General features: G+C 44.4%; 1 protein-coding gene across 5 annotated transcripts; it reads left to right on the top strand.

Annotated features, from left to right (window-relative positions):
- The first annotated feature begins 10,856 nt into the window (after positions 1-10,856).
- On the top strand, positions 10,857-44,975 carry MED30 (mediator complex subunit 30). Of its 5 annotated transcripts, none has more exons than XM_053250067.1 (6): positions 10,857-10,987; positions 13,740-13,945; positions 18,910-19,068; positions 19,739-19,849; positions 20,991-21,132; positions 44,627-44,975. In XM_053250067.1, the coding sequence occupies exons 2-5, from the start codon at positions 13,772-13,774 to the stop codon at positions 21,111-21,113; spliced, it is 567 nt and encodes a 188-aa protein (XP_053106042.1). In that variant the 5' UTR covers positions 10,857-10,987; positions 13,740-13,771; the 3' UTR covers positions 21,114-21,132; positions 44,627-44,975. The 5 variants fall into 5 exon arrangements, with proteins under 5 accessions (XP_053106042.1, XP_053106041.1, XP_053106045.1 ...); XM_053250066.1 differs by having other exon boundaries at positions 10,859-10,987; positions 13,735-13,945; XM_053250069.1 differs by lacking the exon at positions 10,857-10,987 and adding an exon at positions 11,002-11,131 and having other exon boundaries at positions 13,735-13,945.
- Positions 44,976-72,089: the final 27,114 nt, after the last annotated feature.

Raw genomic sequence — 72,089 nt, forward strand, 5'->3', positions numbered from 1 at the left:
CCCTGAGCCATTTTTGGAAGGGCGGTATAGAAATTGAATTAATAATAATAATAATATGTATTTTTTGCAGATGTTCCAGTGTACCATCCCTGCTACCTTGTCATGCTGAGACTGACTACAAACAAAGGCATGAGGGATGATACACTGGAACATCTGCAAAAAAATACAAGCTACCTGTAGCCAAAAATTGGTGGGACCATACAATTGAAAAAGTTGTAGAAAATGAAGATGCAAAAATATTATGGGACTTCCAACTACAAACAGACAAACATCTGCCACACAGTACACCAGATATAACTGTAGTCGAGAAGAAAGAAAAACAAGTGAAAATAATCGACACAGCAATACCAGGGGACAGCAGAATAGAAGAAAAAGAAATACAAAAAAATCACAAAATACAAAGATCTACAAATTGAAATTGAAAGGCTGTGGCAGAAAAAGACTAAAATAATCCCAGTGGTAATTGGTGCCCTAGGTGCAATTCCAAAACAACTTGAAGAGCACCTCAACACCATAAGGACCACAGAAATCACCATCAGCCAACTACAAAAAGCAACTTTATTGGGAACAGCCTATATTCTGCGACGATATCTATAATAACAGCAACACCATTAATAATAAAATTCAGCCATCCCAGGTCCTTGGGAAGGACTCGATGTCTGTATAAAACATACCAGTCAATAACACCTGTCTGACTGTGTAAACAACAACAACAACAACAACAACAATAATAATAATAATAATAATAATAATAATAATTGGGCTACACTTTAACGCGCAGTGAAAAACCCGAATTGTGTGTGTACTGTTCTCCGATATCTCGCGTTTGGGGTGACCAGCAAAGTGGCCAAGTTTGCAGGTGACACTAAACAAATTTGCAGGGTAGTGAAATCCACAACAGATTGTGAGGAACTCCAAAAAGATCTCTCCAAACTAGGGGACTGGGCGACAAAATGGCAAATGTGGTTCAATCTAAGCAAGTGTAAAGTGATGTACATTGGGGCAAAAAACCACCAACTTAGCTTATAAGCTGATGGGATCTAGCAGTCAGTGACTGACCAGGAGATCTTGGGGTCGTGGCGGACAGCTCATTGAAAGTGTTGTCTCAGTGCGCGGCAGCTGTGAAAAAAGCTAATTCAATGCTAGGAATCATTAGGAAAGGGACTGAAAATAAAATGCTAATATTATAATGCCCTTATACAAATCTATGGTGCGGCCACATCTGGAGTACTGCGTACAGCTTTGGTCACCGTATCTTAAGAAGGATATTTTAGAACTGGAAAAGGTGCAGAAGAGGGCAACCAAGTTGATCAGGGGCCTGGAGCACCTTCTTTATGAGGCTAGGCTACAGCGTCTGGAGCTCTTTACCTTGAAAAAGAGGCGACTAAGGGGAGACATGATCAAAGTGTATAAAATTATGCATGGAGTGGAGAGGGTAGACAGAGAGAAATTTTTCTCCCTCTCTCACAACACTAGAACCAGGTGAGAGCACGAAACCTCGGACTATCAGTCTAAAAAGGGGGAAGTAGAGTAGAGAAAATGTGGCCAGAGAGGGAATCCCCTTGCTCCCTACCTCTACCCCTACTGCCCCTAGTGGTCAATAGGTTGCTGGTGCTGAGAGTCGATGCCATCAGGAGGTGCATCTCCAACAGTTGCAAGGTACTTACAGCAAAAGATCCCGGGCCCAAAGCCCACTTTTGGAAATTAAACTTGTCGGGGTCTGACTTTAGCCCGTTGCAATGCTTTGCACACAGCAGTGCTAGAAGGAAGGTTTCATGGTATCGCCCAGGAAGATCGGGTGTGCCCATGTGTTTCGGGAAAGAAGGAAAGTACGGCCCATGTTATTTTACACTGATGCTAGATGATGCTAGATTTGAGCTTATTTGCCTTGAACTTGCCTTAGTCCCAGATTTGGATGATAATTTATGTTTATCTCATCTTTTAGCTGAACAGAACATAGCCAGATTGTGGAAGGTTGCCAAATTTTGTTACATTGTGGGTAGGATACTTTTGGAGGTTATGAATACTCCTTAGTTGGATATTTTACCATTGTTAATTATAATCTTATTCCTTTATTTTATTTATATTTGTTATATTGACATTGTTATTTGTATTGTTTATGTTCTCTTTTCTGGTCAATGACTGTAATAAAATTGAACTGAACTGATAATTAAACTCAATCATGCCCCCAAAGAATGATTTCAAATGTTTCTATGTTATTTCTACCTATGACGGTGGAGGCAGCAGAGAGTGAGGTGAGGCTAGGAGCTCTCTCCCCTGCTCTGTGCAGCTGCCCCCACTGCTGCACTTCCTTTCTGGAAGACGCCATGGAGGAGGGAGGTTGCTGATGAGATTTGGGGCTCTGAGCAATTCACTGGGGCCCCATGGGCTAGCCCCAAATTTTATTTATTTATTTGTTCGATTTAATTGTTCGGCGATAATGACGCCCCGGAGAGAATATGCAACAGCCACAATCCACTGGAACATTATCATTTGAAAGGGATGAGAGTGGGTCACCTAATGTATTTCTAGGCTTGAGCCCGAAATGTTTTGGAGGCCATTATAAAGGCCTCCAAAACGTTTCGGCTCCAGAGGCCGTTTCGGTGCTGGTGGGGGTGGTTCTTTAAGGGTGGGGGACCCCTCGGCGGTCTGTTAATTTCAATCCCCTCGGGGTGGTAGCTTTCCTCCCTGCCGCCCCGTTGCCATCATCGGCCAGAAGTGGCCAGAAATACTGATCGCGCGTGCACCCGTCGCGTGCGCATGGCAGACGGGCACACACACACACACGTGATGGGTGCAGATGCGATCGGTACTTCCAGCCACTTCCGGCCGATGACAGTAACGGGGCGGAAGGGAGGAACACTGAGGGGATTGAAATTAACGGAGCGCCGGTGGGGGAAATGCGGCGGGAGGGGTGAGTGCACCCTCCCCCGCCCTTAAAGAACCACCCCCGCCGGCGCTGAAGTACTTTCGGGCACATCCCTATTTATTTCACGGATGTGGGTGCAATGGCACAAATTCAACATTCTTTTAAGAAAGAGAAACCTGAAATCTGTCATCCTGTCAAGAGATCCAGTCCGAGCACAGCTTAAATCAGTCCCCATTGAGTAAAAACCAGAATTCCACTGAAATGCATGCATTAGTATGCTTCTCGCTTAGAACACTGCTATATGGCATTGGAAAGTCCTCTTGCTTTGCTAATAAGCTCCCCCCACGCCCCCCGCTTAGCGTAGGAATGGTTTCAGATCTCAGATCACTAATTATCATCTCCATTCTGTGAAAAAAGCTCTGCTACTGACAAACGTGCGGAATTGCAGTAACGCCAGATTTCCCAGCTACAGCCACCAGCTGGAGGTGACAGATTTTAAGCTCTTGTTCATGTTACATTTGAAATATATATAAAACTTTTATCTGGTCTCCTGTCAGCTATTCTGCAAATGGCTATGGCTTATAGGATTGACGGCCTGTCGTCTGACAGTTTGCCTCTTCCAGTGTCTTTCCCTCCTTTGTGCCTGCAGAGTGTGGCTCTAGTCTCTTTTGAAAGCAAATGGACAGCCTTAGGGTTCTAAGGATCATACTTAGGGCAACCAGGTTTAGTAGAGAGCAGAAGAATAGTCAATCTCCTCCCGGTAAATATGGGGAGAAGAGCTGGTCTTGCAGTAGCGAGCATGAATTATTCCCTTTGCTAAGCAGGGTCTGCCCTGGTGTGCATTTGGATGGGTGACTACATGTGAGCACAATCCGCTGTAAGATATTGCCCTTAAGGATGGGGCCATAGTTCAGTGGTAGCACACCTGCTCTACCAGGTCCCAGATTCACTCCCTGGCTTCTCCAGGTAGGGCCTGCCTGAAACCTTGGAGAGCTGCTGCCAGTCAGTGTAGACAATTCCGAGCTAGATGGGCCCGTGGTCTGACTCAGTATAACACCAATCCGTATGTCCCTATCCTTATGGCCCTACCATGAGACAAGGTGAGGTGGTCGCCTCAGGCATAAGCAGGGGATGACAAGCATTGGCTTCCCACCACCACAGGTGCTGCACCATAGGCCTCCCTGCTGCTTCCAGAAGACTTCCTCACCCCCACCAGTCCAGGACAAGTTGTTCATTTCGCCCTCCTTGCTCCACTGGGGTGTTCTGGGGATATCCCTGCCACCACTGCCTGGCTTGGCTGCATAGTCCGAGGCTGTTCTCATGTAGCCACTGCCTCAGCAGCATGGCCGGAAAATGGCGATCACCCACGGACAGATGGGGGCCTGCTGTACTCGCCTTCAATGCAGGCAGCAAAATGCCTTGGGCCGCCTTGGCTTACGGCCCTGCCATTTGGGGGGCCTCTGCTCTGATTTCTGATCTTGAGTCTTCAAATCTAGTTAAATACTGATTGGTGTGCCCCACGCACACCATGCTGACCATTGCCAGGGAGAGATGACCACAGAGGTGGAAGGTTATGGTTATCATGCTGGGAGTTTTTCACACAGGGCTTTTATTTTATTTTATCTATTTATTACATCTTAATACTGCCCCATCCAAAGGCTCTTGCACAACAAGTAAAATTCAAAAACAAACACAATTTAAAACCAATGAAAACAATATAAAAACCAAGTTTAAAACAGTTCAGAGCCATTTAAACCCAATTTAAAAATGCTTAAAAACAATGTAAAAACCTTGGAAGGCCAGCCCAAAAAGTAAGTCTTTTAGGACTCTCTTGAAGGCCGACGACGAGTCCAAACTACAGATTTGGACTTGCCGGGAGTGCATTCCACAAGCTGGGGGTAGCTACAGAGAAGGCCCTTTAGCTCGCATCTCCTCCAGAATGGAGGGGGTGCATTCACATATCGGCCAGATTTACTCCGAAGTCCCTGCGAGCTATCGGGGAGCACTACACACACGATTTGGGTTTTTCACTGCGTGTTAGAGTGCAGCCTGATTTATATCCGAGGTTTAAAAAATCACTTTTTGCATCGGTTTATTGGGACATATGAGCCTTTTTGCATCCCACACTGCTGCTCGATATAGGTGTTATACCAGTGGGGATTCGAACCAGCAACCGTTTGCTCCCTAGGCAAGTTACTTCCCTGCTGCACCATTAGGTGGCTAGGGGAAGCTTAGGCTCCAGATAAATACAGATCTTACACCCTTAGGGATCCCTGTGTGCAAGATCACTCAATCCCACCAAATAGATAACTGGTTCTCCTGCACCTGTGGATTCACTGTATTGAAGTTGGATTGACATCCTTTTATATTGGTCTACATCTGTAGCTTTATATTAAGGTTAATTTCCACAATCTGTACTTCTGCTTATTAGAAGTTCTGATTATGCAGACAATAGTTTGCAGACTATATTTTGTAAGACTTTGAAGTCTGGTTTTCTTTATGATTTAAATGGATTCTTAATCTAGTGGGATAAAGACAAATTACATTGCCTTATATGCATTTTGTCTAAAACTATCTTAGTGTCTTTGTCATATGCATAAATCTGATTATTGATTCGTGAATGGATTTATAAGGGGACTTTAATATGTTTTGTATATCATTTTAATTATATCTGTATATTTTGTTTTTGAAAAATAAATGATTAAAAAACACTCCCTTTACATAAACACATTTGGATAAATAAGGAAGTCTCCCCTGCCCCCCTTGAGTATTTCTTTGGCAATTCAAGCAACAAATAAAGAGAAGATAAAGACTAAATTGAGTTAATTCTAATAATGACTGTCTTTTTGTTAAGAGCAGGTCAACTGGTTATTGTCTTAGTTTCAGTTGCAGGCAGAAGGATTTAAGTGTTCATTTACTCATTAATCACTGATTGGAAATGGATTTTAAATCAGGTTTTAATCAGAGCTGTTCCCAGAAAACGATTTCAATGCTAACAGCATCATTATAACTCTAATATACTTAGGACAGTTGACCAAACAGTATGTGCTACCTACCGTTACTAGCACTAAATGTTTGTTGAATGGCTAATATATAATGACCAGGTATTATGGGGAAGACAGCTGCCTTACACAGATGTTCACTGTACATGATTGTGGTATCTGGTCTCGACATGCGCAGAATACATGAAGTGGTCTATGGTGTACCACTTGTGCCATTCCTGTAAATAGACCACAATGCACACATTCTGACCAATGGATGCACACAAAAGCACCCTATGTGCTCTAGGATGGTGTTTCTCAACCGCTGGTCCGCAGACTGCCACTGCCAGGAACTCTCCGGAGCTCATTTCTAGGCAGGCAGCCCTTGCTGCTGGGGTAATGTTCCCAGCGTGGTGTAGTGGTTAGAGTGCGGGACTAGGAGCAGGGAGACCCGAGTTCAAATCCCCATTCAGCCATGAAACTAGCTGGGTGACTCTGGGCCGGTCACTTCTCTCTCAGCCTAACCTACTTCACAGGGTTGTTGTGAAAGAGAAACTCAAGTTTGTAGTACACCGCTCTGGGCTCCTTGGAGGAAGAGCAGGATATAAATGTAATAATAATAATAATAATAATAATAATTATTATTATTATTATTATTCCGCTTCCTCTCCCCGATAGGTTACACTGATATTCACTCCCCAACTTGCTCTAAAGCAAGTGTGCAGGTGTGGTCTTTCTTTGACAGTTGGACTCCTCCTGCAGAGATGATGGAGCATAGGAAGCTGCCATATACTGAGTCAGACCATAGGTCCATCTAGCTCATTATTGTCTTCACAGACTGGCAGCAGCTTCTCCAAGGTTGCAGGCAGGAATCTCTCTCATCCAAAGCGGTTTACATCCGGACTTACCTGATACCCCCAGTGCATAACCTGGCGGTAGTCTATCCTCCCCCGCTCGATCTCCTTCGGAGAGTTGAAAGCCATATCTTCTGTCTAGTATGGCACACAGCGTCCTTCCCTTTGGCCCGTGCGGTAGCATTTAAGGAGGTTGAGCGGGGAGGCCTAGCCCTACCTGCCCTGCAACCCTATTTTGTAACTGAATTCATGTCCTACAATTTTGGAAACTGGATTTTCGTGAATGTCCATGATATGTCCAACCTCCTGCAAAAAACCTGGGTCTTGCTTTTCGCTCTGCGTTGGCACAAGTCAGCATGGGGCATAGCATGGTGGGGGAAAGGATCTTTCAATGCCAATATCACACAAGTATTAAAAAGAGAACACCCAGACTACTTGAGAGATTTGTTATTCACACTTTAAAAATGGAAGGTTGAACCGGATCTATTTAAAGGATGCTCCTCAATTTAGCAGCTAAGGAAAACAATTTATGGAGAGATTCTAGAAGTGGGTTTCTTAAAACCTGATTTAGAACGTAAACGCTACAAACACCGCACTTCACAGTACTTGTTGCAACCCGATCACCCTATCGCTCTCTTTAAAGAGAAAAAAGTCCCTTTCCATTTATGGGAAACAAGGTGGCGCTTATACCATCAAGTACTACCACTTAATGCGGCTAAGCCATGGCTCCCAGAGGACCAGCAAGAGTGCCCTAAAATCACCTGCAAACAGAAAGCTAGTGAACTAGGTAAAACATTCAGGGAAACCCACTCACATCTCTTAAAAGAGTGTGTGGTCGCCAAAAGAGTGTGGCAGGGAGTAAGCAAGCTGTTAGAGTGGCCTGATTTGGAAAAACAGACTTGGGAAGAACTAACCTTGGGTTTGAGCGATAGAACCTCTTATCGATGTCCCAGAAAGAAACGTTCAAGGAAACGGGACGGAACGGGTACCCTCATACTAGGGAATTGGAACGTTCCCCTTCTCGTAATCAGGTTAGTAAACCTTATGTCATTTATGCAATGCTCCTGCATAGGAATAGGGAGGGAAGACGCGACCAAGAGGTTCACGCAGATGAGACAGTAAATCTCTTCTGGAAAAGTTTGTATGGTTATGTGCAAAAAGACAAGAGTATCTCTTCTAAACAGCAATGGGATAAATTGTGGAAATGGACGTCGGACGTAACCCCCCCGATTACCTGATGTGCCTTGTAATCCCCCACCCCCGAGTTACAGTACTACCTGAATATACTTCATAACTTGTGTGTTTCCAAATCCTTGTGTGTAAATCTTTGTAGATATATCATGTACAAACAACCACTTTGTATATAATTGTGCTTTGGCAACGTACTGTATACTTTGGTAGTTTGCTGGTTCAATTAAAAAAAATCTTGTCCTATCTTGGAGAAACCAGGGAGGGAACTTAGAACCTTCTGCTCTTCCCACAGCGGATCCATCCCCGAGGGGAATATCTTACAGTGCTCACACATCTAGTCTCCTATTCATATGCAACCAGGGCAGACCCTGCTTAGCTAAGGGGACAAGTCATGCTTGCTACCACAAGACCAGCTCTCCTCTCCTGTCTCCTGTCCTCATAGGAATGAATGTGCAAAGGAGACATTTCTCCCACTCTGCATACTAGAATAGAACAGTGACAACACTACCATGGACACAAGTTCAGATAATAGAGGTTCTGCTATGAAGATGACTAATCCAGGGAACATGCTTCCTGTTTATTTCCTTGATACTGTGCGATAAGTTTGGAAGAAATGGGTTAAACTTTCTACTGTAAAAGCTAAATCCTATGGTAAATTTATACAGCTCTCATCCCTAAATGCTCCTTGACTGCTTTCATCTTTCTCCCTTTTAAGTAAGACTGTGTACCAGTCTCTAGACTTTTGATTTGAAACCACAGTTACAAGCATTATGCATTTCATACGTGCCGTCAGTTTTAATACAGTACTGCCACTCCAGCCTTGTTCTTTGATCTTGAGAGGCTGTTTAGTCAGAAGTCACTGGTGTATAAATGCCCTCATCTGGCCTCTCATGCGGTCAGTGTCAGAATCATTAGAACAACTGTCCTAAGTGAGATAATAATTGTGGAAACAGGAACTTTGATTCTTATCAACCTCAGCACAAGAAAGGAAACTACTGATTTCATTCCTCCACCCCCGATATATGAACAGAGCTGTTTTTGCTGTTTCTCAAGATGCTCCCATCAAGATATCAAGTACACTTGGTGTGAACTGAGGGAGGACTGGGATGCCTTTAACCGGATAGATAGAAATTGGGAATTTATTTTTATTTATTTTATTAATTTAATACATTGATATACTGCCCAAACCATCTCTGGGTGGTTTACAGGATAATAAAAACAGGCAATAAAAGATTAAAACATTTCAACAATTAAAATTTAAAAAGTTAAAACGATTAAAACAATATCTAATTAAAAGCCTGGGTGAACTAATGTGTCTTGACTCCCCTTTTAAAAGTTGTAAGAGATGGGGAGGCTCTTATTTCAGCAGGAACTGTGTTCCAAAGCCTAGGGGAAGCAATGGAGAAGGCCTGTCCCCGAGTAGCCACCAGACGAGCCGGTGGCAACTGCAGACAAACCTCTCCAGATGATCTCAATGGGTGGTGTGGTTCATAGCGAAGATGTTCTCCCAGGGCCCAAGCTGTTTAGGGCTTTATAGGTTATAACCAAGACCTTGTATTATGCCTGGAAATTTACCAGCAGCCAGCAGCAAAGTGGGGAGTCAGCCCCATGGAATGAAGGGCATCGCTGTGGCAAGAAGTGAGTTTGCCCACCACCCGTTGAACAGAGCAGGGCTCCTAAATTTTGGGGCTGGCTCCAAGAGCCAAATAAAATGTATCAAGGCCTGCCGGAAAATGTAATGAACAAATATTAATTTATATGATGCCATGCTAATATAACATTCTAAGCCTGAAATCTTTTACAAGGGGAGTGCTGTATTGAACTGGGACTTACTTCTAAATTAAGATGCCATTTCAGCAGGCAATGGTTATCATATCAAAGAATATGAGATACAGCCTAGGTTAAACGATATCCTTAACTGTACTCCAGGCAACTTATTGGATTTCACAGAAGTCTTTGTTTCACTTGAGGAAGAGTTCTTTGAAACTTAGAAAAATTACATATGCAAGCAAATCCAAGAAGAGTACCCAATTTTATCTACTCACAATCTCCTTTACAACAAGGGAACTTTTTTCATAAAGGTCTTCAAGTAAAGCTAGATATTAACCTTTGGATGCTATTACTTCACAGGATTTTCGGTACTGTGTTTCAAAAATTGTAGTATTTCGGTCTGATAGCAGCAAAGAGCCTCCCTTCTGCCACCTTTGCTTCAAAGCACCTGCACAGCAAGCACAGCGATTAAACAGGAACCTGGGGGGGGGGGGGAATCAGGAGCATATCCCCCTCAAAAAGGATACCATAATTTCTTAAAGCATTCTTGTTCATAAAACAAAAATTTGTTCTTCGTGGTTTTTATTTGTGTTCTGGACATTTGTCTGGAGGATCCAGTACTGGCACTGAGCTATGGCAATGCTATCCATTTGCTAATCCTAGCTATTTGGGTAAGGAAGACAGAAGAGAGTCATGGAATGGAAACAAGCTTCTTCCCTGATTGTGCGTGTGCAGAGGGGGGAGGTTAATGTGAAAGACCCAATAGTGTCTCCACTTTGATTTGTTTAGGCATCCTGCTTTTTTAAAAAAAGTCTCTAACAGCGATTTGCATTGCAAAATCAAACTTTCCTGAACCTTTCCCCACAACTTGAACAGAACAGTTATGCATGTAGGGCTGCCAAAAAATAAAGGGCTGCCAGTTATGCATGTAGCTGCCAAAAAATAAATAAGAGATCTCAGACTGACTTTAGCTCCCTTGGATAAACTGCCTCTTGCAGCAAAATTAAAACAGAAAAAGACCAAGAAAAGATACGTTGATCCTAGGTTTCTTCTTCCCCTTGGATAAACTGCTCTTTCTTTTTGGCAAACACCTCCCACATTCCAGCTTCGCCCTGTCTAGCAAGCAAGCAGCGCTGCTGCGCACGTGGCTGGTTACGTCTCGCGACACATGCGAGCTCTCTGAGCCGGTTCCTTTCTCTCCCCCTCCCTCCGCGCGTCGTCACTGCCGCGCGGGAAGGAGACGTCAGAGCTGCGTCGCTGCTGCATGGGAGGAGGAGGCGGGAGCAGCAGCAGCAAACAGCCCCCGCCTGGGAAGAGTCTGGGTGAGTCCTTATTGTGTTATCCTTCCGCGAGTCGGACTATGACACCGCGCTAAGGAGCCGGAGGACCGCGCAGCCCCGGGGTGGGACTGGGAGGAGCAAAGCCTCTAAACTTTCAGTGCTTGGTGGCCGAAAAGCACCAGAGGGGTACGCATTGTAGCAACTTGGAATATAGGCAGCTGCCATATCCTTATCCTGAGTCAGACCATAGGTCCGTCTAGCACAGCATTGTCTACACAGACTGGCAGCAGCTTCTCCAAGGTTGCAGGCAGGAATCTCTTTCAGCCCGTTCTCAGAGATGCTGCCAGGAGGGAATTTGGAACCTTCTGCTCTTCCCAGAGTGGCTCCATCCCCTGCAGGGAATATCTTGCAGGGCTCACACATCAAGTCCCTGCTAACTTGGCAAAGAGGCACCTTTTTAACATGGTGATTCTCTTTATTTAGCAGGGAGAGAGTAACTGTCCCTATCCACCCCCAGCACAGTACCTCCAGTGACTGTTGCTGGTGTCTATCCTATGTTTTTTTTAAGAATGTGAGCCCTTTGGGGACAGGGATCCATCTTATTTATTTATTATTTCTCTGTGTAAACCGCCCTGAGCCATTTTTTGGAAGGGTGGTATAGAAATCAAACAAACAAACAAACAAGTCTCCTATGCATATGCAACCAGGGCAGATCTTGCTTAGCTAAGGGGACAAGTCATGCTTGACCACAAGACCAGCTCTCCTCTCCAAACAAGAAGTCAAGGACAGTTGCCTAATCTTACAGAGCTTGGACCTCATGTGGTTCTTCATGCGAAAGAGCAGTCTGGATTGTCAGCCAAAAAGGGTGGAGGATACTCCTTATAACAGAAGACAGGAAGAATGGTAACAACATCAGTTGTGCAACAAACTGTTGGAATAGCAAGAGCAGCATATTATTTCCACTTAGAAAGCAGGGGGCTTTGCATTCCTGGAGGAAAAAAGTACTGGGGCTTTGCTCCTGTCTGTCCTCTTAGCGCTGCACTACTGCTCATGTGCAATCTGAACACACTCACACAATGATTCACACCCTCTGTTTATTTTATTTATTTATTTATTTGATTTCTTTACTGCCGTTCCAAAAGTGGCTCAGGGTGGTTTACACAGAGAAATAACAAATAAATAAGATGGATCTGTCTCCCCAAAGGACTCACAATCTAAAAAGAAACATGAGATAGACACCAGCAACAGTCACTGGAAGTACTGTGCTGGGGTGGATAGGGCCAATTACTCTCCCCCTGCTAAATAAAGAGAATCGCCACGTTGAAAGGTGCCTCTTTGCCAAGTTAGCAGGTTCAATGCAGGTATAGTAGTGTGCTTCCTAACTGTATCCTGTACTTGAGAGAGAACCTGTACCCAGGTTCACTTTCAGAGTGAAGGCATGTACATTCATTCAACAATAAACATACATATATACAGACATTTGTACATGGGTGCAGAGAAATGTCTGAATAAGGCAGAGAAATGTTTGAATTAGGCTTGCATGCAGAAGGCTCCAAGTTCCCTCCCCGGCATCTCCAAGATTGCTGCAACCTTGGTGAAGCCACTGCCAGTCTGTGTAGACAATACTGAGCAAGATGGACCAATGGTCTGACTCTGTATATGGCAGCTTCCTATGTTCCTATGGCAATGGCTGAACTTGTTTGTGTGGGGGAAGGAGTAATGAGCAGTATCCAGTATCCATGAATTTCAGAAGTCCCACTGAAATTCATGGGGCTTAAGTTAGTAATGACTAACTGTGCTTCATATGTTTCAGTGGTGCTTAGTTATTAACTTAGTCCTTTTCAAACATTATCTTGCACATGCATTCAGATGTCTGTACTGTACATGTTTTCATGTGAATGACTATACATGTGTTCATAAGTGATTCCAGGTAGAGACCCCCTCAAATGCAAGGCTCAGATAGGAAATGTATTGACGTACAGGTGGCCCTTGTTATTTGCAGGGGTTCTGTGCCCGTCAAATTTCACAGATAACAAAACTGCTAATAAAGAGATTGTAACCCTCTGGGAAGTGAGGAGTTAGGTTCGTTGAGCTTAAAAAATGCTTTAAAAGCAGGGGAGGGGCAGAAATAAGGGTAGTAGAGCCCAGTATCTTGTTATCCGAGTCTCCAGGAATGCCCCTCAAATCCTCTTTTTTTAAAAAAATTCTTTTTTTAACCAAAAAAAGAGCCACAAAATGGCTCTGTGCTTCAAAATGGTAGCTGGAAATGACATCAGAAATCATTTCTGACCCCTCGGGAACCACAGCTAGGCGAAAATTGCCTATATGTCATGCCACGAATAAAGAAACTGGGTCTCTTAAGACCCATCTGTAGATACATGAACCACAATCCATGAAACCACAGATAACAAGGGTTTCCTGTACACTTGTTGAACATAATGTATGAATAACGGTTCATGCATCTGCTGTACAGAAATGATCGTAACGTTTGAAGAAGCCTCTTGTTTCATAGATTTCAGTGGTGTTTCATCATGGCAAACTAGTCTGGATGCTGCCCAGCATAATCAACTATCTAAATCCTGTTAGTTTTGCCTAACACGTGTGTATGGTCTTGAGCAGTGTTCCCCCAACAGGGATTCTCAGATGTTGTTGACTACAGCTCCCAGAATCCTCAGCTGCAGTGGCTTTTGCTTAGGGATTCTGGGAATTGTAGTCAACAACATCTGGGAATCCCTGTTAGAGGGAACAATGGTCTTGAGGCTCATTTCCCCCCCACCCCCCTCTCTCAGCACAGCTTGATTCCACGAAGCAAATAAGAACTCAACAATGTCTACGCCGCCTCTCGCAGGAGCAGGAATGCCCCCTGGCCCGTTTTCAGGACCCCAGGCTCAAGCTGCACGGGAAGTAAACACAGCTTCTTTGTGTCGCATTGGTCAAGAGACTGTGCAGGATATTGTATTTCGCACCATGGAAATCTTCCAGCTACTGAGAAATATGCAGGTGAGCAATAGTACATTCCCTCTTCTTTTTCATTTCGCTATTGTTTTAGAATTGACTGTATAAAAGATGCAGTAGGAAGCAGGGAAGAGCTTTTCTGAGAGAATGCTTCTGTTAACCAACTATTTTAAATATCTAATATAAAAAATTTAAAAATATTTTATTTCTTTTCAATGTTTATAGAAAATTAAGCATAGTTTAGGTATATACAAATGTTATATGCCACTACTATTACTACTACAACATAAAATCATACTAACTGACCTACAAAAATGTTATTCCAGTACATTATGAATTTTCTCCTTTTGCTCTCCTTTTTGCAAGGAGAGGAGAGCTGGTCTTGTGGTAGCAAGCATGACCTGTCCCCTTAGCTAAGCAGGGTCCGCCCTGGTTGCATATGAATGGGAGACTAGAAGTGTGAGCACTGCAAGATATTCCCCTCAGGGAATGGAGCCGCTCTGGGAAGAGCAGAAGATTTCCCTCCCTGGTATCTCCAAGATAGGGCTGAGAGAGATTCCTGCCTGCAACCTTGGAGAAGCCAGTCGGTGAAGACAATACTGAGCTAGATGGACCAATGGTCTGACTCAGTATATGGCAGCTTCCTATGTTCCTGTGTTCCTCTCTAACTAAGATCACTAATGTTTCTCAATCTGTTTGCGCTGTAATGATAGCAGTTAGTTTGATCCAAGCAAGGAGAAAAATAGTCTGGGCCTCCTTCATTTGGAACAGCCTTAGGGAGTCTGTTTCCCTGCCGTCTTGCCAGAAGGAACGTTCTGCTCTAGGGATGTGCACGGAACCAGGCAGGGGTGGTTCGAAGGTGGTGGTGGGGTGAACTTTAAGGGCGGAGAAGGGTGCACTTACCCCTCCCTCTGCTTTCCCCCCGCCAGTGCTCCATTTTTTAAGGCTCCTTTGGGACGGTGGCATGCCTCCTTGCCGCCCCGTTCCCTCCTTGCCTGGAAGTACCATGCACATGCATGTTGGGCGGGTGCGAGTGTGATATGCACACATGCACCCGGTACTTCCGAGCAAGGAGGGGATGGGGTAGCAGGGAGGTATGCTGCCCCCCCCCATCCAAAGGAGCCTTAAAAAACGGAGTGCCAGCAGGGGGAGGTGTACACCCTTAAAGTGTGACTCCTTGCCTTTGAACTGGCCGAACAGCTGGTAGCTACAGGTTTGTGCACATCTGTATTCTGCGCCAGATGCCTAGGAATGGGAGATGGGACCATAGCTCAATGGTAAAGCATCTGCTTTGCATGCAGAAAATCTCAGGTCCAATCCTGGCATTTCCAGGAATGCTAGGAAAGGCCCCTAACTAAAACTCTAGAGCCCTTCAGTGTAAACAGTACTGAACTAGATGGACCAATAGTCTGACTCAGCATAAAGCGGCTACCTGTCTACTGCACATGTGAAGGGCAGCACGTTGTAGCCTCTGCCATTGACCAGAGGCGAGAGGTCACTGGGAGGTTGCACCCCTTGCCTTCCAGGAAGAACATGAAAGTAAGGGGGAGAGCAGCCTTGCCCCTCCTGTTGTCCAGAGAAGGAGCAGCCTCAGTGACCCCATTCCCCACTTCCTGCTGTAAAGAATTCTCCAACCCCCTATTGCTGGTCCAGTATTGTCTACACCAGGGATCCTCAACGTTGGGCCCCCAGATGTTAGTGGACTTCAACTCCCATAATCCCAAGCCCCAGTGGCCTTTGGTTGGGGATTATGGGAGTTGAAGTCCAGTAACATCTGGGGGCCCAACGTTGAGGATCCCTGCTCTAGAGGGACTGTGGGTGAATTTTTGCACACTTCTCCCTATTGCATTCCAAAAAGGCAAGGCCAGAATGGAAGACCCTGCTTGCATTGCCACAAAGAAGCCGTATCGGGCATGGGATCCACTTAGGCTGTAGTGTTGATACTTCTGCGGACTTTTACTACTTACTGCTACTACATATATTTTACTTTCCAACAAAAAATAAATAAATCTCAAAGCAGTTTATATAGAAAATAAGGTGGTTCCCTATCCCCCAGTGGGCTCACAGCCTAAAAAGAAACAAAGCAGACACCAGCAACAGCCTCCGAAAGAATGTTGTGCCTCAGCTGAATAAGATCAGTTGCTCTCCCCCTGCTAAATATAAGAGAATCACCACTTTGAAAGATGCCTCTTTGCCTAATTAGCACTTATGTCTGCAGTGATAGTGTATTTACAAGCTGCCTTGAGGATGACCTGTCATAGAAAAGTACAACAAAATAAAAACAGAAAGTAAAACATTAGTTAAAACAAAAATGAAAAGTTTAAAACATTACAACAATTTAAAATTCTTTAAAGGAATATTTTAAAACAGCATTAAAGCCATTAAAACAATATTAATTAAAAGCCTGAGTGAACAGATGTGTCTTTAAAGACTTTTTAAAAGCTGTCAGAGATAGGGAGGGTCTTCTTTCACTAGGGAGTGCATTCCAAAGCCTCGGGCCAGCAGCGGAGAAGGCCCATCCCTGAGTGACCACCAGACGAGCTGGTGTCAAATGCAGACGGACCTCTCCAGATGATCTCAGTGGGCGGTGGGGTTCACGACGAAGAAGATGTTCTCTTAAATACCTTTAGACCTTACTTTGGGGTTTTGATAGGATGTAGGTAGTGCATAGCCATAGGTCCTTATGTAAAGTTGTGCCATCGAGTCGGTGTTCACTCCTGGCAACCACAGAGCCATGTGGTTTTCTTTGATAGAATACAGGAAGGGTTTACCATTGCCAACTCCCACGCAGTATGAGATGATCCAGCCTCTTCCTGTATTGCTGCTGCCCAATATAGGTGTTTCTCATAGTCTGAGAAGCATAGCACTTTTAAATTGGTGGTATGTTACTAGACCATTGAAATCAGTAAGAGTCTTGCTATTTAATTTTTGCAAGTATGAAAACACCAAACTGAACATAGCCAGGTATAGCTATAAAAAGACAATTTTTATCTGGTTTTATTAAAAAGTGATTGTCTGTATCAGTCTTTAGCAAAACATTTTTGAACTGAGAGAAATAAACTACCTAGAAAGGACAATGTCATAAAGATTCTGCATGGTTCAGCAGGGATTTGATAGTTGGCTTAGTGATATTCTTGACTGCTCATAGTAAATCTCCATAAATCAAGATTAAAACTGGTTGAGTTTTCTCACAATTACCCTTCAGGGCTCTGTCCTGATCCCTCTCATGTTATCTTACAGCATAACCCTGAGCAGGTTTATTTAGAAGTAAGTTCCACAGAGTTCAATAGGAATAATTCTAAAATAATCACAGGTGGAGTTGCATCCTTAGAGGCTAACTCTGTTCACGTTTACTCAAAAGTGAGCCTGAGGGTCACAGGACCCTTGAGGATATATTTTTGGGGAGGTACAGTAGGTTGCAGAGGGAAGGGGAAACTGGTGAAAATATTCCTCCTCCTTTGCATACATGAACTTTTTGTTCCTATTGTGCAATAATAGTCTTGATGTCAGCCACTGAATACAGTGGGTCTTATGCCCTAGTAAGTATGCATAGGATTGCAACCTTAAGTGGGTTTACGTATCCGTGAGTAGCTTCTGGAGTGTCAAAAAGTGCCTTTCAGATATTGCTTCCACTTTTTTAAAAAGCTCATATTTAATCAGTAAAGCAGATTTTTCTTCGGGAGTGGTGGTGTTTTTTGGTGGTTGTTTTTTAAGATGGCATGCTTTTAATTAGAATTAAATTTTGATCTCAGCCAAGAGGTTGTGTTCTGATTATTCTGCCTTGCAATAAATGGACTATTTGGCCTGAGTTGTGGATTTTTCGGACCGGCCATGTGGCTTATAATGAGAGAAACTGTTTGGCTTCACACAAATGTAAACCTGATCATTGAACCGGATTTAACTACTCGGTTACTGTGAGATGAGTGTTCTGAAGTACTTGTTTGTCACTCCCATTGTTTCTTGTATGCTTGACATCTGGTAGTTTCTTGTATAGCTTCTTGATCCTGTACTTGCAATGCAGATTCTTAGACACACATAACCTGCCCCCCTCCTATTGTTAATATCTAAACAATAATTATTCTTGTACCGAAATTCCAACAATGTTTCTTTGAATGAGAGCATGAAAGAGAATGAATTACCTGGTTTACTCTGTCCTGTATTTTGGCACCTCGATCCTAAACATCTTTTATTTGGATGTAAGTTCAAGAGGTGCAATTTGTTTACATGCATTAGCCTAATCCTAAGAATGTTTATTTGGAAAGAAGTCCAGATGAATCAAAAAGAGACTTCCTTGAAAATAGGTATACTTCTTTCCAGTGAAGACTTGAGAGTGATGCAACTTCATAAATGTTGGAATGATGGGATTATTTGGTTAAGCACACAAATAGTCATGTGTGTTATAGTGGTAAATAGATTGGGTCTAAGATTTATCTTATCTTATTTTATTTATTGTTAGATTTCTATACCTCCTTTTATTAAAACAATCTCAAGGCATTTCACACAAAAGTTCCATTTCTCCAGCAGTGCCTGTCAGCCCACTTCAGTTCCCTACAGGGGCTTTCCAGAGTTTAATCCCCTGTCAAGTAACATCTCTCTGGGGTCTAGGAACAAGGCCTGGTCTTACAAAGCTTCATCCCAAAATAAACCCATCAGCAATCACTACCTTTACCCTTCTAGAAGCATCAATAACTATTTTCATTTCCACAGGCCTTCCAGATAACTTTAACTTTTAAAAAGTTCTGTTTTAAATTTTAATAGTTCTGTCATGCTTTTTATCTTGTATGCATTTTTAGTTCAAAGAAAGAGAGAATGTAATTCAATAAATAATAATATTGAACCTGCTAGCTCTGCAGCTAGCATTAATGAGTCTGTGTTTGCCAGAAACTCCCATGACTGTCAGAAAGGCAGTACAGTAGTTGTTTATCCTTTCAGTGTGGCCTTATTTCACAGAATGGATTAAATGTGTTCTTGAATGTTAATATTTGTTTCCTTTTCTAAAATTTGACTAGCTTCCAAATGGTGTCACTTATCATACGGGCACATACCAAGATAGATTAGGAAAGCTGCAAGAACACCTCCGTCAACTTTCGATCCTTTTTAGAAAACTGCGATTAGTATATGACAAATGCAATGAAAACTGTGCAGGACTTGACCCTATACCAATAGAGGTAAGTGGGGGTGGTCCAGATGTTTCAGTTATGCTTTATTATATTATATTTTATTTTAATAACATATTTCTATACCGCCCAAACTCACGTCTCTGGGTGGTTTACAACAGAAAGAATTATTTCAGTAATGCAAAGACATGATGTGAACTACTTATTTTGGTTGTTAGCTGTAACCAGTCATGATGCAAATGACCTTATGAGGCACATGGGGAAGAGACTTTAAGTTCCAAGCCAGACAGTTTCTAGGTTGTTGAAGCTGTGTCTAAGCCTGGTCAGTGGCTTTAGTCTTCAACTGGTGGCAGCCTACCTCGAAGGAGCGACATACTCCTAGATTGGGATCAGAGCAATCTCTCTATTGAGTGTAGATCCCAAGATAGTATAGAGTAACCCCATTTTGTCACACTAGTGTATTTATAAATTCCACATATTTTTAGTTTATAGAGGGTGTGAAGGAAAGTTTAAAGGTACATAAATATTTGCAAAAGAGTAACTATCTTAAAGTACCTAAAGTGTCTTTTTAAAAAAAGATAGTAGAAATGCAGTTCAGAAACTGGTGCTTCTGTAAATTCAGATTTATTTTGGCTGGTTTGTTTTAAGACGTGCTTTTCATTCTCAATTCCACAAGAAACTCTCAGTATATTTTGTATAACAGCTTTGTTCATGTTTGCAGCAACTCATTCCTTATGTTGAAGAAGATGGCTTCAAGCATGATGATCGAGGAGCAGCCAGCCAGTTTCAGCTTGCAAGTGAAGAAAGAAGGGAAATCATGGAAGTGAACAAGGTGTGTGATTGTATGAAACTCTATTCACTGTATGTACTGTTTAACACAAGCTTCTGACTCACAGTAAAGAAATAATCTAGTACAGTTACTAGATTACTGGTTATGCTCAAGAGATAATAACCGTGGTTTTGTGGTGTTATGAGAGCATGCTGAGTGGGGGACTCAAGGGGCTATGTTCCTGGAGGCGTGGAAAATGTGCAAAAGCAGTGGAATAAAGGCCTTGGAAACTGAGAAATAAGTGCCCTAGTGTGCTCTGCAGGTTTCCAGCAATGGCTCCCCAAAGTCCCAAATGCAGGGGAAATTGTGTGTGTTTTCTCTTTCCCCCCGCCCACAAATGAGCTTCAAAATGGCTCCTCCTTCTGAAATGGCGGACGGAAATAGCTGTCCCAAACCCGCAGAGACATGAAATTAACCCTCTGCTCACTCCTTTTTCTGTGAATGCCAAAGCTGGATGTCAGTTACCCAACCGCAGATACATAAAACCATGGATGTTGGATCTGCGGATAACGAGGTTTATAAAACTTCCATTTAGTGTGGGGGCTAGAAAATGGTTAGTGTGGAAAGGACTTGAGTGCTTCTCTAAAATGTTGAACAACAATGTATCTACAGTTGCATGTATATAGATTGGAGAACTGATTGTTATTCTTAGAAGGCTAAGGCACATTTTGCAATTCCATGTCTGTGTCGGTACCAGTGTTCCCTGTAACAGGGATGCCCAGATATGGTTGACTGCAATTCCCATCATCCCCAGTTGCAGTGGGCTGGGGACTATAGAAGTTGTAGTCCGATGGCAATACCTACTTATCTGAGGCTCAAGAGCATACAATCCCAGGTAGCTCACTTGGTTAAATCCCTGCTACAGGCTGTGAGAGTTCCCAGTTGAAGCATGTGTGGGTGCCATTTGCATGGTCAGCATGTGTAACGATCAGGCAGTTACAGCCTTTCCTTTCCTGTAAAGAGCAAACCAGAAGTGAACCCTGTCCTGACTGACAGACTAGGGATCAGCCATTCAGCACACCTAGAGGTCCATGAGGCAGGAAGAGAAGCATCTCTTTGTTCAGGAGCTAGGTGGGAGGTGAGGGAAGCATGGCAAAAAGGCTTAGTGAGGAGCAATGGAATTTTGTTCCCTCATGGTCAAAAGCTAGCCTGGAGATTTCTCTCAAGAAGAAGAAGCTGGCTGGAGGGCCGGAGATGTGGCCATGAGGTCCGACTGCAGGCAAATCTCTCTGCCAATCCGGGCAAGCCAGGAGGGAAGGAAACTTGAAACCTTTACCATGGTTTTGGTGAGTTAAAGGCAAAGGAAGCCAGGGTTTTTGGTTTTGGGGAGAGTTTAGACTATGGAACAGTTTGTTAGTTAAATGTGGCGTTAAAAACCTATCTTTCTTTTGTGTGCATTGTGCATCCCTGATATTGTTCCAAGTTTGTCTATCTAGATGTAATTAGGCTAAGAAACGCTGAGCTGTGCCAATCCAACAGACCCTGCAAGCTTTTCAAGGTGCTTCTTGTTTTTTCCTTACATCTACCGTATTTTATGGACTATAAGACTCACTTTTTTCCTCGAAAAATATCCGCCAAAATTCAGGAGCGTCTTATATGTTTTAACAGTTTAATATGTTAAAACTCTGAAAAACTGGATTGATTGAAGGTGTGTCTTATAGTCTGTAGCGTCTTATAGTCCGTAAAATACGGTATGTACTTTGCAACTGGGTAACCATGATTTTTAAAGTGTGCCACCCCAATATCATCTGAGGGTGCTTTCTGAAGTATTCTTGGAGCTACTGAGCGTTCCTTATACCTGTAACTAAAAGCTGGGAAAGCCTCAGATGGAAACAGTCTGTAGTATTTTGGGGGAACAATTTTTTCCTTTTCTTTCTTTTTTTGTTCTTTGCTATTTTAACCAGCTCTTTGAGTGGATTTTTATCTCATGAAAGGGGGACTGGAAAGGGGTTTACTCTGGTGCAAACACGCTTCTATCTGATTGTTCAGCAACTCAACCAAGTTTTGTACTTTTCCAATAGTAAAGAGAAGAAGAGTTTCCCTGGAAATTCACCCAAGCCAGGGGTGAAATAAGCCTTTGTTAAGTGGGTGTGGTGGCAGCATATTATCTACCAGGAATGTTTTGGGGAGCAGTCTTTGTGGGTGAAAGCGTGAGAGAGGATGATTGATTCAGCATTTTTCTTCCCCTCATGTGGGCTTGCTTTGAGACAAAGGCTGGGTTAAATCCATTACAGCATGGTACTTGGGATGCATGCTGCCCCAGCAGGAAGCTGCATGGGGTGGCAGAGGGCAGGTAAGGACCTGCTCTCTTTCTTAAAGCTCCCGCTCGCCACTCCCCTCTCCGCAGTGCTGAGCCTGTGCTCGAACTTCAGTTCCTGCACACCCTTAAGCTGTGGTGGACCATGGTATTTGAAATGTTCATGGGTGAATTGAAGCTCTGTGCAAAGTGGCAATTAAACACCTTTCTTGAGCATTAAATAGTACTTCCAAAACAAAGTTCAGCCTGCAGTAAAGGATAACTGTCTGAGCCTTTTCATTGTCATTTCATGAGGAATGTGTCCTTCATATGTACTAAAGATAGAAATAGAATCAAATTTTCAGCTTGAGTGTAAGCTTACAGTTGCAAATTAACATCCATGATAATATAGCTATCAAATTAGCATCTATTATGTGGTTACTTGAGAAATGCAATGTGTTTGGAGCTATCTATTTAACTTTACCCTTCAGCCTGCAAAGGTAATGCAAAAATAAGACTGGATAAAATACTTTCTACAATAAGAAAGTTGCTGAATAGACTGAGGAAATGTGGAACAAAACTGTGGGCACAATCCACTAGGAGTATGTGCTCAACAAGTCCCCCTGAAATGAAAAAGGAACAGCAATTCAAATGGGCTTGAATAGGATCCACATAGGAAACATTTATTTATGTATTTATTTATTCGATTTATATACCGCCCTTCCAAAAATGGCTCACAGCAGTTTACATCAAAGTAGAAACAATTAAAATCAATTAACAATTAAAATCAAAACTATAAAAACAGCATAAAACTAATTAAGTTAAAATATTCAAACATTTAAAAACCCTGGAGAACCAGGCCAAACAGTTACAGCAGTTAAAAACAATTTACAGCTGGTGAGCGGTGGGGCGCGGGGAGTAAAGACCGACAGGGAAGCAATTGCCAAGCAAAAGGCGAGTGGCAGAGGAAAGCAACTGCCGATTGCGCGGGGTGGAGGGGAGGCCAAGCTGAGGGGGAAAGGCCAAGTGAGGGGGCTTTCTGCCACCCCACCAAGTCTCTGGGGTGGGGAAGGCTGACTGAGGGGTTGAGAGAGCTGAGTGCACTAGCGCACAGATGCCCTGTGTGGGTTCAGCTTGTCCCAAAGAGATTGTGATTGATTGATTAAGTGCCATCAAGTCGGTGTCGACTGTTAGCGACCATATAGAGATTGTGCCTTACCATATTTACCTGAATCGAAGATGACTCTGAATTTAAGATGATCCCCTTAAAAAGCAGAGGTTAAAAAAACAGGTTATACAATCATTTGCTTGGAAGGATCAGGACTCTGAATTTAATACGACCTCCTGATTTCTAATATCAGAAAGCTTGGAAAAAAGCATACGTCTTGGAATTCAGGTAAATATAGTAAAAGTCATCTATTTAAGTGGGGAAGCTGTGTTAACCAGTTACAGCAAAAACAAAAAGGTCTTTAAAGCAGGGTTAGGCAACCATGGCTCTCCAGCTGTTGCCGAGCGACAATACCCATCAACCCCAGCTGCAATTTAATGTGGTGGGGGATGATGGGAGTTGTAGTTTCACGGCCTTTTGGCCCTACTGTTTTCACGTATCTGAGCAAATGGGCCCTAGTCTACAAAACCTCTTGCCACAATAAACCAGTTAGTTTTTAGGAAGCTACTAGACACTGTGTGTGTGCGTGCGCATGCATGCATGCGCGCGCACACACACACACGCAATATATATGTAATTAAAAGAAGCTTGGAAAAGTAAAAATTCACTTAAGAAACAGTTTTTGACATTTGAGCTTCTGTCATTGCCAATTAGTGAAGAAAGGGATGTTATTCCATGCAGGCAATACTGAAGCGGGGAGGGGGAAGAGAAGGCACAGCATGGAAATTTAGAAAAAAGCAGCTGTCATTCATATATATATGTGTGTGTATGTATTTGTTTATTTCGGCACAAGGCCAGCATAAACACAAGAAAAAGAAACATTCATGTTATATTAAATCTTCCTATCTATATGATGGTATAACATTGGAGAGAGAGAGAGAGATCCAATGTTATACCATCATATAGATAGGAAGATTTAATATAACATGAATGTATGCAGTTATATGCAGTTTTTTAAACTGTTAATATGCTTCACTGTCTTTCATGAGGTTTATTGAGAGCTTTATGGCAGGTGCCCTTGTATCTGAATGCTAATTTATCATCCGCCTTGATACGATCTTGTAAGAGGAATTTCATAGATTATTATGATGGAATCTCTCTTCTTCTTTAAGAGGACAGAATACTGGCATGATCGCACTGCACTGAGATTTGTGCCTTTGAAGCCTCACTACAAACTATTTATGTGTTTGCACTTTTAAAGATTGCATTACACTCACCAGAACTTTTAAAATAATGTTTAAAGGACAGGTTGAAAATATGGCTGTGGATAAATAAAGAACTTGAATGTCTTCTACAGAGGAAGCCCTTGAACAAATCTTGCAGGGTGGGATGTAGTCTGGCTGATGTCATGCAAAGACAGAAATGAAAATTAAGTCTTAGGACTTAGCCATGCTTTGTGCTTTAGATATGAAATAACTCTTCCATTGCTGTTGTCTTTGTATAGAAAAAGTAATGAGCTACCATGTTCTGTAAGGCACTTTATTCCATTATCTTTGCTTGGGAGCCACCAATCTCTTCCTGTATGCATGAAGGCATCACTTATATTGAACGCCTAGTGGCTGGGAAGGGTACAGCTGTGTTTGAGCACAGTGTATGGCTATGCTTAAGCAATTCCCAGATTTTGTTTGCAGACAGTCTCTGGTCATGGAGAACCCAAACTTCTTGGTTTTGTAAATCACAATCAAAACGTGGAGTGAGTCTGTCTGAATACTGCCTGATATGTGGATCCCTAGACAGTGTACATGATTTAAAAATACACACCACGTGTAAAAACAAGATAAAAACAAAACATGTTTACAGAGTGAGAACAATTAAACAGTTTAAAATTTAACTAAAAGCCTGAGGAAACAGATGTGTCTTGGTGGTCTTTTTAAAAGCAGCCAGAAATGGAGAAACTCTTATTTTGACAGGAAGCACATTCCAAAGCCCTGGGGCAGCCACAGAGAAAGCCTAGTCCCAGGTCGCCACCAAATGAGCTGGTGGCAACACTTACTGGATCTCCCCAGAAGATCTTATTAGGTAGCAGAGTTCATGAGAAAGGAGGCCCTCTCTTAGGAACCCTGGACCCAAGCCATTAAGGGTGTTATAGGGTAATAACCAGCACTTGGTATTTTGCTTGGAAACATCAGCAATCAGTGCAGTTCTTTTAAAACTGATGTATGGTTTCTTTGGGTTGTCCCGAAGACCAATCTGCATGCCAGACTACATACAGGCAGTTCCACATAAGTGCATTACAGTAGTCAAGCCTGGAGGTTATCAGCATATGCACGACTGTTTTACGGGTGTATTATCTCCAGAGATGGGTGTAGCCAATGTATCAGTTGAAGCTGGTATTTCAGTCGAAGTTGAGGCAGTGCTCCTAAGCACTGCCTCAACCTGAGAAACCAGAGTGAGTTTTGGATCCCGGAGCAGTCCCAGGCTACATACTTGTACTTTCTGTGGGAGTGTAGCCTCATCTAGAACAGGCAGATCTAAACCATCTCTTGAATCCTGACCCCTGACAAGCAGATTCAATTTTTGTTTGTTACTCCTCATCCAGGAGTATGTTGTTGCTGGTATCTTCCTTGTATCTATTACTGCATGCCCTTTGAGGATAAGGAACCACTTTTTGTTTCACTTTTCGACTTTCTCTGCCCTAAAAACTTACTTGTTTGGCTTGGCCTTCCAAGGTTTTTAAACTGTTTTTTAATTAGTTTTAATTGGTTTTGAATTGTTTTTATATTGTTTTTAGCACTGTGTCTTAAATGGTGTGTGATTTTATGTCTCTTTAAATTTGTTGTACACTGCCCAGAGCCTTTGGATGGGTCAGTTTATAAGTGTGATAAATAAATAATAAAAATAAATAAATTTAAACTGCTTTGAACATTCTGGTTGAAAGGGTAGTATATATTTTATTTATTTATTTATTTATTTATTTATTTTTACATTTCTATACCACCTTTCGTTAAAAGAAAACCCCAAGGCGGTTTACAAAAATTAAAACATACAATAAAAACAGTAAAAACATCAAGCTAAAAACAAGCATAAAAACAGACAACAGATAAAAACACATAAAAGCAGCAGTAAAAAATGATTATGTAAAAGCCTGGGTAAAAAGCCAAGTCTTTCTAAAAAGCTGTGATGGAGTCCAAGGAACGAATGGCCACTGGGAGAGCATTCCAGAGTCTAGGAGCAGCAACAGAGAAGGCCCTGTCCCGAGTGCATAACAGCCGGGCCTCCCTCATTGTCGGCAGCCAGAGCAGGGCCCCCTCAGATGTCCTTGTCAAGCGGGCAGCAAATATATAAATAGAATATATATATATATATATATATATATATATATATATATATATATATATATATAAAAATAAAATTCCCTTCTGTTTTCTTTTCTTTTTTAACTATGTGGGCCCAATCAGGACCATGGTGGCGCCTCACTGTTGCTAATAAAAATTAAAAAGAGGATGCAAATGCAGAGATTTATTTTGATACATGTAGTTTGAGCTGTAGTTAACTCAGAACCAGAATTTAAAACTATTTTCTAATCATGGTTTCAAACTCTGGTTTAAAATTAAACTCGCAGAACCCGCAGAGATAATCTGTGTTCTAGGACTTTGTTGCTTTCCTTGCCCCACACCACAGCCCCTGCTTTATTGCTCAGTGATAGCCTCCCACTCCCCTCTGCCCACCCCCTACCCCAGGGGTGTAACGAGGCTGGAGTGGGCCCAGAGACAAAATTAAAAAATGGCCCCTCGCTGATACACACACTCACTTCACATGTGACTTGCCTCTGGGGGGCCCCTCGAGGCGTGGGGGCCCCCAGGCAGCCACCTCCCCTTGCCTAATGGTAGTTACGCTCCTGCCCTACCCGCTCCTCTTCCCTATCTGCATATGGAATCCCCACTGTCCAATCACCATGGTGCTTCTGTTCTGTTACCTCTGATTGGTAAAGCACTGTGTGGACGGGCCTTGCCACGTACAACGATAGTGTATTAGATATATATATATATAGATATGGAATGCCTCACCTTAGGAAAGTGCTAAAATAGTTTGGCTTCCATTTCCTTGCAAAAACTGTCAAACCTTTTACTGTAAAATGTGGATTTTTTGAACAGAAACATGTAGCCTTTCTGTTGTAGCATCCCCCTGCTTCAAAAGCAATCTTCCTTCCATTAGAAGCCCTGTAAAGTGCATGTGGTGTAGAGTGGACTGTACTTACCATTTCTGTGCACTTTCCTGCCAACAAAGGGACCCAAATTCACTGGAGTACATTGATTCAAGTGAAAGTCATAATTGCCTTATGCTGAAGCATAGTCTGTGTGGCACTGTGTCAGTGGATAATACTGTGTACTAAGTTTAAAACCAGATCACCTAAACAGCAGGTAGCATAATAGTGGTAAATGCTTTTTTGGAATGGCAAACCTTCGGATATTTATATTCTATGACCTAACAAATTCTAATTTATTTTATTTTATTTTATTTTTTTTTTGGACTGGCCTAAAACAGGCAGTATATATCCAAGCAGATGAAAGGTTTTATGTAAACAACCTAAAACATATTTAATATAATATTCAAGCAGTCCAATTCAATATCTATAGCATAATTCTCCAAAATCTCATATCCAACGTAGTCCTTATGGTTCTCTAAAATTAATGTTGGATATAATATTTTGGAGAATTATTCTATAGTTTTAATTGGATTGTTTATTATATTAAATATATTTTATGCTATTTACATCAAACCTTTAATCTTCTTGGTCTCTAATCAATGTTAGGATCAGGTTTATATTTCTATGTTTGATTCACTGAAACAGGCAGTGTCACATCTGAGATCATAAATCTGTTGGTCAGCATTATGTTTTTAGTACTGATGAGTGGAAATATTTGTGTGATTTCCACTCTCCTCTGCCCCCCACCCACTTCCCCAGACAGCAGGCTTGATGTGTGGCGCCAACAGTCACAAGCAATCCCCCCACCCCCACCCCGGTTGCCTATATTCTGAAAATAAATCTGGAAGCCCACTGAGACATTCTCGTCATCTGAATAATTAAAATATGTCAGGTTTTTTTTGCCAAAAGAAGCTTAATTTAAATGGGAGGGGGCACACTACAGCTTGCAGAAGCTATGGTTCTGGAAGCTTCTCCCCCTCAATTAGCCATGTGGGAGCAAAATCCCCAAATGCCAGCTTATGCTTTTAATTGAAGTGAAATATACCCCACCTGTCTACACACACATTCAAGGTGTCTTTATTACTGCTTGTCTTCCACAGATTAGTTACAAAACCCTCAAATATATGATATGTTACTCCTAGAGGCAGCACTGCCTTGAGAGAGAGCCCCCAGAAATACCTTTTTAAAAAATATGAATGTAGACATTGGCTAGAATATTCTTAACAGCCCTGGCTTACCATTAACAGCTGATGGTATTGATTGTGGATAGGGCTGCCTGGTCCTCACTGGCTCACTCCGAGAGCATACCTGGCTTTAATGGTCTGTAGCTGGTGTGCCTCCAGCACCATTCCTCAGGAACCCTCTTCTCTTGCTTGTGCAGGCCCCCAATTAAAGCCTCTGCAGGCCTCATCAGAACAAGGAGACTTGTGATGGAGTGGAAGAAGAGGCAGAGCAGCTGCAATCTCTCTCGGTGCCTCTGAGCATTTAAAGATAAGAACATACAGTGGGTATAGGAAAGAATCACCCCTTTGATAGACCTTAAATTCTGGTTCCCTTACGTCCTGAAATGAAAACACAAAGAAAATTCCCTTCACCAGCTGTACTTATCCAATGCAACCTATAACATCCAACTGAAAAACATCACAATTACAGTCCAGAAAAAGTGTCAGAAACAAAAAACAAGAATTACTGAGATTGAAAAAGGATCGCCCCCCCCCCATGTCAATATTTTGTTGAACCACCTTTTGCTTTAATAATAGCCTTGAGTCTGTTGGGATACTTCTCTATCAACCTTGCACATCTAGACGGAGCAATATTTACCCACTCCTCCATACAGAACTGTTCAAGTTCGGTCACATTGGATGGTAGGTGTTGGTGGACTGCTATCTTCAAATCTCTCCACAGATTTTCTATGGGATTTGGGTCTGGGCTCTGACTGGGCCACATGAGGACGTTCACTTTTTTCTCCTTCAGCCACTGTGTGGTCAGTTTTGCTGTGTGCTTCGGATCGTTGTCATGTTGAAAGGTGAATCTTCTGCCCATCCTCAACTGTCTGGCAGAGGGTAGCAGGTTTTCTTCCAGAATCTGATGGTATTTTGCCCCATCCATTTTTCCTTCTACCCTAACGAGAGCCCCAGTCCCTGAGGCAGAGAAACACCCCCACAACAGGATGCTGCCACCTCCATGCTTCACTGTAGGTATGGTGTGTTGTGGATGGTGAGCTGCGTTGGATTTACGCCAGGTGTACTGTTTGGTGTTGAGGCCAAATAGTTCAATCTTGGTCTCATCTGACCATAAGACCTTTTTCCATTTGGCATCAGAATCTTCAAGGTGCCTTCTGGCAAAGCTCAAACGAGCTTTAATGTGGCCTTTCTTGAGAAGTGGCTTTCTCCTTGCGACCCTCCCGAACAAGCCACATCTGTGGAGCGCTCGTGAAATTGTTGTCACATGCACAGAACAACCACTCTTTGCCATGAAGTCCTTTAACTCCTTCAGAGTGGCCATTGGCCTCTTGGTAACCTCTCTTACCAGTTTCCTCCTTGCTCTTCCATCCAGTTTGGAGGGCCGACCGGATCCAGGGAGGATAGCAGTCCACCAACACCTACCATCCAATGTGACCGAACTTGAACAGTTCTGTATGGAGGAGTGGGCAAATATTGCTCCATCTAGATGTGCAAGGTTGATAGAGAAGTATCCCAACAGACTCAAGGCTGTTATTAAAGCAAAAGGTGGTTCAACAAAATATTGACATTGGGGAGGTGATCCTTTTTCAATCTCAGTAATTCTTGTTTTTTATTTCTGACACTTTTCTGGACTGTAATTGTGATGTTTTTCAGTTGGATGTTATAGGTTGCATTGGATAAGTACAGCTGGTGAAGGGAATTTTCTTTGTGTTTTCATTTCAGGATGTAAGGGAACCAGAATTTAAGGTCTATCAAAGGGGGTGATTCTTTCCTATACCCACTGTAAGAACAGCCCTGCTGGATCAGGCCCAAGGCCCAACTAGTCCAGCATTCTGTTTCACATAGTGGCCCACCAGATGCTGCTGGAAGCCCACAGGCAGGAGTTGAGGGCATGCCCTCCCTCCTGCTGTTACTCCCCTGCAACTGGTACTCAGAGGCATCCTGCCTCTGAGGCTGGAGGTGGCCCTTAGCCCTCCAACTAGTAGCCAATGTTAGACCTCTCCTCCATGAAGTTATCCAAACCCCTCTTAAAGCCATCCAGGCTGTTGGCTGTCACCACATCTCATGGCAGAGAATTCCACAAGTGGATTATGTGTTGTGTGAAAAAGTACTTCCGTTTGTTGGTCCTAGATTTCCCAGCAATCAATTTCATGGGATGACCCCTGGTTCTAGTGTTATGTGAGAGGGAGAAGAATTTCTCTCTGTCCACTTGCTCCACACCATGCATGATTTTATAGACCTCTATCATATCTCCCCGCAGTCGTCTTTTTTCCTAAACTAAAAGGCCTCAGGTGTTGTAGCCTTGCCTCTTAAGAAAGGTGTCAGGTGCTGGTGGACATCTTGACTAACCAAGCACTGGTGCTTTTGAAAAGTTCACCTAATAGCTGTACTGCTGGTTCAGTGGGAGCAAATTTCAACAATCTCCCCTTTCCCAGGCAGCATTCCAAATCACCCAAAAATATGTCCCTTAGGGTCACAGAGCCCTTGAGGGCATGTTTTTGGATGACAGGAGGGCTTCTGGGGAAAGGAGAAGCTATTGAAATTCCCCATGCACCTACTGGCACGGGTACAGCGTAAGTCTGGAACTCTTCAGAAGCACTGTTGCTACACTGGTGCTTTTCCCATTGCATCAATGCTTCATTGGTCAGGATCAGTCTTCCCACTAAGGCATGCATGTGCTCACAAGTTTTTTGATGTCTGCTCAGTTAATTTTAGATCCCGCTCAGGTTGACTCAGAAAGGCCTCACTCTGAATGCACTTGTGTGCACACTGCTTTGATACTGCTGCCCAGAACAAAACTCATTTCGCACATTGATCAAAAAAATTAGAGAGAACACTGGACAGGATATCATCCACTGTGACTGGATTCAAAAACAACAACAAAATAGCCGTGGACAAGGAAAATGATAAATGCAAACTGGAGTTAAATACATATATTGAATAAATAACCAACTATCAGCACACATAGCAACAAGCAAGCATATCTGTAACACATATATGAACATACATAAACATAATACCATATGAAATTGCAACATGCAGTTGAAGAATACAAAAACAATATGTGCAGATACAGAGCCCTGTGGTTGTATTTGGTAGAATACAGGAGGGGTTTACCATTGCCATCGCCTGCGCAGTATGAGATGATGCCTTTTAGCATCTTCCTATATCACTGCAGTGATATCACCTATATCACTGATATAGGTGTTTCCCATAGTCTGGGAAACATACCAGCGGGGTTTTGAACTGGCAACCTCTGGCTTGCTAGTCGAGTCATTTCCCTGCTATGCCATTAAGTGGCTATTCTCCCACAGTAGGGATGTGCAAACAGGTTCAACATTGAACATGTTCGGCTCAGTGGTTTGAACCGGTTCAGTTCAATGGTTTGGGGTCAAACCGAACCCCCTCCCCCCCAGCACGTTCGGGGGTTTCCCCCCTCAAGTTATTTCCCTGCTTCACCATTAGGTTGCTGGCCAGAGTTAATGTAAGACCAGGGATATGTGTAGATATGGTGCTGTTCACTTGCCACCAGCGACAGCTGCTCCATGTGTCAGTGCAGTTGTAACTACACTGCATGACTAATAATTGTAGTGCTTGGTTGTACGTTTTCTGTGGACAGATGTTAACAAGAGTTGTGGCATACCACTTGCATTACAATCATAATATGTGCATGCATATGGTATAAGAGGCTATATGCATGCATAGAAGCTTGCTGTGTTTACTTCTTTAAAGCCTGGGGGCGGGGGGAGAGACGAAATCAGCAAGGAAAAAAAGTTCACCTGATCTCCCTCGGGGCGGGCGGGGAATATATATATATTTTTTTCAACTTAGTTTACTGCTTTTCTTTGGCTGGAATAGTTCTGAAATCGTACATCCCTGGGTAGCCCTATTACCTCACTGGGACTTCTTGTAAGTAAATGATTTCTAGATTACTTTGTGAAGTCATTAACTTCTTGAAGGGTGGTTGTTGTTGTTATTTGTAAACCACTAACTGATGTTCTTTTGTATCTTTAAAAGCCACCTCCCCAGCACTTTCCAAATATGGAAAAAATACTCTGAGAATAAATGGTGGGAATGTTATAGGGTTCCACTCTTAAGGCACTTAAACAGAAGAAAGGAAAATTGGTCAGACAAGTTGAATGTATTGCCACCCAAACACACATTATTTTCTTCTTTTACCCTAAAACTGGAAAAATAGGTGTCTCCTTTCAACTTTGCTGCAGGAGCTTTATTCAGTTACTAAAACTGAGCGTGGCACTTAAATGCGCTCCATCAAAAATCAAGGAATGTAACGGTTTTGTACATCGGATTGTTTGGTAGGAGAAACTTGTGTGTGTAATTGTGATAGCAGCCTCCACTCGAAGATATTCTTTGCAGCATCTGTCCTTTTACTCAATGTATACAGCTGCAGTTTACAGTATGAGGAAAATGATATAGTGTGAAGAGGGAGAAATAGAACAGCACATGTAAGGTTGCAGGGTTCCAGTGAGATTGAGAGCCAATACTTCAGTCCAGCATTGAAAATTGGAATCAAAAGATAAAGAGCCCTGTAAAAATATCTAGCAACTAATATTTGCACATAGTGAGGGAATGGTGTGGGGGAAGAGGATAGCATTGGAGAAAGATTTAGGGGTGATGGTAGCTAACAAACTGTACATTAGTCAACTGTATGATGCTAAGACTCCAAAGGCCAGTGTCAGCAAATGGGACAGAAATTCAGGGGAGAACTCCAAAGATGGTCAAGTGAATCTGAATGCAAACCATTTGAAAACAGAACGAAGGGATTGGGTGCATTCAGTAAAGCTATTGGAAAGCCAGCGTGGTGTAGTGATTAGAGTGCTGGACTAGAACCGGGGAGACCCGAGTTCAAATCCCCATTCAGCCATGAGACTTGCTGGGTGACTCTGGGCCAGTCACCTCTCTCTCAGCCTAACCTACTTCACAGGGTTGTTGTGAGGAGAAACTTAAGTATGTAGTATACCGCTCTGGGCTCCTTGAAGGAAAGAGCGGGATATAAAATGAAAAAGAAAGAAAAAAAGAAAGCGGATTAAGGTACTTTACCCTACTATGAATATTTATATGTTGCTTTTCAACAAAAGTGTTCAAAACTATTTACACAGAAATAATAATAAACAAATAAGATGGTTTCCTGTCCCCAAAGGACTCTGGAGGGATGTTGTTATTTATTTATTTATTTGTTTGTTTGTTCGTTCAGTCATATTTATATACTGCCTGATATGTGTATCTCTAGGTTGTCTACACAATTTAAAACAACAAATACAAAACAGTAGAAGTAATTGAAACAACTTCACAGGATAAAAACAATTAAACAGTTTAGAATTAATTTCAAATAAAAGCCCGAAAAAACAGGTGTGTCCAGAAGGTCTCCCTAAAAGTAGTCGGAGATGTTAGCAGGTTGAGTAGAGTAAAATCGAGTTTGTAAGGTATAGGATATATGTTTTGAATTACTATAGCAATGGTTGAATTGTATAGTTAGTGATTCGCGCAGATTGGTGAGCGGGAAGTCAACATTTGTTTAATTGGATGTAACGAGATTGTTAAGATATTGTAAAAATCAATAAAAAATTTAAAAGCAAAAAAAAAATTAGTCGGAGATGGAGATGCTCTTATTTTTGATAGGGAGCACATTCTGAAGCCCTGGGGCAACCACATTGAAGGCCCATTCCTGAGTCGCCACCAAATGAGCCAGTGGCAACCGTAATTGGACCTCCCCAGATGATCTTAATAGGTGGCAGCATTCATAACAGACACTCTCTTAAGTACCCTGGGCCGTTGAGGGATTTATAGTTAATAACCAGAACTGCTGTGCTGGGGTTGGATAGGGCCAGTTGCTCCCCCCCCCCCCGGCTAAATAGAAGAGAATCACCACTTTAAAAGTGGTGATGCCTCTTTGCTCAGTTAGCAAGGCTAACCAAAGGTGGGATATGCTGAGAAGTTTCAGATGTGTACCAGCAGGAGGACAAGGGAGAGGACTTAATACATCCAGGTTCCCCACTCCAGCACCTCCAACAGCCACTTTCTCTGAGAGTTTTAAGGCCTGGAAGCCATTGATACCATCTGTTCAGAACAGCAGTAGTAGGGCCAGCAGGTGGACTCGGGTGGTACTCTGAAAATCTTTATGGTTGAAGGTGGTATACAGATATTAGATTAAATAAACATAGAGCATGGGGAATGTGTTTGGTTTTTAGCCTACTTTCCATTAGGCTTATGAGATCACCTGGCATTCCGTGTGTCTGTGTATATCCGTGTGTGTCCCCCTTAATCAACTTTGCAATGCCTGGACCAATATGAACCAAATTGGATACAGTTGCAGGAACACATAGGGATACCTTAACAGCATAGCTTGTGATGATATCATCCATCCCAATTCAAGATGGTGGACACATGAATGTTTGAGGTGCAAGTGGGCTATCTTGTGAACTGCCTAACTGGTACAGTTGTAAGGATAGTGGAAGGAAAGTAGGCAGATTAGTTCTTACTGGAACAACTTGTTAATAAACGTTTTATCAAGCAAAAGTTGCCAGGCAGTTAACTGGGATGCTTTGCATGTGGGAAATGTATTGGTCTGGAACCACTGAGTTCCTCCAAGCCTACAATTCTCTGGTAACAGATATCACCCTTCATACAGATTTATGTATAATTGCTGCTGCTGCTGCTGTGTGTGTGTTTGTGTGCACGTGTGCGCGCGCACGTGTGTGTGTTTAGTGTATGTAATGTGCTTCTGCCATGCTGTTTTCCCCAAGAGCTTGTCTTGACTATTGTTCCCAGGCAAACAGCATAGAGGACCATCCCAAATAGGGAGCCAGGCAGTTCTTTCTCATAGTTCCTATTTACTGTTTTACAGTCAGTCTCCCAGGCAGCAAGTCCCTTTGCTTGTGCCCAGGGGCGTAGCTATAATTGAACTAAAGGGTTCAAAGAACACAGGCCCCCCAGCTCCTGAGGGCCCTCCAGCTCCATCCCTCCCTATTTTCTTCATTGTCTCCCTCACTCTGGGGGGCCGCCCAAGAGAGGGATGAACACGGGCGCCCTCTCCCCTAGCTACGCCCCTGCTTGTGCCTTTATACCCGGAGTCTTTTGAGGCTCTGGCATGTAGACATCCCCACCCTCCACCGCCCAACAGTGCCATCGGGCACAATTGCTCTCCCACCCACCCCCACCAGCTCTTCCTGCCCTCCAGTTACTACCAGCAATCACACACTAGGCTAAAGGAAGACTGTTTCTTGCTCAGTAGTGGGCTGCTTTTGCCACAATTTCATGGCACATTTGGGGTGCTGGAGAGGAGAAACGCACACTGCATTCAGTCAAGGTTTACTTTACTTCCATAATGCTACAACACTTTAAAAACCACAACTAAGTTTCTAAGGATTTTAACTTGCATTCAAGGATACTCAGCAACATATTTAAGTTGCTCAGAAGGCTGGGTAAGGAGCTGGGAGTGTTCTGCCCTATGAAAGTGCCCAGTGTAGCTTATGGCGAGAAGCCTGTTTGCCTTACCTTAACAGCTGCCTGCTAGGGCTTGCTGTTGTGCTAGCCCTTGCACCCCTGCAAGCCAATTGACATCTCCTGCAAAGCAAGCAAAGCCGGACACGCCTGTGGTCTATAGTGGCTGGGCATTTGCTGTGTGAGCCTTTTGTTCGAAGGACTTTCCCTCCCATTCCCTCTGCTCCTTTTCCTTTGTAGTCTGCAGGCATGTGAATGAGATGCGAGCTGTGCAAGTTCCTCGTCATGTCAATGTGTTGCATGGTTGGCAGATGGTAGAAAGTAGCTTCCAATGGCGGGAGGATGGCGATACTGGGCAGACCGTTGGTCCATTTAGCCCAGCATCTTCTAGACCAGGCCTGTACAACATAAGGTCCGGGGACCAGATCTGGCCCATGGGGAATTTTTTGCTGGCCCACAGGAAGGAAAGTCCTGCAGCAACATCAGAAGCCATGAAGAGTTCTTGGCCTGTCCAGTGACCAGCAGCAGCTCCAGTTCAATGCATTTGTCTGCTTGAGCCCCAGATGTTCCTCACTTGCCTGGCTAGTTCCGCCCCTGAGCCGGAGCCCTCAAACACTATCCCTCTTTCCTCTCTCGCCTTTCTCTGCCCAGCCCTCTGCTTCCTCACTTTCATTAATTATTTAAAAATTAATTTTAGTGTAATAAGTAATGTCCTGAAAATTGACCTCGGCCCTTGCACACCAAGTCATGCTGGTTCCGGCCCACCAGGACACTTGAGATGTTGACTTCTGTTCTGCACTGATTAGCAGTGGTTCCCAAAGGTTTTGGCCTTTCCTGAGACAGCGGTTCTCAACCTTGGACCCTCAGATGTTGTTCATCCTAGCCATAATGGTTTTCAGACACTGTGCATCTTGGACATTCTGAGTGTTTTGCCACACCAGTGCAAAACTCCCAATATTGCATTGCCCAGAGACCTATACCGAAGTCTACCTATGGAGAATGGGGCCTTTGGACTCTTGTCTCCCAGCCAGAGAATCTCATTCCCTGGATGCTCAAAACAGCAGGAACTCTTTCAGCGATGTGTTGTATCTGAGGGCTTATTGGAGCATCACTCTCCTTTGGAGTGTATTATATGTTCTGTTGTCTGGCCCAGCAAAGACACTGACTTGAACAATCCAATTTTGCACCAGGGATTTGAAGTTCACATTTGTTTGTTTTTAAACACGTGGTATTTGGGTGTATGAATATGTTTGAAATGCATCCAGTGCAACCTTGCCAGCCATGGAGTGCGCTGCTGTGCGCAGCAGCATTTTCTACACTCTGTGAGCCATGTCAAGTGTTCCAAAAACAAGACAAAAAGCCCTGGAAGCCATGAAGTTTAAAAGCCACAGCATGGTACGGAATTCTTTTCACAGTCCAGAGAAAATTCCAGAGGGCCAGTTCGGAGGCAAAGCCACACAGTGTGCTGCACTAAATCTGAAGAGGTTTTCTGGGAAGAGTACATTCACGGTGTAAAATGTACCTGCATTGGCCTGGCCCCTGTCTTCTACAGCAAATTCAAATGTTGCTGGCTAACCTAGGAGGAAAGAATGCTGTGCAGCCAAACCAAATGGAACATTACTAGAATTGGGCGGAATATAAAATGCCTTGTGGGGTGGGGGAGAGAGGCATGAGGATTAAAGTCTTTATGCAGAGAGACCTAAGTGGTATCGTGCTGTGAGACAGAAATGGCAAGCACCTCCGTGCTCAATCACAGCAGCGGTACAGACTAAGCAATAATTCCTGGTCTTGGCAAAATTGAAAAGCTCACTGATACCATTTCACGGTCTTGTAAAACACCATTCTGTGGCAACCATTTTAATTCATGGCAGCACCGATCATGGATACGACCTATTCATGTAATTGCTGTGGAGGCAGCCTTGTTCGGCAGTAGTAGTTAACAGCCTTAGATCAAGAAGGGCTGTCTTTGGTTGTTGCAAGTCTTGCTTGCTTGGCAGATTGTGTGTGAAGGGGAGGGGGGTTGTCTTTGGGGGTCTGTTTTGTGGCTTTTCATTGTGGCTTTAGGCTGCTGGGATTAAAATGCTCTGTGATTAATTTATGCTAGATCTTCACATAGCATATATATTACATGCTATGTTTGTATGTGATGGTTGGTGGTCTATATCAGGGATTCTCAACATTGGGTCTCCAGATGTCATTGGATTTCAGCTCCCATAATCCTCAGCCCCAGTGGCCTTTGGTTGGGGATTATGGGAGTTGAAGTCCAATGACATCTGGGGACCCAACATTGAGAATCCCTGGTTTAGATCATGGTTTAGAAAAGAGATATTTTCTAGATCATTTTAGATAGCTGCTAAAACGATGGACAACTGGTTGCCAGAACCTAAGGAGTATACTCGTGGGTCAAATGGGCCGTAACCCAAAGTTTGGCTTTAAAAAAGCCAAACCTGCCAACCTACTACAGGAACAAGTTGCTTATATTATCCCTGGAGGCTTTGGTAGGTGGAACCTGAAGATCAGAAAGAATACAGATCTAACCTGGTTTGTCTTACACTTTATCCCATTTCCTAAGTGCTTTGTTTTGTGGGTCTCTCAAAATGTGACAGAAGAGTGTACAATAAGACACTATCACTCAAGGCAATGGGCTTCAGCCAGAAATCAAGCTTGAAATGTATTGACAAAGCTATTTGGGAGGCTTGGACAGCTTTTTATTTATTATTTATTTATTATTTATTCGCTTTTTATACCGCCCCATCTGAAATGGCTCAGGGTGGTTTACAATTAAAACAGAAACCATTAAAACCAATAACAATTAAAAGAGAAATATAAATATGAACACCAACTAACAATTAAAACATCTTAAAAAACAATTAAACTATCAGAACAATCAAAACCCTGAAAACCAGGTTAGCATTAAAACTAATTAAAAACCCTGAAAGGCCAGGCCAAACAGATGGGTTTTAAGGGCTCTCTTGAAGGTCATTAAGGAATTAAGATTGCAAATTTCTGCTGGGAGTGCATTCCACAGCCCTGGAGTAGCAACAAAGAAGGCCCGCCTCTGAGTCGCCACCAAACAAACTGGTGGTAACTGGAGACAGACCTCAGATGACCTTAACGTGCGGTGGGGATCATGTAGAAGAAGGTGCTCTCTAAGATATCTCGGACCCAAGACGTTCAGGGCTTTAAAGGTAATCATCAGCACTTTGTGTTTTGACTGGAAACATATCGGCAGCCAGTGTAACTGTTTCAAAACAGGAAAAATATGGTCTCTCCGGTTTGCCCCAGAGACCAATCTGGCTGCTGCATTCTGAACTAACTGAAGTTTCTGGACTGCGTACAAAGGCAGCCCCACGTAGAGCGCATTGCAATAGACAAGCCGGGAGGTTGCCAGCTGATGCACCACTTTTTGAGGTCATCCTCTTCAAGGAACGTTGTAGCTGTCGAATCAGCCGAAGCTGATAGAAAGCACTCCTGGCCATGGCTTCCATCTGAGATACCAGAGTGAGGCTTGGGTCCAGGAGTACAGGTGAAACTTGAAAAATTAGAATATCGTGCAAAAGTTCATTAATTTCAGTAATGCAAATTAAAAGGTGAAACTGATATATGAGACAGACGCATTACATGCAAAGCGAGATAAGTCAAGCCTTAATTTGTTATAATTGTGATGATCATGGCGTACAGCTCATGAGAACCCCAAATCCACAATCCCAGAAAATTAGAATATTACATGAAACCAATAAAACAAGAATTGTAAATAGAACAATATCGGACCTCTGAAAAGTATAAGCATGCATATGTATTCAGTACTTGGTTTGGGCCCCTTTTGCAGCAATTACTGCCTCAATGCGGCGTGGCATGGATGCTATCAGCCTGTGGCACTGCTGAGGTGTTATGGAAGAACAGGATGCTTCAATAGCAGCCATCAGCTCTTCTGCATTGTCTGATCTCATGTCTCTCATCCTTCTCTTGGCAATGCCCCATAGATTCTCTATGGGGTTCAGGTCAGGCGAGTTTGCTGGCCAATCAAGCACAGTAATCCCATGGTCATTGAACCAGGTTTTGGTACTTTTGGCATTGTGGGCAGGTGCCAAGTCCTGCTGGAAAATGAAGTCAGCATCCCCATACAGCTCATCAGCGGAAGGAAGCATGAAGTGCTCCAAAATCTCCTGATATACGGCTGCGTTGACCCTGGACTTAATGAAGCACAGTGGACCAACACCAGCAGATGACATGGCTCCCCAAATCAACACAGACTGTGGAAACTTCACACTGGACTTCAAGCATCTTGCATTGTGTGCCTCTCCATTCTTCCTCCAGACTCTGGGTCCTTGGTTTCCAAATGAGATGCAAAAGTTGCTCTCATCAGAAAAGAGGACTTTGGACCACTGAGCAACAGACCAGTTCTTTTTTTCTTGAGCCCAGGTAAGACGCTTCTGACGTTGTTTGTTGTTCAGGAGCGGCTTGACAAGAGGAATATGACATTTGAAGCCCATGTCCAGGATCCGTCTGTGTGTGGTGGCTCTTGATGCACTAACTCCAGCCTCAGTCCACTCCTTGTGAATGTCCCCAACACTTTTGAATGGCCTTTTCCTGACAATCCTCTCCAGGCTGCGGTCATCCCTGCTGCTTGTGCACCTTTTTCTTCCACACTTTTCCCTTCCACATAACTTTCTATTAATGTGCTTTGATACAGCACTTTGGGAACATCCAACTTCTTTTGCAATTACCTTTTGAGGCTTTCCCTCCTTATGGAGGGTGTCAATGATGGTTTTCTGCACAACTGTCAAGCCAGCAGTCTTTCCCATGATTGTGATTCCTAATGAACCAGACTGAAAGACCATTTAAAGGCTCAGGAACCCTTTGCAGGTGTTATGGATTGATTAGCTGATTGGAGTGGGACACCTGGAGCCTAGACTGTTGAACCTTTTCACAATATTCTAATTTTCTGGGATTGTGGATTTGGGGTTCTCATGAGCTGTACACCATGATCATCACAATTATAACAAATTAAGGCTTGACTTATCTCGCTTTGCATGTAATGCGTCTATCTCGTATATCAGTTGCACCTTTTAATTTGCATTACTGAAATTAATGAACTTTTGCATGATATTCTAATTTTTCGAGTTTCACCTGTACTCCCAAGCTGTGCAGCTGCTTCTTCTGGGGGAGTGTAAGCCCATCCAACACAGGAAGATCTAACATATTCCTCAAATTCTGAGCCCCCACAATGAGCACCTCCATCTTGCTTGGATTCAGCTTCAATTTGTTATCCCTCATCCAGCCCATTACTGCCTGTAAGCAGGCATTTAGAGAATGAGTGCCATTTCCTGGGGATGAAAAGGAGAAGTAGATTTGGATGTCATCAGCATACTGATAACATCCAGCACCAAACCTCCTGATGACCTCACCCAGTGGTTTCATGTAGATGTTAAAAAGCATTGGTGACAGAATGGAGCCCTGAGGGACTCCATATAACAGCTCCTGTTTTGAAGAGCAATTGTCACCAAGCTCCACCATTTGGAATCTACCTGAGAGATAGGAACGGAACCACTGCAAGGCAGTGCCCCCTATCCCTAACTCCCCCAGGCGATCCAGAAGGATACCATGGTCAATGGTATCAAACGCCGCAGAGAGATCCAGAAGAACCAGCAGAGTCACACTCCCTCTGTCGATTCCCCGGTAAAGGTCATCCATCAGGCCGACCAAGGCTGTCTCAACCCCATAGCCCGTTCTAAAGCCAGTTTGAAATGGGTCTAGATAATCAGTTTCCTCCAAGACTGCCTGGAGCTGGTCGGCCACCACCCTCTCAATCACTTTGCCCAACCAAGGGAGATTGGAGATCTCCCTTGGTTGGGTTTTGTTCAAGACTCCATCTATCACTAGGAGTCGTTGCTACTCCCTTCTTCTCACCCAGACTGTGCCATTATCACACCATGAAGCTGCTCACACAAGCAGCCCAACCTAGGCTAAGACAACCCAGCCTAGGTTGGGCTGCTCATGTGCAGTGCCAAATTCCCGATCCCAGCACTTCCACCCCCGCTAGCCCGACTTCCACACAATACTAGCCCGGGGTTAGAGGGTGTGAACATGCCCATTGTCCTGGCCTCCAGCAATCCACACTGCTCAGAGCAGCGCGGATCGTGTGGGTTGTTACCAGCCACGCTTATTCTACCTGGTTCTCAGGAGCCTCCCTGTTTGCAGTTGCACCTCCAGGCTTGGAGATTGCACTTTGGATATGCTCAGGAACTGCACCGCAATGTGAGCCCTCAGTTTATTGTACACATGGGGACAAGTCACTTAGTTGGTAGTGGGCTAGTTGCCCCTAGATTTGGATGCAAACAAAGCAAATTGGAACGGGGATTAGATCCACACACACCCTCCCTCCTAGGCAGGGGGTTCCAGCTAAGTAGACTCCAGAGTTAACTATAGCGAGCTAACTCGAAGGCCATTCTAAATTTAGAGTGAACCACCTCGCTTTCTTTCCTTATGCCAAGCAAAAAAAAGTAGATAAGTTGATGAAGTAATGTTCTCCTCATCACAAAGGAGATGAGTCAGTGACGTAGACCTAGAGGTGTACCCATTGAAACTGTTGATAAGATTACTGGAGAGCCTGTCCCAGAACAGATATTCCTTCACGCACCTGCATGCTCTGATTTTCATCACAATCAGCCTTGCATACAGAAGGCAAACCCCACATTGTCACTCCCAGGAAGAACCATCCGTAACAAGGCATTCCGCACAGAATTCTAGACAGCAAAGCATGACAGTAGGAATATGCCCCCAAGGCACTTCTTGGAATATAAGTATCCCCAGTTCCATGACCCAGTGTGCTCCCTTGGGACTCCATCACTTGGGACTCCATCGGATGCTCCCCACGATCTTTGTGTTCTCTCATGCCTCGAACTTGGGACTCCACTGCAACAAGCTCTTTCTTGTGCTCCACTCAAGATTCCATCCTGCCACCTTCATGCTCCCTCGCATGCTATGCCTGGGACCTCACTGAGCATTTCTCTTCCAACCTACAAAGAGCCTGAAATCACTATCTGGATCAATCCGTGTGCATATCCAGCCAGCTTGCCTCGCCCCTATAGGAAGCTGCTGGACCCACGGAGAAGCCACCCCTCATGGGTATCCCTCCTTAAACTAATCCCTGTACCCCTCCTGCTTTCCACCACGCTGAGGAGCGAGATTCTGCAGCCCAGAAATCTTGCCATCCAGATCAGGTGAATATGAGCCTTCCCAGCCCCCCTCCTTGGGCCCCAAAACTATATCTGTTCCCCTTTCTTAAATCCACCCCGTCCCAAGTCTCTTTCTCTTGCCCTCCTGGGAAACTTACACAATTAGACCTTAAGCGAAAATGCCTCATTGTAGCTGGTATATTTGGAAACGCACTTTATTGCTCTTTAAGTTAGAAATGCCTCATTGTAGTTAGTTTGCTTAGTAACGTATTTTCATTGCTTTAACCACACAATTCTTTTCCTGTATCCCCTCAAATACATTTCTCCTTTTAATTTTGAAACTATATCCTTGTGTCAAATCCAGTCATTTCTTGAGTCCAAACGTTTGCACAAATTAAAACTGGTGGAACTGACCCCTTTAACAGCTAACTCCCCACACAGCCTGAACATTGCGGGTGCTGACCAAACACCCCCAGGCCAGCCCATTAACAGGGTGCTCAATCCACACTGCTCTGAGCAGCAGGACGATTGGAGGGGGGAGGGAGGGGTGCAACCCTGCCTTACCCACTGCCCACCCTCCCCGCCCAGCCAACAATCGTGAGAACAACCTTTATGTGTGTTTTCGCACTTACTTACTTACTTATTTATTTAAAGGTTTAATATACCGCCCAATCCACAGACTCAGGGTGGTGTACAAAACAAGGACAGCATTCAATAATTTTTTAAAAAATAATAATAATAAAGGGAAAACACTTGACGGAAAAGAAATATCTTCAATAAGGAAACACTAATATGGAAATACAGTCTTGCTGGAACGGGAGACTTGCTGCTTTGTTTCAGTTGCTACTAAAGTAGGGCTTGACATGGTCAGGGGGCCATTGTGCCAGGAAATTTCACCATGGTGTCTAGACTAGAATATTCAGAAGTAGGGTTATTTAATAAAATCGTGATTTGTCCTAGGCAGCCTTGCTTCTGCTCCAAGTATGTTACTCGTAAAGGAGACAAAGAGAAGCCCATTTACCAACCCACTTCACAATGTCCATTACTAAGTCCAGTAAATTTGCCCAGTGTCCATTGTCTGACTTCTAATTTGGGGGGCTGGCTTCTAGATCCAAAGAAAACATATCAAGGCCTGCACTAAAGGAAGCTACCTGCAGACCGCAGACCAGGCTTCGATGCAAGGTGTGCCAAAAGAAACAGAAAGATTTTACGTCCAAACTTAACACATTGCTTTTCCTGGTCATGATAATCTGCCATTAAATCTGTTGCCTTCTACCTTGATATGTTGCTTTGGCAGTGAATAATAGATCTCTGCACTGCCTGCATACTGCCATTTCCCCCTAATTAAAATTCAAAATACGTGGCCTGAACAAATGCCAGTGTTGACAAACTTTTTCTTTTCACAGAAACTGAAACAGAAGAATCAACAGCTGAAGCAAATTATGGATCAATTACGGAATCTCATTTGGGACATAAATGCCATGTTGGCAATGAGAAACTAAAATGTATGTTTTTCTTATTCTAACAGTTTATTTTCTTTGTTTTAAAAAGAGGTATTTTCTAAGAGTCCTGTGCTTTGCATTATCTTTATCCCAGTCTTAATATAGAGTCTTCTGAAATATGTAAACGTGTGTACAGTTTTTATGTATAAAAATGAGTGATGCTGTATATGATATTTGTAACCCATTGGTTATATTTTGATTATAATGTTGACTAATTGTGAAGCTTATACAATAAATTCATTATGAAAATCAAGCTTTGTTTTTTAAACCAGGAGGGGCAGCTTTGTACTGATCCTTTGGCAACTTGCAGAGGTTCATCTGCAGTTGCCACCAGCTCATCTGGTGGCTACTCAGGGACGGGCCTTCTCCATTGCTGCCCCGAGGCTTTGGAACACACTTCCTGCTGAAAAACAAACTCCCCATCTCTTACAACTTTTTAAAAGACAGTCAAGACACATTTGTTCACCAAAGCTTTTAATTAGATACTGAGCCAGGTCTCATGATCAGTGAGACCTGGTTTTGGAGGGTGCGCGGGGAGAGCAAGCTAAGCCCGCTCTCCCCACACATGAGCAGGGAGGGAGCCCTGCGATTGCTGGCTCCATGATAGAGCCAGCAGGGGCTGGGGAGCTTGGGGGCCAAGTGGCCCCTGGAAGCTCCGATATTCCCTGCGCGAGCGTGCAGGGCATACTGGGGAGACCCCCGGAGCCTAAAAGGTCCCTAAAGACTCATTTTTTCACCAAATTTTTTAATTTGACTGTGGTTTTAAATTGTTTTAAAGTTTTCATTTTTAATTTGTTTCATGTTGTAAACCACCGAGAAATGGAAGTTTGGGGCACCTTAAGTGGCGCAGTGGGGAAATGCTTGACTAACGACTAGAAGGTTGCCGGTTCGAATCCCCGCTGGTACTATATCGGGCAGCAGCGATATAGGAAGATGCTGAAAGGCATCATCTCACACTGCGCAGGAGGAGGCAGTGGTAAACCCCTCCTGTATTTTACCAAAAGAAAACCACAAGACTCTGTGGGCTTCTGGAGTCGAAATTGACTTGACTGCACTCTTTACCTTTACAAATTTGAGGGAGGGAGGGAGGGAGAAGTGCTCACATTACTAGGGGCTGTGGGGGCACAACGGGAGCCCTTGTGCAACTCACTCGTCCTCTTATGCGATCGCAGTTGTTTAAGAGCCTTTCAACCCTGGTGTACCCCTGTGCTGCAGAAGGATTTGTGTTTCCACTAGGAAGCGCTGAGTCAGCTCAGGCGCAAGCATCCTCAAGGATAAAATTGTCAAGCACCTAGAAGAACAGGCCCTCCTGGGAGTGAGCCAGCATGGCTTCCACAAAGGTAAATCTTGCCTCACCAACCTTTTGGAGTTCTTTGAGAGTGTCAGCAAGTGTGTGGATCAAGGTGATCCAGTTGACATAGTCTACCTGGACTTCCAAAAAGTTTTTGACAAAGTTCCTCATCAACGACTCCTGAGGAAATTTAGCAGTCATGGGATAAGGGGACTAGTACATGTGTGGATTGCTAACTAGTTGAAAGACAGGAAACAGAGGGTAGGTATAAATGGAGAGTTTTCACATTGGAGGGATGTAAGAAGTGGGGTCCCCCAGGGATCTGTACTGTGACCGGTGCTTTTTAATTTATTCATAAATGATCTAGAAGCAGAGGTAAGCAGTGAGGTGGCCAGATTTGCAGATGATACCAAACTCTTTCGAGTAGTGAAATCCAAAACGGATTGTGAGGAGCTCCAAGAGAATCTCTCCAAACTGGGTGAGTGGGTGACAAAATGGCAAATGTGGTTCAGTGTTGGCAAGTGTAAAGTGATGCACATTGGGACTAAAAAACCCAACTTCAGGTATATGCTGATGGGATCTAAGCTGTCGGTGACTGACCAGGAGAGGGATCTTGGGGTCATGGTGGACAGCTTGTTGAAAGTGTTGACTCAATGTGCGGCAGCTGTGAAAAAGGCCAATTCCATGCTGGGGATCATTAGGAAGGCAATTGAAAATAAAATGGCTAATATTATAATGCCCTTATATAAAATTATGGTGTGGCCACACCTGGAGTACTGCGTACAGTTCTGGTCACCACATCTAAAAAAGGACATTTTAGAACTGGAAAAAGTGCAGAAGAGGGCAACCAAGATGATCAGGGGCCTAGAGCACCTTTCTTATGAGGCAAGGCTACAACACCTGGGGCTATTTAGTTTAGAAAAAAGACGACTGCAGGGAGACATGATAGAGGTCTATAAAATCATGCATGGTGTGGAGAAAGTGGATAGAGAGAAATTCTTCTCCCTCTCACACAACACTAGAACCAGGGGTCATCCCATGAAATTGATTGCCAGGAAATCTAGGACCAACAAATGGAAGTACTTTTTCACACAACGCATAATCCACTTGTGGAATTCTCTGCCACGAGATGTGACAGCCAACAACCTGGATGGCTTTAAGAAGGGTTTGGATAACTTCATGGAGGAGAAGTCTATCAAGGGCTACTAGTTGGAGGGCTATAGGCCACCTCCAGCCTCAAAGGCAGGTCTCTGAGTACCAGTTGCAGGGGAGTAACAGCAAGAGAGAGGGCATGCCCTCAATTCCTGCCTGTGGGCTTCCAGCAGCATCTGGTGGGCCGCTGTGCGAAACGGGATGCTGGACTAGATGAGCCTTGGCCCTGATCCAGCAGGGCTGTTCTTATGTTCTTAAGCACACCAGCCATGTGTGTGCCGACGCCGCATGGAGGCTGCAGGGAACAGTGTGGCTGTTGCTAGGGCGAGCACTGCAGGAGGCAAAGCGGTGGGGTGGGGACAAGCAGGTAAGAAGCTCCTTGCCGCCCCCATAAAGGAGCCACTCCCCACCCCATCGAGCTGGTTCAAACACCATCACCCAAGCCAGCTCAGCGCTTCCCAGAGGAGGCACCAAACCAGCTCATGCATATCCCTACTTCACCTTCCTCTTCTGAAGCGGGCCCATCAGCTTCAGGCTGGTGATTCTCAGATTAAGAACAAATAGTGCAGCTCCCGAGTGGGGAGGTAGGAGTGCTTTGAGTAACCCCAGAGAGCCCTTCAAGTACCCCCAAATTACTAGGACCCCCGTTCAGAACCCCTGCCTTTAAAGGGCTGCAGCTGCAAGGGTTACAGCTGCACACACCTGGGAGTAAATTTCATTGAATTTAGTGGGACTTATTTCTGAGTAGACATGCACAGGAGAGGGGATTTGTTAGAAAGGCTGGGATTTGTTAGAAAGCTGTAGACCTCCAGGGGATGCTGGCTAATAACCTGAAGATTCTGACTTCGCATTTTGCGATGCAACTCAATGGACTATGAGTTGAACCATCTGGATTTGTTTGCAGAGCATTCTCCTCACCTTATTGGTATTTCTGCACCTTACTGCCTTCTCTCATATATTATATGATCAGTACAGATGCTCGGGTGGTTCGCATATACCTTGGGCTTGGTTTAAATAACCTTCAGGTTCCTTGTAGCCCTGCAGTGCTTTGAACTGCCTGGTACAAATTCTGAGGCTGTTCACACATTCGGTAACCAGGTAGGACAAGTGTCCTACCCAGGTTTGGGAGTTGTCCGCACTCTCAATTTTCGGTTGTGTGGGAGCAAACTAGGTAGGAGGAGCGAGAAGTGATGGTGTGGGAGACAGGAGCTGGGCAGGGCAGCTTTTCTTCCTACCTTGGTCAAATGCTGGGTATGAAAGCTGGGTAGAGTGGTGCCATCCTACCCAGCTGTCTCCCACACAATCACTTCTCCCTCCTACCTACTTCACCAAAAGGCATGACTACATTTTTAGTAAAGATCAGTAGGACCAAACAGTAGGCAAAAATGCATTTGCTGTTGTTGAACTACAACTCTCACCAGTTCTCTGTGGCAGTGGATGGGAGTTGTAGTCCACAAGCAGCTGGAGCCCCAGAGTTGAGAACCCCTGATCTGTAAGAACATCCGAAAAAGTAATGTGATCTAACCCATCACTGCTGGGTCTGGCCAAAAAGGATCCCTGGCCTTCTTTTCAAATGGCTTCTACGTGTTGCTTCTACTTCAAGTATTTTAAATGTTTTAATTTTGTGTAGTGGTGTTGGATGCATTGGGTGTTTCTGGTATGAGATGGAAGGGCGGAATATAGCAATTTTAAATGAAGAGAATAGTCCAGCATTCTGTTTCACATGGTAGCCAACCAGATGCTTCCAGAAAGCCCATGAGCAGGACCGGAAAACACCATCCATCTCTACTATCAACCTTCCCATCCCAGTGACTGGTATTCGGTGACATCCTCATCATAGAGGTCATATTTAGCTATTATGACTAGTAGACTAGGATCCCCCACAGATCTGTCTAATTAGTCATTTGGCTTATGTACAGCAAGCCCATGGATCTGTAATGCTGCAGCAATCACAGCTGAAGAAATAAAACAGGAAGCTGCCATATACTGAGTCAGACCATTGGTCCATCTAGCTCAGTACTGTCTACTCAGACTGGCAGCAGTTCTCCAAGCTTGCAGGCGGGCGTCTTTCCCAGCCCTACCTAGAGATGCTGCCAGGGATTGAACTTGGGGCCATCTGCATGCAAAGCAGATGCTCCACTACTGAGCTATGGCCCATTCCCTGAAGGACGACATCTTACAGCAGACAGTGCTCCCATGTGGTCACCCATCCAAATGCAAACCAAGGCAAACTCTGCTTCGCAAAGGGGACAATTCATGCTCGCTATTACAAGTATGGCTCACCACCCCAATAGTTAATGAGCAGAGGCAAATCTTTTCTTGCAAATGGGGGAGCCTGGCACCAAGGTATTTCTTGAAGAGCAAAAAATGGAAGAGAGTGAGGCCCTTCACACAATCAAAAACAATCCTGTGTTCTACCTGGGTTTGGGAGCTGTGTATGCTCCCAATTACCGGTTGAGTGGAAGCAGGGTAGGAGGAAAAGCTTCCCAGGTTTTCCTCCTACCTTGCTTCTACACAATCACTTCTACTGAGGTTTTCCTCCTACCTTGCTTCCACACATCTGAAAACTAGGAGCACACACCCAGGTAGAAGAGTGAGTGTGTGTGTGTGTGTGTGTGTGTGTGTGTGTGTGTGTGTGTGTGTGACCTCTTTTATTTGCAGCTAGAGTAAGTATACAAATCAATTTGTCCAGAAGGAATCCCTCAGAGTGCTATGGGAACAAGTCTTACGACAACTAATTTTATGCAATCTCCAGCAACTAGGGAAGTAGTGAAATGGGGAAAAGAAATGGATGGCACCTTTAAAATTGCTATTAGGTAACTTACAGTGTGAGTCTATGCCTGTTTACTCAGAAGTAAGTCTCACTGAGTTCAGCGTAGGGCTCGCTCCCGGGAGAGTGTGCATAGGTCTTTTAATAAAAATAAGGGATGTGAGGAACGAACATCACCTAGGGCATAACTCTGGACTTTAATAAAACAGTAACTCCACGGCAGTCAACTGCAATTTTTTGGATTTATAGCAACATAACTGGGAGCAGAATTTGATTTCATTTGTTTATTCATAAGGCCCATATCTTACCAGGCAAAGGGAAATAGGCAGAGAATTTCCACAAAGTCATTTATGTTTTAAATGCTAACAAGAAAAGTTTGCACAAAGGGCTCACTGTATGTAACTGCCTGCTTGACTTGTAGAAAAAATAATTTGAAGCACCATAAGCCTAGGCCAGAGTCCCTTTGTACCCTCTGATGTGCATGTCTTAGGGCATAATCTCAAGGTACATGATACAGCATCCTTGCTAAAGGTCAGCAGCAAATTGAGCTCTGATCCGTGGCTGACATACAGAGCACAGAAGCACCAGTGCAGCGAGACAGGAGCCTGACAGCACTTTCTACCTAACTGCACCCATGCACCGGGAAAGAGGCAACTTTTGACGATCTGCTCTTCCCCAGGGAGCCCTCTGTGGCACCCAAAAATATGTCCCTGAGGGCCAAGTCCTTTTTCAGGAAAAAGATTTGGAGACTAACTGAGAGGTGGATGAGACCGGGGTGGGGGTGGGGTGTGTGCTGTATTGACTACTTTGGTTCAGAAGTCCGTTGCATTTGGGGTCAGGATTTTCCTTGGCCTTTTGCTACTCAGGAAGTCAGACAAGAAGCTCTCAGTGGTTGATGTGAACTTTAAAAAACAAATTACTTTATCTGGAATTTATAACTGATCTTCAACTGCTATTCTGTGGAAGAGCCAAACGATTAGATTGTGAAGGCAGCAGTGTGCGCAAAAGAATTCATTCTAGTATTGGTCTTTTCCAGCTCTTGCTGGTTTTGTGTGTGTGTGTTTAACATCCTGAACCACTTTGGGGCAGGGAGTATTCTTTATCATCATCATCACCTCGCTTCCATGTAACCCCTTGGTGAACTTTCTGTTGAAAAGATGTAGATAATCTAAATGTGATGTGTTTCATTGCACTGTCCCATTGGGATTGGGTGGGATCCACTGATCCTCCTCCCAACACATAGGATTTTCTTTTCTTCCCAGAAGTTTCTTTTTCGCATCCTATCCCTGCTTCAACTGGGATGTATATTATTTCATAACTAGAGGCATCTTGTAAACTAGGGGTTCCCAACTTTGGGTCCCCAGATGTTGGACTACAACTCCTATCTTCCCAGCCACAATGGTCCTCAGCCATGGGGATGATGGGAGTTGTAGTTCTACAGCATCTGGGGACCGAAGCGCTGTTCCCTGTAACAAGGATTTCCAGATATTGTTGACTACAGCTCCCAGAATCCCCAGCTGCAATTGTTGGCTGAGGATTCTGGGAATTGTAGTCAGCAACATCTGGAAATCCCTGTTACAGGGAACACTGGACCCAAGGTTGGGACTACTACTATTACTACTACTACTACATATATTTATATACCATTCTTCAACCAAAGTTCTCAAAGCAGTTTACATAGAAAAATACATAAATAAGATGGTCTCTTGTCCCAACAAGCACCCTCTGGTCCTTCAACTAATGGGTTGGGAGCAGCATTCCCTCTTAACAGGGAATTCCAGATGTTGTTGGAGACAATAGCCAGCTGCGATGGCCTTTGGCTGGGTACGGGAGTGGTAGTTAACATCTGGGATTCTCTGTTAGAGGGAACACTGGTTGGGAGGAGCTAAAGACACAATTTTATCTTATGGTTGTAAAAGAAAGATAAGGGCAAATGACTTCTCGAGGAAAGAAGCAGAAAGACAGATTACTAAAAAGAAAAGCAGGTCCTACACAGCAGATGGGGATTAAAAGTGGTCCTTGTTCTGGAAAAGTTTAAGCCTAGTGTCTTAAATGCAAAATCTTTGTCTTTGAAGACAAGGAAGAAATAAATGTTCAAAATAATTAACAGCATATCCAGAGCATTCTGTAATGTGCATCATTGTCTACTCAGACCTGCAAAGTCATTACAAGATAGAAATTAGCTCTGGTGATGGTCACTAGGATGCTGTCAAATGTGGCACAGTTTAATTTTAAAATCTAAAATGGATTTTGCTGCTTGTCTCTTCTGCTATTAACTTCACTGTCATCACAACAAAGCCATCAGTCTCAATGTGTCCCAAATGTGTTTCTTCTATAAAACCAGCATTTAGTGCTTAGTGCATCTAGATTTTTGAAATTACTTTCTTTTTGGAATAAATAATAGTAAGATGCGAGGCTTGGCAGACAGTAATTTCTGCAACCTCTAAGCTGCCTGTCATACAACGGTGGTTGCTGCTTTTCGTTTTTGTATCATGCAGATCTATATATTATGCACCCAACAATGTTTTTAGGCACTTTTTAATGATAAGAAAAACCAAGCATAGCCTTGCAGAGGAGAGGGGGGAAGATGGTTTAAACAAATAGTAATATGTAATAAACTAATAATGAGAATATACTAATATTCTCAAAGAGTTCCTTTAAAAGGTGTGGCTATTGGACACTACTTGAGGATTGCTTGGTGTGGGGCAGTCTTTAAGTATGGTTAGTGTGGGATTAAGGGGTCAGATATTTTGAGATTTCCTATTGGATTGGTCCAATTCTGGGGAGCGAGGAGAGCAGCTGAGTTATCAGGTGTTGCTATGCCCTCCCCAAGAGTTGTTGGGGTTGTTGCCACAGTTGCCCCCCTCCCCACATGTGCGAGACTGGAAGTGGGTAAAGTGAGAAGGAGAAAAGGAGGGAGGGGAAAGAAACACAAGAATAGCCTTGCAGGATATAGCCTGAGGCCTATCTAGTCCAGCATCCTGTTTTTCACAGTGGCCCACCAGATGCCTCTGGGAAGCCTGCAAGCAGAAGAGGAAGGCATGTCCCCTCTCCTACAACTGCAGTTCAGAGGTCTCCTGCCTCTGAGCCTGGAGTTAGCCTATAGCCATCAAGACTGGTACCCCTTGACAGACTTGTCCTCTATGAACTTGTCTAAGCTCCCTTTAAAACCATCCAAGCTGGTGGCCGCCACCACATCCCGTGGCAGAGAATTCCACAGATTATTGATAAGCTCTGTGAAATACTGCTTCCTTTTGTTGGTCCTGAATTTCCTGGTGATCAGTTTCATGAGATAATCCCTGGATAGGGAGAAAAAATCTCTTTTTATCCCCTCTCCACACTATCACACTATGCATAATTTTATAGACCTCCATCATGTCTCCCCACTAGTCACCTTTTTTCTAAACTAGAAAGCCCCAAATGCTGTAGCCTTGCCTTGTAATGAATAGGAAAGCTTTAAACCTCCTCTCTCGTGTTGATTTTATTTGTCTGATATCCAAGTTTGGTTTTTTTACAGTGTGGGTTGTGACTGTGTTGCAATGCATTCGGAGCTTCTGGGATTAGGTGGTATTGCAAAAATGTCTGAATCTCTGCTAGTGCCACAGTGCTAGAATTCAGCAGAGCGATTCTGTTCAGGGGGCATCTCTAAACACAACTAGGTGTCCTCTTATTAACAACTCAGCAGGACTTGGGGGTAGTGGGGAGAAGTAAGAACATAAAGAGAACGCTGCTGGGTCAGACCAAAGTCTATCTTGTCCAATGTCCTGTTTGCTAAGGTAGCCAACCAGATGTCCCTGGGAAGCCCACAACCCAGAGATAAGGGTAATACTCCTCTCCTGCTGTTCTCAGCCTTCTCCCTCCTGACAACGCTAGCAAACGTTTCTAACAGTGCCATAGCACAAAAGTGTAGTGAAGTGATGATGGTCCTAGTACAAAAGTGAACTGTTGCTGTCTCTTTGGTTATTTCATGCTGGGCGCAGGCATAGGTTCTCCTGGGACCCCAAGTTATTTCTGGCGTCCTTTCCATATTGCCCAAGTACGGTGATCCACCCTTGCTCTACACTTGCAACGTGGTTTTATTGCTACCCAGGGGATCCCAGCCTCACCCTTCACATCAGGAATGTACACAGCAAGTTTAGCCAGTGTTGTCAAATCCTCCATTCAGCCGATGGGCCGTACAGGTGGTTTGCATCTCACTCAGCCGTAAACCGGTTGCAGAAGTGAAAAGCAGCGTGACTCGGGCCAGCAGGAGCTTAGCCAGGCTCCTCTCAGCTGGACACAGCTAGGTGTAAACTTTCAGAAGCCATGCTATGCTGGGATAATACAAGCACGCACTTCACAAAAACTAGAAAGTTGCACCAAGAAGGTCCTGGCTGGCCACATGTCTGGGGCATGTGGACTCCAACCAAGATAGCAAAAAGCTGCTCAGTTCACTAACAAACCAAATAATTTGACGTGGAAGCAGCAGCAGAGTGAAGTGAACAGAGCCCCTTTTGTATCAGGATGTATTGCAGCAATGTTCTCAAGGTTTGTCCCCTGTATTATATATGCAGGGATGAGTTGTTTGCTAGGGCCTAGCTACTTGCTGCTGCTGCTGCTGCTGTGCAAACCTTTGCTGTGCATACGCGAGGATCATGTCAAAGGCCAGAACTGCCTCCTTCCCACACTAGCAAAAGCCTTCCACCTGGGCAGCAAAGACCCGCCTGACCTTGCTAATGCCAGCAGGCCCAGGGCACGTTCCAGGTGCGGAAGCCATTGACTTTGTGACATCCACTGCCATGTCCAGCAGCAAGACGGCTCCAGCTCCAGCCACTAATTAAGGCACAAAGGCCAGAAGTCAAGGCAATGACGTCAGTTGACAACCACTAGAGATTTGGCCCTGAAATCCGACTCGGATAATGGCTTGCAGCATTCTTGTACTTGGTATCTTGACCTCTCTGTGTCAAGGTGGACTCTCTCTCTCTCTCTCTCTCAAACACATATGGCTCTCAATATGACTCTCTCCTGGACCATCTTTAACATTCTTTCTCTCTTATTTGTGTGCATGTGGGTTGCAGGAAGAAGGTACATTATACATTTCAAAAATAATGAACCCACATAGGTCTCTCCTAAGATGCTCAGGCATGTTGAGGGGTGTGAGGAGAAAACATTAAAACCCTCACACAGCAGAGTATGCTCTGGTGGTAGAGAAATTCAGCCCAAGAGATTATCTGGAGACATTAGGCTGACTTCAAAAAACAATTAAAGATTTATTAAGAAACTAAACATCACATACTGAGAGAGGGACATAGAACAACATACCCAAACAGGCACTAGCATTCAACAACAACTGAACAGTTCTAACTTACTCTTAAACTGACCAAGGTGCTTTCCAGTTAGCTTCTCAACAGCGGCAAAATGCTTCCATTCAGGCAAATCCCATTGAAAACATAAATAGCAAAGCGCGCAGCAGGGGGAGCAGTCTCGTGAAAACGAACAACTCGAATAAACACCAACTTTTTAAATGCCGAATATACGATGACATGGCACTATATCGCAGTGATTAAATTCGAAACAAGGCATTGGAAATCTGAACGGCACCCTGCTGTCAGCGTAGGGACTGCGGTGTCACAACACAGGGAGTGTAGAAGCATACTTCAGAGATTCGCTGTGACCCCATTGCAGGGTGTAATCTGGAAAGTGCTCAAGAGAGACCCATTCAAGGTTCAAGACCTATTTAAAACTCTTCAAGCCTCTAGTGGCCAGAACAGGTTACTGTGGTGCTAAGAGCAATGCTTTAGAATTCTCTTCTAACAAGGCATACATGCAGCTACTCCAGCAGGGCTACTCAACTTCAGCCCTGCTGCAGATATTGGCCTACAACTCCCATAATCCCTGACTGCTGGCCATTGTCCCCGGGGATTATGGAAGTTGTAGTCCAAAAACAGCTGGAGGGCTGAAGCTGAGCAGCCCTTTACTACAGGGATCTCAACCCCGCCATCACACATCTGCACTTCAGGTTCTGCTGTGCAGCTCTGTTGCTTGAGCTCTGTGCACATAGATACCGTGGAGTGGTCAGCCCCAAATTGAATCCATTTCACCATAATTGTTTCCTTGTTATCCCTGTCCTTTCTCTCATTTTGTTCCTGGGCAATTTCTCCCATATTGCCCATTTGGAATTGTTAGTATAATTGGTGTTGTTGGGGTTTTTTGTTGTTGTTGTTGTTTTGGTGGTGTGTGTTTGGGGGAGGCGTTATCCCATAAGTTACATTTCTTCCTACAGGCTACTGGTGGATTTATTACTAGGGGGGCTGGACTGTCTAGTATGGCAGCAACTAATATTAAATGCCAGTTACTACTACTATGAATGTTTATATACCTCTTTTCAATCAAAGTTCTCAAAGCAGTTTACATAGAAAAATAAACAATGCATAAGTAAGATGGCTCTCTGTCCCCAACGGGCTCACAATCTAAAAAGAAACATAAAGCAGTTACCAGCGACAGGCCACTTGCTCTCCCCTTGCTAAATATAAGAGAATCACCACTTTAAAAGATGCCTCTTTGCTCAGTTAACAGTTAAGTTTAACAATCTTTAATTAGTGATGAGTGAGGCGCTTTTGGCTGGCGACAGGCAATACTTTTTGGAAGACACATGAAGATGCAACCATTCCTGTGATGTTCATCAGCAATCCATTGCCTCTGGCCCAGTCTTTCAGCTGGTTTAATGGTGTTCCAATTCTGGATGGGAAGAGTAAGTTTGTATTGGAATCCACAAACCCTACCCCTGACTCCCTCCAGGTTTAGCCATATCATGTCCCCCACGGCTTTCTGGAAATAGTAGCAAAGGAGGCAGAGTGATCATGCTAAAGGCAAGTGAGCTGTGGTCCCTCTGACCCCTCTAATTTGAGCATGTCGGGCATGTATCCAAACCTTGCATGAGTCACTGGGGCGGTGCAGGGCTTGGCTTCCCATCATGGCTTTGGTGCCGTCAAACCAGAGGCCTAATCCTTGGAGTAAAAATGGTGCAGGGGGAAAGGGTTAACCCACTCCTCACTCTGCATCACATTTCTGTACCAGATCGGGGTGGGAGTGGGGGTCCTGCAGCTAATTTTTAAAGACAAAAAGACCACTGCCAGTCCACTTCTGCATAGTTGCCAATTGTGCAACTCCCAGCACCCACCTCCAACACCCACCCCCAGCACAGTACCTCCAGTGACAGTTGCTGGTGTCTGTCTTACGTTTCTTTTTAGATTGTGAGCCCTTTGGAGACAGGGATCCATCTTATTTATGTATTATTTCTCTGTGTAAACCGTCCCTGAGCCATTTTTGGAAGGGCGGTATAGCAGTCGAACAAACAAACAAGCAAACAAACAAACAAACAAACAAATATTGCACTGTTGCGTATATTTCCTGGGAAAAGGTTGTCCACTAGTTGTTGCACAACCTTGTAGAGTAGCACAAACCACTCAGAGGCAGGCGTTTTCTTGCATTATGCAAGCACAGCACTAGTCTGGATCCTGCCCTTTATCACTATGGCCTTTACCTAAACCAGGGAGCTTCACCCTTTTTCATGAGAGGCATTTCCCACTGTGCTGACCTCCACACAGTACTGAGCTTTTCTCAGTGCTGGGAGATCCTTTAAGAGATCCGGAGTCCTCTCTTAAGTGCACTAGGAGGAAAGCATTGCGAAGGACTACATTTCCCAGCACTCTGTGCATGCCCTCCAAGATGGTGCAGGGACTTCGTTTCCCTTAAAGGAGCCCCCCAAAGCAAAGTTCTGCACTGTGAGAATGTCTGTCTCCCCATGGTGCAAGAGTGACTCTGCAGTGTATTTTGCTTTGGCCAAAGCTTCACATGGGCCTAATAAACAATTAGTCAGGAAGCCACACTCAGGGTTGAGGGGGGTCACCACTGGGTCCCAAGTCCTTACAGTGGCTTAAACAGTAATTTTTGATTGATTGACTGTTGCCAACTTGACCCTAAAATGCCAGAATAAGAGGATAATTTATCATGCAGGTGCTACCTAGATTTTAAACACAGGGAACGTTTTTGATTGACTACACTATCCAGAATTCTGGGTGTGCATGAACTGGAGAAGTTCTTCTGTGTTCTCTCTCTCTGAGAGAGAGAGAGAGAGAGAGAGAGAGAGAGAGAGAGAGAAATATGTCTCATTAGTAGAAAATGTTATGGTGTACGTCTTCTTCTTTCTGGCAGGCTCTTTGCGCAGATATGTGGAGATTATTCACGTTCAGCGCCCGGCAGCTCTGTCTTCCTCCATGATTGTCCTTTATATAATCTATTAAAGGAAAGGATTCCCTCCCCCCTTCCCAGATGTCACTGCAATGTGAGGCTGTCAACGCTGTCAGTCACAAGCAGAGATAGTTTGGCATTCTGCATCTTCCTATTTGCATAAAATCAAAAAATAGCAGGAACAAATGTGCCCACAGCAGCCTTCCAATTTGTGTCAGTCTGCCAAACTCCTCCGACTGAAGAAAAGCCATGCTTTAGTCACTTCTCGCCGCTTAACACACGGTGGGTGTAACGTTTGGCAGCCTGGCGCATTGGAGGTGCAGATCTGGGAGTTCCGTTTCAGGGGCTCGTGCCCCTTTCAAGTGTACAGAGGCGCAGGCTTGCACACTCACCAAGGCCTCACTCATAAAATCCAGGGCAAATTGTCCCAGTTGGTGTGCAAGCTATAACAGCCTCATCAGATGCCTGTGGTAGTGACAAAATCCACGACGCAGTGTCACTGCATAAACACTTGCTTGGCAGCACTGAGTTGATTAATTGGTTATCAGTTAAAAACATCCTGATTTACTGATAAGATGTCACTATTTTATTGGACAGTTGACCAATAGCTGACCCGATGAGGAAAACTCCCCGGCTAATTGAGCAAAGAGGCACCTTTCAAAATCATGATTCTCCTTTATTTAGCAAGGGGAGAACAACTGTCCCAATCCAACCACAGCACAGCATACCTCCAGTGGTTGTCGCTGGTATCTACCTTCTGATTCTTTTTAGATTGTGAGCCCTTTTGGGGCAGGAAACCATCTTATTAGGAAACCCCTGCTAATTGGGCAAAGAAGCACCTTTTTAACGTGATCATTCTCTTTATTTATCAGGGGGAGAGTAATTGGCCCTATCCACCCACAGCACAGTACCTCCAGTGACAGTTGCTGGTGTCTGTCTTATGTTTCGTTTTAGAATGTGAGCCCTTTGGGGACAGGGAGCCATCTTTCTTACTTACTTGTTTATTTATTTATTTATTTATTTATTTATTTATTTATTTATTTATTTATTTATTTATTTATTATTTCTCTCTGTAAAACCGCTTTGGAAGCTTTTGTTGAAAAGCGGTATATAAATATTTTGTTGTTATTTATTTATCACGTATCATTCTATGTAAACCACTCTGGAAACCTTTGTTGAAAAGCGGTGTGTGTGTGTGTGTGTGTGTATGTGTGTGTGTGTGTGTGTGTATTCATAGTTGTAGTCATACTCGAAGTAGTCCAATTGAAATTAAAAGGACAAGTTAGGCATTGCCTAATGCCTTTTGCTTTATTGCTTTAGATAGCAGCATAAGCATAACCTTTAGGAGATGCCTTGCTCTGTTGGTAATGTTTACTGCCAGTATGCTGACTATCACCACAGATAAAACAAAAGCAAATGCAGGTTATTGGAACTGTGAGGTGTTAAACCCAGCCTGCTAGGTATGTAGGGACAGACAGGAGATAAGAACATAAGAACAGCCCTGCTGGATCAGGCCCAAGGCCCATCTAGTCCAGCATTACACAGTGGCCCACCAGATGCCGCTGGAAGCCTACAGACAGGAGTTGAGGACATGCCCTCCCTCCTGCTGTTACTCCCCTGCAACTGGTACTCAGAGGCATCCTGCCTTTGAGGCTGGAGGCGGCCTTTAGCCCTCCAACTAATAGCCGATGATAGACCTCTCCTTCATGAAGTTATAGAGATAGATAGATTGGAAGCTACTGGTAGATCTTAGGATGATTTTCAATGGACCCACAAGGGTTTCTGACTTCCAATTATTTACTAATTCAATAATCCAAAAACCTTTGGTTTAAGATGAGAGTTAAGATGCTTTACATTTTCACGTGCTCTAAAAAGAATGGAAATTGCAAGTGAAGGTGCCCATCTTAACTTCTGTGCCATAAAAGCTGTAAGGACTTTGTACAGTCTGGTATATGGTGATGGCTTTAGAAATGAGGCTCCATGCACCCACACTTTGCCTTGGTCTTTCAGTTGGACATTGGGCTGGGGAGGAATGCATCCAGGCAGATATTTGACAAGTGAAGCTTCCCTAATCACTTCCTAGAGATGCCCCAGATGAATTTCTGCCTGGTACATCTCTGGACAAGGCAAAGTGTGGGTGCATGGAGCCTCATTTCTAACACCATCATCATATTATACAGACTGTACAAAGTGATTACAGCTTATATGGTGTGGAAGTTGAGATGAGCCCCTTAACTTGCAAAAGAATTCCATTCTTTTTCCATTCCTTTTAGAGCATGAGCGAAAATCTAAAGCATCTTAGCTCTCATTTTAAACCAGACACATCTTAACTCTCATCTTAAACCAAAGGTTTTTGGATTACTGAATTTCCAGAGAGCACTTTGCACATGATTCAGGTTTTCCCCTCCGTATTGGAACCCAGCCCAATTTATTTTCCCTCTTTTTGCATTAGAGCATCCATAATGCCCCAAACTGGCAGTAAAGCCTCGCAGTAAAGCCTGATGTCTGAAAAGCCTCCAGGTGTTTTAAAAAGGAAAATCTGATTAGACATTATGGGGCAGAGCTTACCCATGATGGCTAAGTGGGGTCATAAGTATCCACCCTAGCTGGAGTTCTCTTCTACAAGCCGTTGCCACCTCCTTGCAGTCCTTCACAAGTCCATACACCACTCTGCTACAGCCATGGAAACAGCGCTGGGAGGAAGTACACTTCCCAGATATCCCCATGTGCTTTCCCAATGTCCCTGTGTGAAGTCTCAGCCCCATGGGCTCTGCTTCCTGAAGAAGAGGCCCTCCCAGCACCGGGAATGTAATGAGCTGCACCAGAGATGGCCACAGTGGAAGCAGCACCGGGGTGGTGGTGGTACAGATTCATTGGGATTGCAGCGCTCAGTGAATAGCCCTAGTAGCCAACACTTGTTTTCTAGAGTTTAAGGGTCAGTTAAAAAAAACAACACCAAAAAACCCCCACTACTGCATCTTCGCCACTTTCTGCACCAGATCTGAAAAGGGTGGTGTCCCCTAGTTGATGCCTGCAAACTTTCATGCAAATAGGGCAGACATTTTAGATGTGATCACCAGGAGAATATTCAGGGCTTGTAATGTTAAAATGCTGAAATAACTCCCCCATCTTAATTATATTGCCAGTATCATCATAATAATAAAAGGGCGTGTGTGTGTGTGTGTGTGTGTGTGTGTGTGTGTGTGTGTGAGAAAAGGACTGTGAGCGAAGTTCTGGTACTGAAAACAAATTACTAGATGGAGCATTTGCTCAAAGGCACCCTGGTCCTTAATTTTAAATGTGTGTCCACATGCGGATGAAAACACACACAAGTTGCTACTTTGCATCTGTGGCTCTAAGGGGCAGCAAGGGGTAGCAGGAGCTCCCCCAGACTGGAACTTTACTGCACAGTGTCAGACAATACAGTCATTGACATTATAGTCCAGGGTTTCTTAACTTTGGGGCCCCAGATTTTGTTGCACTACAACTCCCATCATCCTCAGCCACAAAGGCCACATCTGGGGATGATGGGAGTTGTAGTCCAACAACATCTGGGGGCCCAAGGTTTAGAAACCCTGTTATAGTCCATAAATAAATAGATAAACAGATAGATAAAATAAATAAACAAAAAAGAAAGAAAGAAAGAAAGAAAGAAAGAAAGAAAGAAAGAAAGAAAGGAAGGTCTCCATTGTTTAAAGAAGCCTCATTCACTCCCTCCTCTTCCCCAGAACCAGCCACAGAAGCCAGTACAGCCAGGCAGGTAAGAGGCTCCTCCAGCCTCCCAGGAGCCAGGCCAACTTCTTCACTTCCTGCTTATCCAGGAACTGGGCTGGTTGAGACCATATGTGTGGTGGTGGGGGGGGGGTCGTCCCCCTGCTGATTTCAACTGGCCTGGTACTGACCTCTCTCCTGACCACATTCTTTCCTGCCACGCAGGGGCATATCTAGGGTAGGGCAGACAGGGCACATGCCCCGGGCGCCACTTGAAGGGGGGAGCGCCATTTTTCAATTTATTTATTTTTTAAAAATGGCTGCCAAAAACAAAATGGTCACCATGCATGCTCAAATGGCCTCTGTAAGGCCCTAGGCCATGCCAGGCCTCACAGAGGCCATTTGAGCATGCGTGGTGGCCATTTGGTTTTCAGCGGCCATTTATTTTTTAAAAAAATATTTTAAGAAATTGCCACTGCACATGCTCAAATGGTCCCTGTGAGGCTCTAGAGGCCAGCAGGGGGGACCTTTGCAGGACCCCCCATGGCTTTTAGGAAGCCCCCTGAAGGGGCTACAGGTAATTTTTTTAAAAAAAATAATAATATAAGTCGCTGTACACATATTCAGATATGTGACTTGTATGTGACCTTCAGACTTGTAGTTTTCAGCTGATATTATGGTAAAGTTATCTGAAAGATGGGTGTCAGAAGTTTGGTCAGGGGGCGCAATTTCAGTGCTTGCCCTAGGCGCTATTTTCCCTAGATACGCCTCTGCTGCCACGTGGTCTTGGACAGGAAGAGAACACTAGCCTGCAAAGCAGGCTGGAATGTTTGACCTAATCCAAAAAGACAGTATTTTCTAAGAGGAACCTGGCTCATAATGAAGCTTCATTAATAAGGTAATGAACATGACCTTCCCTCTCTGAGAATTTAACGTATAGCAAACTCCCCACTCCCCTAATAACATTCTTTGGCATCCCTTTGCTCCCCCAAACTAGTTGTTCTAGAGTAGCCCGTGCTCCACTTGGTGGCCCTTGGCGTTCTTGAAAAAACAAAGCAAGTAGACCCTGAAGAGTTCTGGTGAAATGACAAAGTAGACCTTGCAAGCCTGAAATCTGTGCACATCGAGGTCTGTCTCTGATACGTGCATAGAAAACATCCCATATTGTTGTCACCTGCTCACAGTTAGTTACTCATTGCCATGCTGCATGGTATCAGTTTCCTCCTCCAAGAAGGGGAAAGCCAACACAGTCTCGGATATCTGTGTAAAGCAAAACTGTGATACTCTCCATTAGTCAGTAGATGTCATATAACACCAATTTTCTGTGTCCTCTGCTGGAATGGAAAATATCCTTCAAATAGGACATTGATCTCTAAATATTTTTCTTAAGGGCACAAATGTGGCGTTTGGAATTGGAAGGGTTGTGAAGAGTTCATTTACCAATGAGAGATTCAGCAGCATTTAATGTAACCCTAATGTGTATGCAGATCTCTTCTGTTATAATAATTTGAACATCGCCAAGTCTGCCTTCCCCTTCTGGATGGCTTTGCCTATGTAGGTAGGAGAGGGTATTCTTGGAACGCTGAGCGGTAGAGAAAGGAAATAGACGATGTTTGGGGAACCTGAAACCTTTTACTTGGGAGAGAACACCCACAATTCCCAGTCCTCCTAGGTTTCAGTGTAAGGCAGTACCATTTGTTCCTTCCTTATGAGGCAAGGCTACAACATCTGGTTGTTTTTTTTAGTTTAGAAAAAAGGCAACTAAGGGGAGACATGATAGAGGCTTATACAATTATTCATGGTGTGGAGAGAGTGAACAGAGAGAAGTTTTTCTCCCTCACAACACTAGAACCAGAGCTCAACCCATGAAACGGATTTCCAGGAAATTCAGAACCAACAAAAGGAAGTACGTTTCCACACAGTGCATAATTAAACTGTGGAACTCTCTGCCATGGGATGTGGTGATGGCCATCAGCTTGGAAGGCTTTCAAAGGGGCTTGTACAAATTCATGGAGGACAGGCCCATCAATGGCTACTAGTCTTGATGGCTATAGGGAAGCAACAGTAGGAGAGGAGCCATTCCTTCATCTCTTGCCTGTGGGATTCCCAGTGTCATCTGGTGGGCCACTGTAGGAAACAGGATGCTGGACTAGTACAGGGATTCTCAACATTGGGTCCCCAGATGTTATTGGGCTTCAACTCCCATAATCCCCAGCCCCAGTGGCCTTTGGTTGGGGATTATGGGAGTTGGAGTCCAATGACATCTGGGGACCCAACGTTGAGAATCCCTGGACTAGTATCCAGCAGGGCTCTTCTTAGTTTCTTATGTGGTCTGCAGCAGCAAAAACAACAGAAGAATCCTATGGCACCCCACATACTATCAGAGGTATCATGGCACATGCTTTTTGTGGGTCAGCACCCATTTTGTCAGATGCATGCAGTTTTATCCTCTGCTGCCAATACAGATATATACTGGGATGGAGACAGAACTAGAGATAGGGGCTGACATCCTAATGTTGCAATCAACAGCATTGCACTAGTCCAAAAGACTGCACAAATTATGGGGATCAAAAGTTCGCAGCAAAACATAGGAGGCACGCCACAGATAGCGCACAGATAGTGCACCTTGTTGTGCTAGCAAACGCTTGCCCTAGCACAGGGCTGCATAACTTCGGCCCTCCAGCTCTCATCATCCCCAACTACTGGCCACTGTAACGGGATGAAGGGAGTTGCAGTCCATCAACAGCTGGAAGGCCGAAGTTGTGTATCCTTGCACTAGCACAAGGCTCATCTGGAATACATGCCCCAGACTTAGCACAACTAGTTAGCAGAAGGTCCCTGAGGTAGAGCAATGTTAGGCTGTTGGCCACCAATGTTATTACAAATGGAAGCCAGAAGGCACAACCATGTGTGTCGGTGAAGAATATGTATTATGTACCATGCAGAGTCAAATACAAACCAGATCTAGGGACAACACTGTGACTATTACCAAAGCAGCATTAGATTTACAAATAATTTGCCACACTACTTAGAGCTTTATAAGATGTATTACATGTTTCTTTTTAGGGGTTTCTCATCCATAATACTTTTCCCATGGAGGAAGCCAACGGAGCACCGGTTGTGCTTGCTGGAAGAATACAGAATTGCCGGCAGAGTACAGAATTTTACTTACTGGCAGATTGTAGGAGGGAAGGATTTAATCCTACAGTCTCCTACTCCCTGCTCAGTGTTTGCACTTGCTCAGAAAGATACACAACCTGTGGCATGCCTCATATCTTTTGTTGGGAGCATTTGCACCGCAGCGCATGCATGAGTACAATTTTGAGCCTCCCTGTAACGGTGCGCAGCAGTGCTCTAGTTATGCAACCCCCGGACCTATATCTGGTAGGTTCTTTAGCTTTTAGTTTTTATAATGCTTCTTTTTTGGCTTTTAAAATAACATTGAATTCGAACTTAATATGGATCATGGTTTTTCACCTGATTTTTTAACTTGTTTACTCAGTTTGGTTAATTGTATTACTTTTATTGTATATCGCATCGATTTTGTTGTTGTGAGCCGCCCCCCAAGCAGTAGTGTACTGGAGGGGCGGGGGCAGAAATATTTCAAATAAATAAATAAATAAATAAATGCCATCTTCTTGCCCTAGCGCAACTTTGTGCATTGCACAAGCACAGCATTCGGGTGTCGGTCCTTGTCTCCGTTGCTGCCTGCAACCGAGTCGCTGTATTGGCCATCCGGGGTTCACTGCATCTGGCAAAATGTGTGGCCAAGAGCAGCCTCTGCATACCATCATCAAATGCATAGGGGTTGGGGTTGTACCTGGGGGTGGGGCTGTAACTCAGTGCTAGAGCACCTGCTTTGAATGGAGAAGGTCCCAGTTTCAATCTGTGGCATCTCCAGGTAGGGCTGGGAAAAACCCCTGGCTGAAGCCTTGGAGAGCCACGGCCAGTCAGTGCAGACCAGGGGTTCCCAACCTGTGGTACTCCAGTTGTTGCTGAACTACAAGCCCCATCATTCCCAGCTACAAGCTACTGTAGACAAAACTGGGTTAGATGGAGCAATAGTCTGCCAGCATCCTATGCTCTTCTGCTCTCTCTCCCACACACACCTTCCTTAACACCACCAAGTCCGGTCACCCTTTGCTCAAGCTGCCAGTTCCAGACACAGACATTGGAACATAGGAAACTGCCATATACTGAGTCAGACCATTGGACTATCTAGCTCAGTATTGTCTTCACAGACTGGCAGTAGCTTCTCCAAGGTTGCAGGCAGGAGTCTCTCTCAGCCCTATCTTGGAGAAGCCAGGGAGGGAACTTGGAACCTTCTGCTCTTCCCAGAGCGGCTTCATCCCCTGAGGGGAATATCTTACACTGCTCACACATCAAGTCTCCCATTCATATGCAACCAGGGCAGACCCTGCTTAGCTATGGGGACATGTCATGCTTGCTACCACAAGACCAGCTCTCCTCTCCCTGACACTGAGACAAACCACTCACCTCTATGTTACCTTCTCCCACAATAATCCAGTTTTTTGAAAAAAAACATGGCTTTGTTTCCCGTCAAAGCTGCAAACACAACTCAATAATGCCATCGCGTAGATCAGGCTGCTCATCCCCCCTCCCCCCCATCCAATCAATAAAACGGCCATGCTGAGCCCCCTGTGCCAATTTCAGAAACGGAACAGCGCCTGCTAGAAGTAAATCTGCCACTGATCAGACCTCAGGGGTTCATTTTCGTTTAGCTGCTGCTTTTTTCGCAGGCTGTTTATATGCACACCAAACCAACAGATGCACACACGTTCCTTAGGAACGGAAGGAGAGAGGCAAAGTGCTCTGGCTTTTTCCTGTGCAAAAAGGCTGGTCGTGAACTGCCATTAAATTCAGTGGTTTAAATCAAGATATTTCTAGATGCAAGCAGGACTGTGGGATTTCCCTAATGTTGGGGGACTGCTTTCTACTTCAAACATTACACCTCCCTAAGCATAACGGAGGTTCTTTATTTCAGACATCCCAGTTCTGTTGTGTTCTTTGCTTGCTTGCTTTTCATTTTAAACTAGCTACCATAACTTCAAGGGTTTCCTTCCAGAAAGTGACATAAGAAGAGCCCTGCGGGATCAGGCCCAAGGCCTACCTTGTCCTGCAAACTGTTTGCCACAGTGGCCAGAGTCTGGCCACCACTGATGCCTGGCCACCACTTATGCCTGGCCACCACTGATGCCCTAGATGCCTCCCAGGAAGGTCATGTTGGCATGACCATATGCAAGCCATGAAGGCAAGCCCCCTTTCCTGCCATTGCTCCCCTGCAACTGGTATTCAGAGGCATCCTGCCTCTGAACCTGGAAGTAGCCTATAGCTACTGGGACTAGTAGCCATTGAGGAGCTTCTCCTTGCAGACGATCAAATGGCAGCCCTGGGCAGCCGGATCGGCCGGCCACACAACTGCTGGTTCTGTCATAGAGCTGGCGGGGGCTGTGAGGATCAGGGGCCGTGTGTGGCCCCCGGAAGTTCCAGGATTCCCCGCTCAGTTGCGTGGGTCATCCTGGAGAGACCCCCGAGCCTGGGAGGCTGCTTGCAGCCTCACGGTCGAGGGTCTACTCATGTGTCACCACGCGCCGCGGCAACACATGAGCAAAAAAATGAGGTTAACGGAGTGCTTGCTCCGTTAACCTCGGCTAAGGGGAGGGGTATTTAGGCGGGCTAGACGCCTTGGGAGCCTGCGAGCCCGGTGGTTCCCTCGAAAGCAGGCTAAGCTCCGTTAACCCGCTTTCCAGTGAGCGTGAGAATAGCTTCACTGATAGAAGCCCTTTCAAAACCATCCAAGCTGGTAGCCATCACCACATCCCGTGGCAGAGAAATCCATACATGGATCACAGGCAGATTATAATCTACAAATGAATTAGGCATGTTTAGGGCTCTGTTTGCTTTTTAAAAAATTAAAAATTACATACCAGAAAAGCTATATTCTGCAGTCTGCATCAACTATGCAGTCTACCATTATTACTACTAGTAGTAGTATCAATTCCTACTAATTCTGCAGATTGAATACATTTCTATATCTCCAGTTGTAGCTTTGCTAATCATAGAAGCCTCACCTCCCACTGCTGCAAAATCTTATTCAACTGCTTCTCTGGCTTGCTCGTACTCCTTGCTCACAGGCCTTCAAACATATATTTCCATAAGATCTAGAAACTTGCCTTTTGAAAAGGAGAAAGTTGAAATTCTTAGGAAGCTGTGTCCACTGACACATTCTGAGCTTTTTCTGCTCTCCTATAGAATTTTCTGCTCTCCTATAGAATTTTTCCTAATCTTCTGCTCTCCTATAGAATTTTCTTCTCTCCTATAGAAAAGCCCTGGATATATCCACAGGCATAACTCTTGAGTTTAATACTGGGCGGGGAAAATGGCTGCTGATTCTCCTCCATGCATCAGTGGCATCCTTCCTTTCCCTGCCCTTAAGGGGAGCTTCTCTCTCTATCATAAGAACAAGAGCTGCCAGCCAGCCAATTTTTTTTTTTAAACAAATGTGCAATCTTTTTTCCCCCTAATAGCTTTCATATGAAAGCCTCTGGGGAAGGGGGGGGATTGAATTTGGCAGAGGGAAAGAGAGCCTCACGGAAGGAGTGTGTTGGAGTGTTCCGCTTAAAATTGGTTTTTATTTGCTGGGGTTAAGAGTTGTTGAGAGCCGTACATGCAGGAAATTTTTTAACACTGATAGCACTCTGCAGTGAACATTACACACTGGTGAGGAGGTCAGCACTGCTGACATGTTCATTTCTGACTTAGCTGTGTTCTGGAAAGAACCATCAATCAATGGTTCTGTTTAGAATCGTGAGGCTGGAAAGGACCTCTAAGGGTCATGACGACTACGCTGTGATTTCTAGGACTATTCCTACTAGGCACTGGAAAACACACCCACACCCCAGTTCTGCAAAGAAAACAACCATTTTCCACTGAAAAAGTTAAAAAAAAAATTGCAAAGGCACAACTGCCTTTGGATATCTGTCTAAATATACCATATATATCTGAATCCAAGAGCAATACTTTTCCAAGTTCTTTGATTTCAGAAATGCGGGGGGGGGGGGGGTCAGCTTAAATCCAGAGTCCTCTTCCTCTTGTGTAAATGCAGGCATGACTTAAACTCAGTGTGGTGTGGTGGTTCCGAAAGAAGAGCATTGGACGGACTGGGGAGACCCGAGTTCGAATCCCCATTCAGCCATGAAAATGGACTGGGTGACTCTGGCCCAGTCACTTATCTCTCAGCCTAACCTACCTCACAGGGTGGTTGTGAGGAGAAACATAACCATGTTATGCTATGGGCTCCTTGGAGGAAGAGTGGGTCAAAAATGTAAAAATTAAAATTTTAAAAATCAGGTAAAATAGGGTAACTAGGCACCATAGAGAAGCTGTGCTAGTGGTTGGCCTCATACACTTTAAGTGCTTATATAATGGCTGCCTCTTGTCCGGAGAAACTTAAGGATGGCGGAGGTACTCCTCTGCACATTTAATGCAGCATAGTCCCCACGTGTCTTCCTAGGGCCAGTGGAGTGAAAGACTACCCCCAGGTATTTAAACAAGAACCTGTTGTGCCCTTCTATGACTGCAATTTTGCCCTAATCATTTGGAGGTAGGAAAAAAGAAGAGGTTATCACACAGAGACAGCTGAAGGTACAATAATGCGACCCCCCTATATTCCATCTCTAAGGGGATAGGTGTTGCTAGGAATCACTCTGACCATTCATCCCCTGAGATTGTACCAATGGCCAAACAAAGGGGTGTTTCCCGGTTTTCTAAGAGCTGGCTCTGGCAACACTGGGGGACCTCGACTTGGACTGGCAGGTCTTCAAGGGACTCCTTCAAATCAGAGAATGAAGACAAAACCATGTCCTCAGTCATCGTAGGGATCCTGGCTTTGGTTCCCCTGGTTCTCTTGACATGGAGGGTACTGGTGGTGCAAGGGTTGCCTAGGGGTTGGGTCACAGCATTTCCCCGCCCTCTCTCTTCCCTTGAACTGTCCACCTAATCCCCCAATTGAGGGGGGGGGTGTCCCTTGGGACCATGATATTGCAGGATGATAGCTTATTACCCGCCCTGATTATTACTTACTTTGATGAAGGAAGAATATGGACACACTGCTCAATCAGCAAGCTGGTTTGATGGGGAGGAGAGCTGGACTTGTATGAATTGTCTCCTTTGCTAACCAGGGTCTGCCTTGTTTGCATTAGGATGGGAGACGACGTGTGAGTGCAGCAAGAGATTCCCCTTAGGGGACGGGGCCCGTAGTTCAGCGACAGGAAGTTCCCAGATTCAGCCCCTGGCAGCATCTCTAGGATGCTGGGAAACAACCACAACCACAAATATTTATATACTGCTTTTCAACAAATGTTTCCAAAGCGGTTTAGATAGATAAATAGATAGATAATAAATAGAGAGAGAGAGAGAGAAAGCGAGCAGGCACGGAGCCAGACTGCTAGTGGCCTGTGTCCGGCTCACCCTGCCCCCCACATCAGACATCAGACGCGGGGGCTGGCCATGCCCCCACATCTGATGTCAGAAGCAGGGGGCGTGGTCTGGCTCCCAAACGGAGCCGCTCAGCTCTGTTCGGGAGTTTGAGTCTGGCCAACACTGCGTTCGTAGCGCAGCCAGGAGCAGCCATATAACTCCAGAACGGGGGCCGCTCGGAAGCGAAACCAGCACCCCCGTGTCTGACGTCAGACGCTGGGGGTGTGTCGGGGCCGTGAGGCACAGCCCCTGATTGGCAGCAGCCCGGGTTCTTTGAACCCATTCACCCAATGATGGCTCCACCCCTGAGCAAGAGAGAGAGAGAGAGAGAGAGAGAGAGAGAGAGAGAGAGAGATGGTTCCCTGTCCCCGAAGGGGTCACAATCTAAAAAGAAATATAAGATAGACACCAGCAACAGTCACTGGAGGTACTGTGCTGGGGATGGATAGGGTGGACAGATCCCTGCCTGAAACCTTAGGAACATAGGAAACTGCCATACACTGAGTCAGACCATTGGTCTATCTAGCTCAGTATTGTCTTCACAGACTGGCAGCGGCTTCTCCAAGGTTGCAGGCAGGAATCTCCCTCAGCCCTATCTTGGAGAAGCCAGGGAGGGAACTTGAAACCTTGTGCTCTTCCCAGAGTGGCTTCATCCCCTGAGGGGAATATCTTGCAGTGCTCACACATCAAGTCTCCCATTCATATGCAACCAGGGCAGACCCTGCTTAGCTATGGGGACAAGTCATGCTTGCTACCACAAGACCAGCTCTCCTCTCCTTGGATTGCTGCTGCCAGTCAGTATAGATAATAGCAGGGGTGGGGCAGGCAGGGCACGTGCCCTGGGCGCCACTTGAAGGGGGGCGCCATTTCTTAATTTTTTTTTAAAAGGCTGCCAAAAACAAAATGGCCACCGTGCATGCTCAAATGGGCTCTGTGAGGCCCTAGGCCATACCAGGCCTCACAGAGGCCATTTGAGCATTCGTGGTGGCCGTTTTGTTTTAAGCTGCCATTTTTAAAAAATATATATATTTTAAAAAGTGGCCACCGCACATGCTTAAATGGTCCCTGTGAGGCCCTAGAGGCCAGCAGCGGGGAGGGGGAACCTTTTCAGACCCCCCCCCAGCCTTTAGGAAGCCCCCCGAAGGGGCTACAGGTAATTTTTTTTTTAAAAAAAATACTATAATATAAGTCACTGTACACATATTCAGATATGTGACTTGTATGTGACCTTCAGACTTGTATTTTTCCGCTGATATTGTGGTAAAGTTATCTGAAAGATGGGCGTCAGATGTTTGGACAGGGGGCGCAATTTCAATGCTTGCCCTAGGCGCTATTTTCCCTAGATACACCTCTGGATAATAGTGACCTAGAGGGACCAATGATCTGACTTTGTATAAGGCAGCTTCCTATGTTCCTATGAGCTGCACTTCAAGGCACAAGACAATACACACAAATGAGAAGACTCATGATAAAACAATGGGAGTCAGTGACTTTCCACACAATTAACATTTTTCATCATTGGCTACTTACCCTGCTGTTAACAAAATGTCAGGGGCGGATGTTTTGTACACTATTGTGCTCTCCGCTGTGCTATGTGGCTGTGACGTTTTTTGTATCAAGCTGGAACGAGCAAGGGGCTGCCCCCTCGTCGCGTGTTCATATCCATGATAATTACACTAACTGCATTGTCTCTTCTGACCAGTAATTGCTATTCA

Source organism: Hemicordylus capensis, chromosome 4 (assembly GCF_027244095.1).
Source record: "Hemicordylus capensis ecotype Gifberg chromosome 4, rHemCap1.1.pri, whole genome shotgun sequence".
NCBI lineage: Eukaryota > Metazoa > Chordata > Lepidosauria > Squamata > Cordylidae > Hemicordylus > Hemicordylus capensis.

Bases quoted from the DNA above. Each gene is read 5' to 3' on its own strand.
- MED30 (XM_053250067.1), top strand. From the start codon at position 13,772: ATGTCTACGCCGCCTCTCGCAGGAGCAGGAATGCCCCCTGGCCCGTTT. The intron at 19,069-19,738 runs GTAAGTGGGGGT...TCATGTTTGCAG, and splicing joins TTGACCCTATACCAATAGAG to CAACTCATTCCTTATGTTGA. The intron at 19,850-20,990 runs GTGTGTGATTGT...CATGGTCAAAAG, and splicing joins AAATCATGGAAGTGAACAAG to CTAGCCTGGAGATTTCTCTC.